General features: G+C 44.1%; 1 long non-coding RNA gene across 3 annotated transcripts; it reads left to right on the plus strand.

Annotated features, from left to right (window-relative positions):
- The first annotated feature begins 22,991 nt into the window (after positions 1–22,991).
- On the plus strand, positions 22,992–38,361 carry LOC125936100 (uncharacterized). 3 transcript variants are annotated; one of them, XR_007461929.1, is made up of 4 exons: positions 22,992–23,704; positions 24,938–25,087; positions 26,059–26,196; positions 26,660–26,915. It is a non-coding gene; the product is annotated as an uncharacterized LOC125936100 (long non-coding RNA). The 3 variants fall into 3 exon arrangements; XR_007461930.1 differs by having other exon boundaries at positions 26,064–26,196; XR_007461931.1 differs by lacking the exons at positions 22,992–23,704; positions 24,938–25,087 and adding an exon at positions 38,098–38,361 and having other exon boundaries at positions 25,965–26,196; positions 26,660–26,722.
- The last annotated feature ends 33,728 nt before the right edge of the window (positions 38,362–72,089 follow it).

Genomic DNA, 72,089 nt, shown 5'->3' on the forward strand with positions numbered 1-72,089 from the left:
TCATTGTCAGGGAGGTATGGCAGCACAAAGCCAGATACAGAATGATAGTTGAGGACCAGAATTCAAGTGAGTAGCTGAGCTGTCTCAGTTTCCCCAGTAAATCTGAGAAACAGACCAGCTCTGAGGAGATGTAGACTAAAGCAGACAGAAACTGACAGTTTAAGCCCTGTTCCTTCGCTCCATTTCCTGTCCCATACCACAGAGACAGCCAGGTCATCAGGCTTTTAACACTGGTGTTTCTCAAACTAGAGCCTTTGGACATTTTCCTCTGGGTTCATAACTTTTTGATGCTGTTTTTTAGTTTTGTGGGTTTGTTTTGATGAAAATCTAAAAACAATATAAGTATCTTGTGAATCAACTGGCCGACCAGCTCAGGCCACAGATTTTCTGTGTCCACATTTAGGTTTGTGCTTATGACAGCACAGGGGCCACAGAGAACTGCTTTAACTGTCTCAGGCTGATGAAAAATGAACCGGATGAACTTCAACACAAATGGTCCGATCAAAAGGAAGAATAAACAACCTCACTACATCCTGCAGAAACAAAGGCAGCATGATATTTAGAACAAAGGACATTTAGAATAGAGGAGTTGTATTGGTGTTGTGGACCTGTTTGCATTTTATAAATCTGTAAAAGTCTATCTGAATATTTTTGCTGTTTATATTTAAATGTATGCATTTGGGGGCGCCTGGGTGGCTCAGTCGGTTAAGCGGCCGACTTCGGCTCAGGTCACGATCTTGCGGTCCGTGAGTTCGAGCCCCACGCCGGGCTCTGTGCTGACAGCTCAGAGCCTGGAGCCTGTTTCAGATTCTGTGTCTCCCTCTCTCTGGCCATCCCCTGTTCATGCTCTGTCTCTCTCTGTCTCAAAAATAAATAAACGTTTAAAAATAAATAAATAAATAAATAAATAAATAAATGTATGCATTTGTTTTGGTTTTAAGGAGATTGTACTTAGGTTAGTATCTGCCCATTTGAAGTTAAGGTAATAATTTGTCAGCTTTTTTTTCCCCTCAAAAGGGGTCCATACATCGCTTAAGCTCGAAGCACCATTACTTTCACTATTACACTGTAAGCACCATTATTTAATCAATTTCTCTAATACAGTGGGGTTTGTTCCACACTGGCCAGTGGGTGTCGCTAACACTTTCAATTGGTCAGACTAACTTCTTTACTTTCTTTACCACCTCCTTGTTCATAATCCTTTCCCCTGAAAAATGCTGAAAGGGCCATCAGCTCTAGTGGGGAAACTGACCATCTGGCCACACTAACTGTTCTAAACAGGAACAGGAAGTTCTGGAAGGTCCTCGAGAACTAGCATTTGGTCAGAGGGACAAAGCAGAAGCCCCACACCAGATCTGGGTAAAAATTCAATTTATCCAAACAGCAGGACGGCCTTAATGCTCATCCCCATGCTTTCTTCATCTACTCCCACCCCCGCGACTGGAGGCAAAAGGAGCTCCAGAGGCTAGAGGAAGGAGGATGGAGAGGGCAGAGCCTGAAGCTGAAAATCCATTTACCAGCTGTGAAGGAGGATGGAGAGGGCAGAGCCTGAAGCTGAAAATCCATTTACCAGCTGTGAAGTGGTGAAGACTGGGAAGGGGAGCCAGACTAGTGAATTCACAGATCGATTGCTGGCACAGAGAAAACAAATTACTTTAGACATAACTGTAGACAATGAAACACTAAGTCTGTTCCAATAAAACATCATATTCCTTCTGATTTGAGTTACACTAAAGAAGAGAAGTGAGGATCCATCAGAAGAAGTTGTTAAAATGTTGAAGTTTTGGCCTTAAGTCCCATCCAGGATGGGATGGCCTGCTTTTAAATATGGCCAGCCTGCTCGTGGACAGTGCTGGGATCTGAGGAGGAGGCACTGTTTTGAAGGGAAGTGACAGTCGAGGTCAACAACACCTGCTCTGGGACACTGACCAGGGTTGCTCCTGCTCATCCTGAATCAAATACTCACAGAGTCCAAGGAAATAATATGAATGAAGGAGATAGACAAGGTCTAAGACATAGACACAATTGGTTTATATATTAAATGTGTCTGAATTTTTTTAATCCCACAAAGAAATATGCTTTGCACCATTTTTCATGAAATACACAACCCCTTTCTGGTCTGTATTTCATTACTGTTACTAGACAGGAACACAGAGACATGCTTCTGTATCATAAAGAGAACAATCCTGCAAAGTGATGCAAAAGATAACGGACACACACTTGAAAATCAGGAGACGATGGGGCGTGGTGGGGACTGTGCTGAACTGGAGAGGACTCGCTCTGCCTGAAGACAACAAGCCCTGCTCAGGCTCACTGGAGCTACTGTATGCTCTGCTAGGCAAATGTCAGATCTGTGCAGCATTAATTCTGGGAGACTGCAAAGGGAACAGAGGATGATTGCTAAAGGGACATCCATCCTTCAGATGTCTGCCAAGCACCAGCCAATTTAACCAGTTTGCTGCTGGGCCTTTTTTCTGTAATAAATGTATCAATTAATATTCTGTAACAGGTAAGAGAGGTAGATTCTGGATACAGAACACCATTATGTATCCAGCCATACATAATGAAGCCATTCCCACATCTTGGCCAACAGCCCATGCTAACACAACTCTGCTGATATGAGTATAACGAATTCTATTAAGTGAAAAACCCAACATAATGGCAGCTATTAATACCTTCTAACATTAATAGGAAGCATTAATCTTGTGCTATAGAATCTGTCCACTTAGCAGGCACTTCATTTCATGGCTCTTCCCTAGTTCCTTCAGGTGTCTCCTCACCACACTGACCACTATGTGATGGATACCCTCCAGTTTGTCATTCTACTAAGGTGGACATGTGACAGCAATGTGACATGTCACATGCATGTGACAGCCCAGAAAAAAGTTGCCCCAACCAGGACACTAGGGCTCTCCTCTTACCTAGAATCTCATCCTTCAGATCTCAGTTTAGGTGCCACTTCCATCAGGAAGCCTCCCCTGCTTGTATCTTCCACCTCAACAATAACAAGAACGGAATTAAGTTCCCTCCATCAAGTTTCCCCAGAACTGTTGGTTTGCCGATATCTGTCATCACTCTCTGTAGGTTCCTTCCAAGCAAGGTCCTGGCATCTCCCAGACCAAACCATAGAAAGCATTCAAACAAATAAACAAATTATTAAGTGGATTTCTACATGAACCAATGGATAGATGCATGGGAGAGTAAATGGATGGATGGATGGATGGATGGATGGACGGATGCTGTCTGCCTTTAATTTAGAGGCTCTGTGTAGGAGAAGGAGTGTTCTTCAATATGATGTTTTAATAAAGAGCTCACCACAAGATGGCGCTCATAATTTTCTTTATGGTTTCTATAGAAAATTTTCAAATTTCAAATTTTAAGCTGTCTTAAGCATCATTATGTATGTTTCACAGTGAATTGGACTTATTTATCATGCTGTCCATGTTTCGTGTTCTATCACATTTCACACAATTACGAACATGTTCCTTCCCATGGGACGTCAAGACACAACCCTATGGCATTTTGTTTTGACGTTGGGGGGGCTGCTTTGTGACTTGTCTTGGTTGCTGCAGAGTGTGAGGAACAATGTCAGTCCCCAGATAGTAGAGGAAACAAAGGTGTTCTTTTTCCCCAGCTCCATCCGCAAAACAAGAGTCAGCAGAAAAATGAAACCTTGGCTTGAAATAGCCATTAGACTTTGGATCCATGAATTTTGCCTTAATAAAACAATAATATGCTGTACAGTGCTTTCTGCTGTACAAAGCAATTTCACATCACAATGACAGTTTTGAGCTCCTACAAAATATGCCAGCCTCTTTAGATTTATTATCCCCTTTTAACCCTCATACCAACCCTGTGAGTTAGGTCTTAATACCTCCCATTTTACAGATAATGAAATGGAGGTTCAGAGAAGACATGTCATTTGCCAAAATCACAGATGGTAAGTGGCAGGGTTATAGTTGGGACCCAGGTTTGTCTTGACATTAATTTGCCTCCCATTACTCCCTATGACATAAGCCATTTCAGTATCAAGGAAAGGGTGTTAGGCAGTAAGAAAAGAAAGGACATACTGCCGGGTGTAAGTCCCTATACTGTGCCTGTTAGGTGCACACACACCTCAAAGCCTCTCCATAAAGAGGGTAATAATTACTATTTTCAAGTACCCACAAGCAGCCCGGTCACAATGCCAATTGCTTTCTCATACATCGTTTCATTTCATCTCTATCTCCTTCTGTGAGGAAGATATTATCCCCATTTTACAGATAAAGAAATAATAGTTCAGAGAGGTTAAATAGCTTATCTTATGTCACAGAGTACCCAAGTGCCAGGGGTGAGATTCAAACTCAGTTGCACTTTAAAGCTCTGGGGCACCATGTGAGGTTGCCAAAGGCCACCTAAGTGGGGATCACTTGGGAATTCTGGGCAGGATTCCCGAAGCTGCCATTTTATCTGCTCTTCTAGAACTGCCCATGTTCTGCAAACATTCTCTGGCCCTTTGCACATTCTATTCCTCTGCCAGCAATGCCCTTCCCTACAGAGTCTGCCAAGAAAGCTCCTCCTCACCTTTCGAGATGCAGCTCAAATGTCATTTCTTCTATAGTCACTCCTCTGACAGCCTCCTCATTAAATATATTCACGTCCTAGTGACACATCCATTGTCCTTCCTCTGAGTCCCATTATGCCCACGTCAACCCCCGCCCCCTACATGCATACACACATTCACCTTGTAGCTCCCTGTAGAATAATACATATCTCACTGCATGATGTCAAGAACCATAATGAGTCCCAGATCTTCCCTACCTGCAAGCTAACAGTTTGACCTGCCACAGTTACACAATCCCAGGGGAAAACACAGATCCTGTCTTCTCTGTCTACCTCCAGCACCTTTAACAGTGACCTGCTCATCAGTGATTTCTGAATAAATGAGAGAACAAGTTCATAGGAAGGTTCAAGGCCCAGATCTTTGATGTAGCTATGGAGGCACAGATTATTGGCGTATCTGTGTGGAAATGAAAAAGGAAGGGGCAGTGACAAGGACAGGAGCAACAGCAGTAGATAAAGTCAGAGGAGACAGGAAGCTTCCTGTCCATGGACCAGTTAGTGGGTCATGTGTCTATTTGGAGACTTTAAAGTCCCCAGCTAGAAAATTCTTGTATATGCTGTTTTACAAACACATGTAGCACTTTCTCTGTGCCAAGAACTGGCTTAAAGAACTTTATGTATATCAACTATTCATTTTCAGAGCCTTTGTGACTGTCACAGAGAATTGAGGTGGACACAGCAGGAATAGTATTCCATGACATCAGAGGTTACGTGAGACAACGTCATGCAGGTTGGCAAGTTTCCCTTGGGCCACTTTGGAAGCCTTTAGCCAGTAAGACGTTCAACTACCCTGAGGCCACCATGTGAAAAGACCAGAGAGAGTGATGCCTGAAGAGCCCCTAGTGTTTCAGATTCAACTGCTTGAGTGTTCCCAGCCCCACCACCACCATCATGAGACTGCCCCAGAAATGGCTTTCTAGCTGAACCCCGTCTACTCCCAGATTCCAGAGCAAAATAAATGATTGTAATTATCTTTTGAAACCACTTTATTGAGGTATAATTGACGTACAATCAGCCGTACGTATTTCACGTATACAACTTAAAGAGGTTGGAGATAAGTCATCTGTGAAACCATCACTACAATCCATGCCATAAACCTATCCGTCACCTCCAAACGTTTCCTCCTGCCATTATTATTATTATTATCATTATTATTGTTATTATGTGTGTGATAGGAATTTTGAACATAAGATCTACCTTCTTATCAGATTTTTAAGCATATAATACTCTGTTACTAACTGTAGGTTCTGTTGCTGCATGGTAGACCTCTAAGACTGATTCATCTTACATTACTGACATTGTGTACTCTTCACCTAATGCTTCACATGTCCTTCCATCCCCAGCCTCTGCAACCACCATTCTACTCTCTGCTTCTGAGTCGGTCTGTTTCAGATTCTTCATATAAGTGGTATCATGCAGTATTTATCCTTCTGTGCCTGACTTAATTCTCTTAGCATAACATCCTCAAGGTTTATCCATGTTGTTACATATGGCAGGATTTCCTTCTTTTTTAAGGCAGAATAACATTCTGTTACATGCCACATTTTTTTTTTCGTTCATCTGTGAATAGACATTTAGGTTGCTTCCTTGTCTTAGCTATTGAGACCAATGCCTCAGTGAACACAGAAGGGCAGATATCTTTTCAAGATCCTGATTTCAAACACTTTGGATATATACCCAGAGGTGCCATGGTTGGGTCATATGGTAGTCTTATTTTCAATTTTTTGAAGAACCTCCATATGTTCTCCATGGTAGCCGCACCAATTCCCACCAACAGTATGCAAGGGTTTTTTTTTCTCCACATCCTTGCCAACACTTACTCTTTTTTTGTGATAGCCATGCTGACTAGTGTAAGGTGATATATTATTATGATTTTCATTTTCATTTTTCCTGATGATTAGCGATGTTGAGCACCTTTTCATGTACCTGCTGGCCATTTGTATGTCTTCTCTGGAGAAATGTCTATTCAGTTCTCCCATTTTTTAATTAGGTTAGTTTTGTGCTACTGAATTGTCGGAGTTCCCTATATATTTTGGATATTAACCTTTTATCAGGTATATAGTTTGCAAATATTTTCCCCCATTCCGTAGGTTAACTTTTCATTTTGTTGATCATTTCCTTTTCTGCACGTAAGCTTTTTAGTTTGATGTAGTCTCACTTGTCTATTTTGGCTTTTGTTGCCTGTGCTTTGGGGGTCATATCCAAAAAATCCTTGCCAAGACCAATATAAAGAAGTTTTCCCCTATGTATTTTTCTAAGGGTTTTATAGTTTCAGTTCTTCTGTTTAAGTCTTTAATCATTTTGAGTTAATTTTTGTGTATGGTGTATGATAAGGTGCCAATTTCATTCTCTTGCAGTTTTCCTAATACCGTTTATTGAAGACTATCCTTTCCCCTTTGTGAATCTTAGCACTTTTATCAAAAATCAGTTGACCATATATACATACATGCGTTTACTTCTCTGCTGTCTATTCTGTTCCATTGATCTATATGTGTGTTTTTATACCATTTTAATAACTGTAGTTTTGTAATGTATTTTTGAAATCAGGAAGTATGAGGTCTTCAACTTTGTTGCTTTGGCAATTCAGGGTCTTTTGTGGTTCCATATGAATTTTAGGGTTGTTTTTTTCTATTTCTGTAAAAAACGTCATTGAGATTTTGATGGGGATTGCACTGAATCTGTAGATCACTTTGGGTACTATGGGCATTGTAACAATATTAATGTTTCCAATCCATGAACCAGGGATATCTTTCCATTTAATTTTCCCTAATTTCTTTCATCAATGTTTTATAGTTTATAGTACACAAGTCTTTCAACTCCTTGGTTAAGTTCATTCAAAGTATTTTATTCTTTTTGATGCTGTTGTAAGTGGGATTGCTTTCTTAATTTCCTTTTCAGATAATTCCTGTCAGTGTATGGAAACACAACTGATTTTTGTGTGTTAATTTTGTATCCTGCAACTTTAATGAATTAATTTTTAGTTCCAAAAGGGGTGTGTGTGTGTGTGTGTGTGTGTGTGTGTGTGTGTGTGTCTGCATATGCACATGTGTATAGCCTTAGAGTTTTCTATATATAAAAGCATATCATCTGCAGAGGTAATTTTACTTATTTCTTTCTGGTTTTGATGCCTTTTATTTCTTTTTCTTGCCTAATCCCTCTGGCTAAGGCTTCTAGTACTGTGTTGAATATAAGTGATGGGAGTAGACATTCTTGCCTTGTTCCAGATCTTAGAAGAAATGCTTTAGTTTTTCACCATTGAGTATGATGTTAGCTATGGGCTTTTTATACACATCCACGGGCTGATGGGATCTGTAAGTGGGCATGTTCTCTCTTTCTCCCATAGGAAAACCTGTGACTCAAGGGGATCTCTCTCAGAGCTGCACTGTGCCAAGTTAGGGAAGTAAAGTGAACCTTTTGTCTTACCTTTTTCAATGTGTCTTTTCTCATTTCTCTGTGCCACTGGAGTGCTGTAACATCTCACCTGGATTCTGGAACTTTCATAAAGATATTTTTATCCATGGATGCTTGTTAAATCAGTGTTTCTAAGGGAGGACAAGGGCTGAGACCACCTATTCCACCTGCTGACATCCTGCTAATGTCATTCCTGATTGTTACTGTCTTTAAGCCATTGTTCTGGAGTGGTTTACCATGCTGCAATAGATGACTGAAACAGATGTGGGTTCCCAATGAGATAGGTGCTATAATTAACCCCAGAGTACATTTCCCTAACCACTGCACAAGCTGCCTCTCCATTTAATCCCATAAAATGAAACTAATTAGATAATTCTGATGATATGCTGGACTTCCAAGTCACAACAGCCTACTAATGATGCCGGCATGTTTCAAAATGTCTGCTAATACTTCATTGTTTTGTTCATTCTGCTTAGCTTGGGCAAGAGGTTACTCTAGGATTGCCACACTTCCAGTGCTTTCAAAGTATACTTACAAACAAGCTAAAGTGAAACCTTGAAAGACTTCTAATGTTCACAGCAAAACAAAGATGAAGACAGATGAGGATCCATTCTTCAGCCACTGTACTTTGATTAGTGGTGAAGAGAGTCTGAACAACAGACTGTCAACCAAAGTGCTATCAATCAATCTGTAGTATTGCAGGTTGGGAATATAGTCATACCACAGAGCCTTATTTAAAACACATTCTTGGAGCACCTGGGTGGCTCAGTTGGTTAAGCATCTGACTTCGGCTCAGGTCATGATCTCGTGGTTCGTGGGTTCAAGCCCTATGTTGGGCTCTGTGCGGACAGCTCAGAGCCTGGAGCCTGCTTTGGATACTGTGTCTCCCTCTCTCTCTGCCCCTCCCCTGCTCTCTCTCTCTCTCTCTCTCTAGCTCTCTCTCTCTCTCGCTCTCTGTCACTCTCTCTGTCTCTCAAAAATAAATAAACATTAAAACACACACACACACACACACACACACACACACACACTTTCTTGGGGAAAGAAGCATGCCTGATAAGTAGAACATCTAGATCAAGGATCAGCAAACTAGGGCCTGTGACTCAAATCCCACTGGCCACCTGTTTTTGTAAATAAAGCTTTGTTAGAACATAGCCAACCTATTCATTTGTATATTGCCTATAGCAGCTTCTAAGCTACAACAGCAGTATTGAGTAGTTGTGAGAGACTGTACAGATCACAAAGCCTAAAATATCTACTATCTTGCCCTTTACAGAAAACGTTTGCCTAACTCTGCTCTCGATAAGTGACATTTAGCTCTTTTTTTATGTTCTAAATGTCTCTCAAATCATTCATACTTTCCTTCATTATTGTTTTTAAATTTTTAATTATGAGATATTTCAAACATACTTAAAATTAGACCAAATAGTAAATAACTCACTCACATACCTACCACTGAGATTAAGCAGATGTTAACATTTTGCCATATTTGTTTCATCTTGACTTAAGAATGAAAAAAATACAAATACAGCTAAAGTACCCCTTCTCTTTCCCTTCCCTCACCCCCATCCCCAGAGGCTACCATCATCTTGAAGCTGGAGTGCTTCCTTCCTATTCATATTTTTGCAGTTACTACAAACTTATACAATTTGCTATAGGCTTGAATAATTTTTACATAAGTACTATCATATTGTATCTTTTGGTGACAGTTTTCCCACTCAGCATTATCTTTCTGAGATTTATAGATACTGATACATGTTTATCTAGTTCATCCACTTTAATTTTATTATGGCATTTCATTTTATGAATAAACCACAGTTTATATAACCTAGTTATGTAACAACCTAATGAGGGACAATTTGGTTGTTTCCACTTTTTCTTTTTTTTTTAATTTTTTTTAATGTTTTATTTATTTTTGAGACAGAGAGAGACAGAGCATGAGCAGGGGAGGGGCAGAGAGAGAGGGCGACACAGAATCTGAAGCAGCCTCCAGGCTCCGAGCTGTCAGCCCAGAGCCCGACGCAGGGCTCAAACCCAAGAACTGCAAAGTCATGACCTGAGCCAAAGTCGGACGCCCAACCGACTGAGCCACCCAGGCGCCCCTCCACTTTTTCTTATTTTTAACAGTGCTGTAATAAACAACTTTATATACATCTTCTTGCCTACAAGCATATGAATTTCTCTAGGGTGTGTTCCTAGGAGTCAAGTAGCTGGTCAAAGGACATAAGTGTGTTTAGTTATCTTCTGTTTACCCTTCCAGATACCACTCTTCACCATTTCCCTTCCTGCTCTGGATCCCAGGGAGCTGAATATGGACTGATCAGCAGGCTCCCTTGCCTCCTGCTTCCCACTGTGTGTGGCCAATGAAGGGAACTAACAGGAAATTGGAGCAGGGAGGAAAGTAGGATCAGGGTATTTATCCCCACCCCCATCCCTCTCTGTGGGATCACAGCAGGCTGGCTGGGTTCCCTCCCTGGCTCCCTGGTGGAGAAGTATCCTATCACTTCTCCCAAATTTGCTGCTTCTTCAAAAAATTTTTTTTAATTAAAAAAATTTTTTAAATATTTATTTATTTTTGAGAGACAGACAGACAGAGTGCAAGTGCGGGAGGGGCAGAGAGAGAGGGAGACACAGGATCCAAAGGAGGCTCCAGGCTCTGAGCTGTCAGCACAGAGCCCAGGGCAGGGCTCAAACTCACAAATGGTGAGATCATGACCTGAGCCAAAGTTGGATGCTTAACCGACTGAGCCACCCAGGCACCCCTTCAAATTTTTTTAAATGTATTTTGTTATTGGGGTGCCTGGGTGGCTCAGTCGATTGAGCGTCCAACTTCACCTCAGGTCATGATCTCGCGGTTTGTAAGTTCGGGCCCGCATTGGGCCCTGTGCTGACAGCTGGGAGCCTGCTTCGGATCCTGTGTCTCCCTCTCTGCCCCTCCCCCACTTGTGCTCTGTCTCTTTCTATCAAAAATAAATAAATGCAAAAAAATTTTTTTTAATGTATTTTGTTATTTATCTTTTTAAGTTTTATTTATTTATTTTGAGAGAGAAAGAGAAAGAGAGCAGGTGAGTGTGAGCAAGGGAGGGGCAGAGAGAGAGAGACAGAGAGTCCCAGGTAGGTTCCATGCTATCAATGCAGAACCCAAAGCAGGGCTTGATCCCACAAACCATGAGATCATAACCTGAGCCAAAATCAAGTGTCAGACACTTAACCAACTGAGCCACCCAGGCACCCTGCTTCTTCAAATTTATCTTAGATCCACTCTCCCATGTGCATTTTGGGGTTCTGATACTCTATACCAGATCATGACAATTTCTCCTGGCTCTGATTTTCTAATAATTTTAATAATAAAATAATGTGTTTGAAATATATTATATATGATAAAGGGTAGGTAAATAAATATATAGAATAATTTTTTGCATTAAGAAAATCATATGACTTATCTTTTAATTTGTTAACAAGGTGTAATACACCAACATATTTTCTAATATCGAACTGTCTTTGAATTTCACGGATGAGCCTAACTTAGTTGTATGATTTTTCTTAATACAACCGGTTTAGCTAGGATTTTTGCATCTATGTTATTAAGAGAGATAACTGTATGATCTATATCTTGTGTTAGCCTTGTCTATTTTTGTGTGTGTGTGAAATAGCTCACAAGCGATAGCTCTCTCTCTTTTTGTATTATCTGACTTAGCTTTAAAAGGATTCTCTAAATTTTGAAGATTTTCTAGAACTCTCCTGTGGGGGTGGGGGGAACCTATGCCCAGTAGCTTTTGAGTTGCATTATTAATTATTCTAGTTTATTTAATAGTTATAGGTCTAGTCAAGTTTCCTGATTCTTGCTGAGCCATTTTTAGTATGATACATTTCCTAAGTAACTATCTATTTCAGCCAAGTTTGCAAACACATGATGTGGACAAGCAGGCCGGCCATGGCAGCAAGACGACCTTGCACCCCTCTTCACAGGGCGCAAACGGGAGCCTTCTCCACAGTCTGACCTATATCTTTACAGAACACCCCGTCAGCCTCCCGAGAACATGGGGAGATAGGTAGTCCTGTGGGGAGCTGTCACAAGCCTGTCTACCATCCACCTCTCTATCTCACAGAATACTCCCTATGTTGTGACAGGCTGCCGTCTGTCTGGGACAACAGAGTTTAGCTAAGTGAATGAAACTCAGACCTTCTGTCTCCAATCCAGCAAGCTTCCCTCAGTCCCATGCTTGCTCCTTGTCATCACAGGAAGGACCAGCGCCCACCTGGACTGGCCCCACACCCAAGTGCTCTTGAATCCCCGCTCCTCCTCCCAGGTGAGGGTCTAGTGAGGCTTTGCCCTGGGCGGTAGGGACTACAGTCATAGTCGCTGCTGTGTCATTCTCTAGGCACAGTGTCTGGCTCCTCTCAGGTGCTCAGAAAGCTGGGATGATTGAAATGGATTAGTTTTTTGATTCGAGAGGCCTCAGACACTGAACAGTGCTGACTCGGGGAATCACAGCCTGCAATGGCTCATACATCAGGACCTCTTTAATGGGGAATTATGGAAATGTGCTGCCTGGAGCTGTCTTAATTAAGAACAACCTGATATTGATTGCAGCCTCTGAGTGGACTCTCCTCCCCTCTTCTTTTCTCCTTGATGCCTAGGGGCAGAATCCGGCTGCCTTCAACAAGGCTTTCCTTCTCCCAACATTGCTGCTGACAGGCCCGGTTTGAAAACAGTTGAGCTAGTTGGGGATGGTGGCCTTTCAGCCAGTGTGAGGCTCCCTAATGGGAAACCTAAATCAGTGAATAAAAAAGATCTTGCCGCCCGGTTCTGCCCTGGCTCTGAGGAAAGGCTGGGGCTGAGGTTGGAAATAGGCAGAAGATAGATAATCAGGTCAGTTGTTCTTCCCAGCACCCACTCTCCCCACCCCCATCCCAAAGCCAGTTTGTCCTGGAGATTATATTTCAACCAGAGAATAGAGATGGACTCCCTCTACCCCCAACCACCTGTCAGCTCCAGTCCCCAGCCAGAGGACAGGCTGGGCCTGAGCCTCCAAGGGAGGAAGGGTGCAGCCATTCTCCCTCTGTGCAGAAGGACATCTTTTTACTATGTTCAAAGACCACAAAAGAGAACCCTGGCTCTGGGAAGGTCCAGCTTCCCAAGTCAAGTTTCCAAACCCAGCCCAGAGCCAGATGTCCCCTGACAGCTTCCTGTCAGCCCACATTCCCTCACTCAGACTGGCCCTGGATTCTCCATCACCATGCTCAGTCCACTCATCACATCTTCATCCAGCAAATGTTCACTAATGTGTGTGAGGTCTTGACACTCTGTAGTTCCATATCCTTCTTTCCCCTCCCCTCTCCAAACACACACACACACACACACACACACACACACACACACACAGTTTTACAGTTTATACAAGAGTTTTCGAAGAAGCTTTTTCACCAGGTTTGACTCATCTTTCATTTGGTAGCTGTAGGTTTCTCTGGTGCCCAGATTCCCCAGGGAATCGTTTAAAAGGTGTAAACAGATATTTAAATCTTTTGGGAGCTCACTATTTAAAAGCTCTGGAGGTGAGCTTCTTGTAATGACGTGGCCACTCCTTAAATCATCTGTGGGCAAAACCTCCTTAAACAGGAGGACTCTTGGGCCTAACTCCTACTTGAGTGAATATAATCATTGGACTTCACCTGACAGGACAAGAGGGGGAATGTCACGTATCCACTGTCCTTGATATCCTCAACTGTCCTCATTGGTTCATAAGGGATATCAGAAACGCTAACCTCAGAAAACAGATCCTTCTCACCTGGGCCTCTGTCTCTGCCTCTCCAACCTAACCCTTTCCAAAGGCTTCCTGTTTCCCAGATCACTAATTCTTTGAGTGTGGTTCCTGGGCCAGCAGCATCAACATCACTCAGAACATACAAGAAATACAAATTTGCGGGCCTTACCCAGGCCTACTGAATCAGAAACCCTAAAGGTAGGGCCCAGCGATCTCTGTTCTATCAAGCCCTGCTGCTAATTCTGATGCACAGAGTTTGAGAACCACTGCCCTAGATAGGGGTACACCCTTAGCAAGATCTGCAAGGACCTCCACGGAGATGCTGCTGGCCCGTAGGAGCCATTGTGTAAATTAGAAGTTGAGCCTCCTCTGGGAGGTTGCAACTACAAGCATGTGCTTGCCACGTAGAGCTTGAGCTGTATTTCAGCTCCTTACCCCCTCGGTAGGGCATGCTTGTAAAGCCAGCAGCCTGCACAGCCATACCTGGTGTCCCTACCCCCAGGGCCAGACCCTCCAGCCTCGACACCCCCATGCTTCAGCCACTCCAAACATTTTACAATTCCTTGAACACATCATGGTACTTCACGCTTCCTTCATGCCTTTGCCAAAGCCCTTCCTTCTACCTAGAATGCCTTTCCCCTGTTCTTCTGCCTGGATAACTCCCACAACCTTTAAGACCCAGCTTGGCTTCTCCTCTTCCAAGAAAATATTTGCTGACTGCGGGAGCGTGAGATTCCTCTCCTCCAGCCTCCCTTGTCGCATTGTGCTCACTTCTCACGTTGTCCTTGCCTCACTGTGCTCTCACCAATCCTTTCATTGTCTCTGTCCCCCTCATGAGCAGGAGGGATGTCTGATCTGTCTCTGTATCACAGCATCAGGACAGTACCTGGCACATTCATACAGTGACAGAATACTAAGTGTCAGTTCTCTGCCAGGCTCTTGGCACTGGAGGTACAGTGAAGGTCATGTCAACAGGCCAATCTCATGGAGCTAATTCATAATTAAGTGAATGCTACAAAAGCAGGGTAGGAGGGAGTGAAGAAGCAAGGTCTTTGCCAAAATGGGGGGAGGCAAATGCTTTTCTGAATGATTTTAGAAGCTGCCTTGAAAACAAGGTGACTTCTTAGAGCTCTGGGAGGATGAATTCCTGTCCTCTGCAGATTCATTTGTGAAGTTGAAAACACCAAGATCAGCCCCAAGAAGAAAAAAAAATCTCCCATGGGGGTATCTGTCCTCCCACCAGCCGGGCCTGGTTCAACCCCAGCCATTGAAGAGCCATCTTGCAGTCTGGAATGTTCAGTGCCTCCTCCAGGGCAGCAGCAGCCAGGAGTAGGAACAGGGATAAGCCCAGATGAGGAGTCTTGATGCCTCTCCTCCTTATAATTAAGGCTCTAATCACTGTGTCAGGACTCAAATCAGATTGGCATGCCCCTCCTCAATTAGCAGCTTATCTAATTATAAGACATGAATTGCAAGCTTCCGCTCACTGCAATAATGCAATAATGGGGTTCCTTGTGGAAGCCATTTGACTTCTGAACTAATTTCTACACCCAGCGAGCAGTGGAGGAGGAAAATAGGAGCTCAGCTTACATGCAGAAAACATGGTTTTTTCCAAAGTAGAAGAATAGGTTTGAAGGTAGAAGGGGAGTGATCTGAAGAGGCCCTTGCCATCATCCAGAGAGAAAATGACCTGGGGCAAGTGGTGGGGATGGGGAGGTCATCCCAGATGGACAAAGAGATATTTAGAATATAGACCTGGAGTGGGGAGAGAGAGCAAGAGAGATCAGGAGGGAGATACAGGGGATCTAGTCTGGATTCTGAAGGTGCTACAAGGATAGCTGGAACAGACTTTCCGATAGGTTTTATTTGCACACCGTGCAGCCTGAGCCCAGGTTCACCTGCACATGCACACACACGTGCACATGCAAGTGCACACGCACACACACCCACATGCACACAAACACGCACAGACACTGAACCCAGCTCCACTTCCCTTATTGAGATGACTGTGCTATAAGAGACCGTCGTTTGGAAAGCTCAGCAGAGCTAAGTCAAAGACCCTTTCTGTAGCCCCAGCTTCTTCCATTTTTCCCTGTAATAACAAAGCATGACACTTTGCTCCCTGGTACCAAAAAGCCTCTCCTGAGGCAAGAAAGCAGATAATGTGGCCATCAGAAAGGAAAGAAAAGCTCAGTCGTGGTACTTATCCAGTGTGCTAAGAAAAGCCAGTTCTCACATCCTTACTAAAATTTGGAGTGGAGTCCTACAGACATGAGCAGAAATTCACAAATACATGTAATATGTACAGAGACACTTCCAACTTGAAACACACACACACACACACACACACACACACACGGCACAACACAGAGGCTTTTTCACAGAATCACATACAAATACAGAGAAAACATAAATTTGCACACACAAACATCACACAACAAACAGGTACTGTCTGAAATTCATCCACTCACTGAGAATAGAGTTTTGAATTAATTATTCAGAAAATTAAAGCAAAAATAATTTCGTGTTAATTAAAGCAAAAATAATTTCTGGATTTTTAAAATAAGTTTATTTTTGGGAGAGAGAGCATGTGTGAGAGAAGGGCAGAGAGAGACGAAGAGAGAGAGAGAGAGAGAGAGAGAGAGTTCCACGCAGTCTCCCGCCGTCAGCACAGAGCTCGAAGTGGGGCTTGAACTCACCCAAAGCAGGGCTCAAACTCACAAACTGTGAGATCATGACCTAGCTAAAGTTGGATGCTTAACCGACTGAGCCACCCAGATGCCCCAATTATCTGGATTTTTTTTTTAATTAAAAAAAAATGAATTGGTTCATTGAATGTGCTGAACACTCTCCAGCTATAGAACATCTTATATTGGAGTGGCACGTTTTACTCAGCATAGGAAATTCACAAATGTTACCTCCTTAACACCCTACAGGGCTTTTCTGTTTGCATGGGTCTTTTTTTTTTTTTGTAATTTCCAAATGCCTTTTGTGCTGGGTGCTGACCATTAGCACGCAGCACTACCCCAGCCCTCCTCAGCTCTCTCTATATCACCAGAACCTGGAAACCAATAGACTACATTTCCCAGATCCCCGTGCCAACAGAGTTCTAGTTTTGATTCCACCAATAGGAGACATGCCCGTGAGATTTGGAATGTAGAAGAGAAACAGAAGCCATTACTGTTCCTCAGACATTTAGCAGGCAGACAAGCTTTGGCAGGTGCAGGCAGGAGGTCTCGCAGTGGCTGCCATACGTCCCCCTGTGAGTTACCCACATCTGTGCTTCAGGCAGCTGAGATCATTGGTGGTGGGAGTTTTTGTAATTCTTATATCTGCCTGATTTTCTGAGACCATTGGCAGTTTTCCCAACCTTTACTGTTCCCACCCTTTCAAATATTTTTTAAGCATCAAGTTCTGTGTATCAGTTCCTTCCTGCATGTAATACCTTAAGTAGTTTTCCAGATGAATACAAATTTGTGTATTACACATGTATACATCATGTTTCCCCTGTCAGGTTAAACACGTCTCCACAAACAATAAATTAAAAGGAACAGTTTTCTATAGTGCCCTCAGACTTGTATATTTGCTTATGCTGTATCCATTTCCTAGGGCTGTCATAATAAAGTGTCACAAACTGGCGGGTTCAAGCAATAGAAATGTGTTGTCTTACAGTTCTTGAGCCCAGAAGTCTGAGATGAAGTCATAGGCGGGGCTGGGTCCTTCTGAGGGCCATGTGGGAGAATCGGTCCCATGCCTTCCTCCCAGTTTCTGGTGATATGCAAGCCATCTTTGGGGTTCTTTGGCCCCTGCTGTGTTAGTCAAATCTCTGCTTTCATCTTCACGTGATGTCTCCTGGCGCATGTGTCTCTGTGTTCAAATTTCCTCTCTTTATTCGGATACTCGACATATTGGATAGGGTGCCTTCATGAGCTCATTTTAACTTGATTACTTCTGTAAAGATCCTATTCCTGAATAAAGTCACATTCTGAGGTACTGGGGGTTGGGGATTTCAGGATCATTTTGAGGAGGACACAATTCAACCCACAGCACTATCCTATTCCAGGTGAGTGTCCAGCAGCAATCAGTGGGATGGATCACTTAGGAATTCAGAGATGATTTAGGCTAGAGATACTGAGTTGGAAGGATCAGCAAAAAGTGGCTGTTGACGTCACTGGAAAGTTCAATCAGAAAGACTGAAAAGAGTAAGAAGAGAAGCGGTCTGAAACAGGATCCCGGGGCACAATGACATGTAAATCAAGAGTAAAGGAATAGTGACTGAGAAGGAACAGAAGAATAAGAAACACAAAGAGAATTCAGTGTCCCAAAGCCAAGATTGGGCGAGATGAGGCATGAGAATGGAGAATTAGAACATGAAGTAGGTTGGACTCTAGGCTTGCACAGAGGTGCGTGCAACGTGGTGTTCCTGGAAACTGTCCACCGGGACCCCATGCACTAACCAGCCTCTCACATGCCACTGTGCCTTCCACTCATGGCCCTGGACCTCTCTGACCCTCCACTCCTGGCTCTAGGTCCCACCAGCCCTCTGCCGGGGGCCTTCCAAGTTGAGGGAGGAGACAGCTTCCTCCCCGGACTAGTTGGGAATCTTTCAGAATTGTTTATGAGGTTAGAAGTAAAAAAAAAAAATTAAATTTGGACCAGCCTTTAAGCCAAAAAAATAAGGACATGTCACTGAAGTAGCTCACAGAATTGCAGCTTCGGGAGCCACGGTGGATTGGGATCCCTAGGAAGTGGATGGACTGTTAGATGGATATTAGCATGGAGGAAGTTTGGTGGGGAAAGCATGGGACTGGAAGGGATGCGGGGAACTTGAGTCCCTGCCATTCTTGACCGAAGCCCTGGACTACCCCGGAGAAATTCTGAAGATGGGATGATCCTTCAGTGCTGGAGCAAGGAGGCTGAGACTTTACCCTTGCATAGTTTTCCGGTTGTCCTGAGTTGAGACAAAGGCCAGGCCTTTGTAACCCACCAGAAAGCAGGGCATGACCTTAGGCAAGGCAACCCTTGTGAGCTGAGGCAATCCCCACAGGAGACAGACCACTCAGAGCCTTCTGCCAGCAGCTTGAGGTAAAACAGTCCTTCGTTCCCGTTATGAACTAGAAGTGTGTGTCCCCCCAAATTCATATGTCAAAGCTCTAACCCCAATGTGACTTTATTTGGAGATAGGGCCTGTGAGGTGGTAATTCAGGCTAAGTGAGGTTATAAGAGTGGGGCCTAATCCAATGGGGCTGGTGCCCTAATATGGAGAGGAGGAGACACCACAGCCCTCTATCTGCCACATGAAGACACAGTGAGAAAGCAGCCATTTGCAGGCTGAGGAGAGAGCTCTCACCAGAACCTGGCCCTGCTGGCTCCTTGATCTTGGGTTTTTCAGCCTCCAGACTGCTGAGAAAATAAATTTCTGTTGTTTAAGCCACCCAGTCTGCGGTATTGGGTTATGGCAGATAGAACTGACTAATACAATTCCTGAAGGAGAATGTGGGCAGCACATGATAGGGTCCAGCCTGGGTGCTGAACCAGGGACCCAGGTACCATCAGCACTGTCTGTCTGTCTTTCTCTCTCTCTCTACCTCTGCTCTTTTTCCCCCAAGTTGCAAGATAGAACATGCCTACCTATAGGTCCTCACTCTTCCAAAGCCATGATCCAAGAAAGAAAAAAGCCATCCCTCAGGCTGCAATTTGGAAAACCCCAGGAAGCCCACACCATATGTAACCTCTCTGACCTATTCTGAGGCCAGTGACATGGGGTACTATGACTAACCTTATCCTTGGCCAAATAGGCCAAATATGTTATCAAAAGACAAAACGGTGATGGGAAGATACCAAGCAGAAAAAGGAACTAGATGTGAACCCTTAAATTTACCAAGAATGTATTCAGTCAAATTTCAGTAACTCACCAACCATGTGATACCAAGCAAGTCACTTTGCCTCTCTGAGTTTTTCTGTCCTCATCTGTCCCAAGGAGATGGCTGTGATTGGAGTGGGAATAAAGAACATAATGTGTGTGATAGGTCTACCGAGCACATTACATCCTGGCTGGCACATGGTAAGTGTCCAGTAAAAGGTAGCTTCCATTATTTTATTGCCTGGACAGTGCTAGAAGAAAATATAATTTTGCATCTCAAACTTCAAAACATGGGGAAAAGCAAAATCCCATTAAGGACGATAATATTTGCCCCAGGTCCAGAAACTCATAAAGTTACATGAAATATGCATTTTTCAGGTAAGGAAGCTAAAACCCCGAGAAGTTAATAACTGGTCCAAGGTCTCACAAAGAGAAGCGATAGGGCTGGATCAGAGACCCTGAACTCTAGTGATATACCCAGATGCACTTTACCCTGCCGTCGTCTCCATGGGCAGCCCTCAGCCAGGCCCCTGACTCATTCCAGCCAGGTATGCAGCCTCCCTTTTCATCCCTCCCTGACACCCAGCCTGTATGGTTGAGCCCAGGGCTGCTCAGCAAGTGTTGCTGCAATGGAATTGAAACCCAATGGGGTATCTGGAAAGCAAGTGGGATATCTGGAAGTAATAAACTTCCAACCGCTAGTTCATTTGGCACCCAGTGGGGGTAAGCTCAGACTCCTCTCATCTCCCTTTCTTAAGAATCAATAAAAAGTTAGTGATGTGTTTAGCAGAGATCAAATAAATGAAGTTGGGTTCCTTTTTAACCTTTTATAGGACTGATATTTTTATTACGTTTCTAAAAATTACTCCAGGTCAATCTGACCCATCATTTGGTAATTGCACTGCAATTTTAAAAACTGAGTCTTGGTGTACTGAGAAGAGGAGCAGCATCTGATTGGCCAGGGGAGGTGCAAGCAGCCAGGAGGAGGTAGCATCTTTGGCTGAGCTTTGACAGACGGATGACCAAGTAGGGGTGATCCAGGCAGAAGGATCCAGCATGACAAAGAGGCGGAAGCAAGGAACACAGATGTGCTTGGGACTGAAAGGACTGGATGAGTTTGGAGACCCTTTTGGTGAGCATCAGAGAGGGCAGGGGTCGGGCTGAGGCTGGTCGCAATGGCCCAGCCCTGCCCACGGGCTAAGGCAGAGATGGTGAGGCTGCAGACAAGGGCATTGCAGAATCAGAATCAATAGCATTTGGGGACAAACTCGTCCTCTCTGATCCTAGAATGGGAATGCTGGAGGAAGACAGGCCTGACTTCAAATCCACTATTGCCATCAACTTGGTGTGAGATTTTACACACGTTTTTTAACCCCTTGGGGAACCACTAGCTTCTCAGCAGCTGGAGACAGTAATGCTCTTCTTAGAGTTTGCAAACGTAATGCCTACAGGTACCAGGAAAGGAAAATAAATGACTTGTCCTGGGTATAAAATAACACGTGCTCACATTAAACTTCCAATGCTAAAAAGTAGTCAAACGCAAAATATATTAAAAAGATAGTGCATGCTAAACAAAGCACACATGGCCAGCATATGACTAGCATGTGAATTCTTGAATACCTCCTAAGATTGTTCTGAGAATTAAGTGAATGATGTGTATGGAGGGCTTCACATTGTAGAAAAGCTAGACAAAAAAAAAAAAAAAAAAAAGAGTCCATGCACTAGGATTTATGTGAAGTTCAAGAATAGGTTAAACTAATCTGCCGGAAGCCAAGCTATCCAACCAGCCTGATGAAAAGGCCCGGGCGGTGGACGGATCGGGACTGCATGGTGGCCCACTGACAGTGAAGCTTCTTGTACTCCTGCTTTTATGTAATGTGGCCTTAGCATTGGTCAGGTCAGCTCCCCTACCAATGAAAGTACCTGGGGATTTGTCGGTTGGGGAATTGCCCACAACAGCCCCCCACCCCCGGGAAAAGAACCATTGGGGAAAGAAATAAGATTCCGCAAGGAAATTATGCGGCCCTACATCCAGCCCTTGCCACCCCCTATAAAGACTCCTCTACCTAAAGGAAGGATAGCTCCATGTATTTCCCACCCAAGGAGGGGGACAAATGGGTTCAAAATCCCCACTCGGCAACAAAGGAATGTATCTATGGATACAAGTTACTCCAAACCCTAGGCCCACTTGGCCCCCAGGAGGCATTCCAGAGCATATCTAGACCTGGTGGGTTAAGGTACAGAATAGTTCATTAGTTCGTAGGTATACGTTGTCTCTCTGGGAGCGCATAAGGCATGGGTTCCCAGGGCCCTCTTGGCTCCCTCCCGGCACCCCAGACCAAAGCGAATACTTTTGTTCCTTGTACCGCAAATGGTTCAAAGGAACAATTAAGAAGTCATGTCCCTGGAAACGTTCCACTTGAAGTGTTGAGAGCTAGATGACCTTGAAAGGGCAGGAGGGAACGTTAGAAGAAAATAACTATGTTGTTCCTTAATGGGTGACTACACAAAGGAACATTTTTAGAATTAGGTAAAGCCAGAAAACATAGATGATGCACGCTATAAGGAATTTGCTAACAAATATAATGCCACGCTTGCCACAATAAAGCGGCCAGTCTAACACTGCTGTTGTCTGGGTCCATTTGTTACTTTCGCCGATGCCGTTCATCCTTCGGGAACCCCTGGACCTGCTGGAGCTGGACTCTGGCACTAATCCATGGTGACAAGAATCAGGAGAGTGTTTACCTGGTGGCAGCAGGGGCATTGACTGTGGAGGATGTAAGGGAGGCTTGTGGTGTGTTGGAAATCTTCCATACCTGGTTCCAGGTTTGCATGCATGTCTGTAAACATGTATAAATATTCACTGAGCTATACACCCAAGCTTTGTAAACTTTACTGCATAAATATTATGCTTCAATCAAAAAGGAAATTTTGAAAGAGGTGCTTCACAGAGAAGTAAGTGCTTCATAAACGGTCATTGTATTTGTTATTACAGTTACTACTTTTACTATTCTCGTTATGAGGAGGAGGAGGAGGATGTAGCCACAAGATCAAAAAAACAACTAAATGAACAACAAGCATTCATAAAAGACCCCCTGTGTACTGGACTATATTATGTTAGATTGTATTTTCCAAAAATGACTATTATCTATCTGTCTATCCATCCTCCATCCCACATGTTCTTGCTACAAAGTGAGTTTCATTCCTCCCACCAAGAGGTGGGATCTATGTCCATCCCACTGAATCTGGTCTGCACTCATGGCTACTCTCCCCAGTGGAGCACAGCGGAAATGATGCCATGTGACTTCAGAGACTAGGTCATAAAAGCAATCAGCTTCCGCCTGGCTCTCTCTTGGAACACATGTCTTGGGAGCCCTTATTGCCACCACGTAAAAGTCTGGCTGCCCTGATGGTGCCATGCTGGAGAAATCATGAGGAGAGACCACACAAAGAAAGATGTCCAAGGAGACTTGGCTGTCCCATCCCCCCCAGCTGTTCAAGTCTTCTTTGCCTAGGACTTACAGGAGTCCAGAAGCCTTTAAGATGCCCAGACACCATCTGACTGCAACTTCACATGAGAACCTGAGCCAGAACCACTCAACCAAGCTGCTACTGAAACTATGAGAGATGACAAGTGACTATTATTGCTTTAGCCAATAAGTTTTGGAGTGTTTGATCTATGTTAGCATCAACCGATAACTAATACAGATTTCGGTACCTGTAAGTGGGGAGGGGTGGGGGAGGTATGGCTGTAACAAAAAACTAAAAACACAGCAGCTTTGAGGCTTTGAGGACAGAAGTTGGAAGCGTATGGAAGAAACTGTGGAATCTGATGTTCTTCAAGGAGGCCACCTACAAGGGCTTAAAGTAAGGAAGGGCTTAAAGTAAGGAAGATCATGTTGCAAGATGGAGGGAAAGGGATCTTTGTTAGATAATGTGTTACTCTGCTCAGGCTGCCAGGACAAAATACCACAGACTGGGTGGTTTACACAATGAAAATTTATTTCTCACAATTCTGAAGGCTGGAAGTCCAAGATCAAGGGGCCAGCCAATTCAGTTCCTGGTGAGAGCTCTCCTCCTGGCTCGCAGATGGCCACCTTCTCACTGTGTCCTCACATGGCAAAGAGACAGAGCCAGCCCTACAAATTAGGGCCCCACTCTTATGACCTCATTACCTTTATCACCTCCTCACAAACGCTGTCTCCAAATGCGGTCACATCGGAGGTTAGGGCTTCGATCTATAAACTTTGAGGGACATAACCATTCAGCCCATAACATATAGCAAGGGAAATTGTAGCAACACTGTCTGCTGTGACAAAATGGAAAATAGGAAGTGTACTGTATGAATTGGATGATGCAGCAAAGAAAATTTCCAGGCAGAATGTCAGACATGCCATCTGACTTCGGGTTGCTTATAATAAAACATGAAAAGAGAGAAGACATGTTAAAGAAAGAACCATTGAGAACAAAGGAGCCAGGACTTGCTGGGTTTGGAAATAAAAATGTCTTACTCCTAAGCTCTCCAGACAGAAATGATACTAAAATTTTAAGTGGCCTCCAGGCAAAGATCAAATCTAGGAAAATATCAGGAAAATGTGGTATAAAGATGAACCTGAAGGAAGCAATATAAAACCCTTTATTAAGAACTTGGAAATATTTAAGGTGGTGATTCAAACTGGAAGAAAAAAAAGGTCCCTCATAGATCCTTACCAATAAACAATAGGGCTTCTGGTAATCTTAAGTGTGGTGTCCCACAGCAGCCTTCCAGAAAACTCACGGTAGAAAGAGGCTAGTCTCATTGATATGTGTGGTTGTGACTTTTATCTAAGGAGTAAGTGCCCGTAAGATTCACAGAAAGCTCACAATGATTGTAAAATGACTACATTGTCTGAAACACTGCCTGTTTAGACTAAAAGGTAGAGAGGCAGTGCAAAATTAAAATAGGTCTTTGGCCCTCCAACCTCCTGTAAGAAAGCAGACTGAGGAAAAGACTTAGCTGCCAACAACTACCATTTCTTATGGAAAAGAGAGCCTGGCTTAGAGGGCTGCTGCCTCTGAGCCCAGAGGGTAGAGCCAGGAGCCATCGAGAACCATCCCCAAGCAGTCGTGCTGAGTTCTAATCCAGAAAAGACCCATGCGCCCAGCAGAATTTCTGACTTGCTAAGGATCCCAGTGTATCTCCCATTTTCCCCTCTCATTTTTTTTTTTATAAGAGGACCTACAATAGTTATCCTATGCCTGTCCTACTGTTGCATATTATGTAGAGGGAAGGTAATGTGTTCCTTTATTTCACAAGCCCACAGATCAAGAGGAACTCTACAGGAAGAGCTGTATTTGAGAAATTCGTCCGGGGAGCCTCATCTGAACCTGGACCTGATTAGATGACAAGGCCTAGGACTTCAAGTTGATGCTGCAGCGTAATGAGACGTGGGGACCTTGGAAAGAGGTGAGTGTATTTTCATGTGGGAAATATAGGAATCATCAGGAGCCAGCAGGTAGACTGAAGTAGCCAACCTCCAATGACCCCACGGGTATTAGTGCCCCCACGTGGTCCCTTCTTACACGGCCTCAGGGTTGGTCCAGAGTGACCAGAAAATCGGGTAGGCCTTAAAGCCTCTCAACTTCTTCCTTGGACTCAGACCTTTTGCTCTGAGGGAAGCCAGCTGCCATGATGTGAGAACACTAATGCTGCCCTGTGGAGGGGCACAGACACCCTGCCAATCGGCAGCACCGGCTTGCCCGCCATGTGAATGGACCGCCTTGGGAGGAGACCTTCCAGGTCCAGTGAGGCCTTCAGATGGATACAGCCCTGGCTGCATCTGACCACGACCTCGTGAGAGGCTGTGAGCCAGAACCATCCAGCCACACTGCTCCAGAATTTCTGCCTCCAAAGAAATCATGAGAGAGAGAGAGAGAAAAAAAATGATTATTGCTGTTTTAAGCTACTACATTTTCAGGCAACTTGTTACATACCAGTAGAAAACAAACACAACTCTATAGGGTATGGAAAAGGGAACCTAATACAATCACTGGCAGTGGAGTAGAAAGGAAGTGGGCAGACACAGGAGAACACACAGACACTCAGGCAGCATGAGATTCCCTTGGCAAGCATAACAAAGGCAGCTTCCCTCTCCTGCTGACGTTCTGGCATTGAGGAGCAGGAGGTGACGTGCCTGGGGATGGTAAGACTTCGGAAGACAATTTCAAGAGGTGAGCTGGCCGTGTTAGATGGGACTAAACCTGCCCAGGTCCTGGCTTTGTTGTGACAAAGGAGGCCTTTCCATTTACCTGTGACATCTATCTGTTACCTGTGACAAAGGCAGGTCAGGGATTGCCAACCCCATATTACAGAGGACAAAAGTGAGTGTCCCACTTGGGAATGGGCTTGTCCAGGCCCTGGGCACTTTTTCCTCCCAGAACAGCTCTCTGTTAAAGCTACCTTTGCCTGCCAGAGGAATCAAAGAATCCAAAGTGTCTCAAAACGGGGCCGGAAACACGCATTAAGGAACAACATGGAGAGACAATGCAGGCCAACTGCTCTGATGGGGACTCTCAGTAAGTAATAACAGACTTTGGCTGCCTTAAAACAATCTTTCACACCTATTAAAATCTGTGCCTCGGGATGTGAAAGCTGAACTAATATCATCGTTCAGATTATGTCCTTCTTCCCCATGTGGCCTCCGGCCTTCCTGGCTCTTTGAGCTTCATCCATATTATGTGAGGTTCGACTGACTGGTCTCTTAGGCTCCATGTGGCTCTGACAATGTAGGATTTGCAAGGGATTTGTGGGACCTTCAATACTGATGTTGGCATAATAATACCAGGCCATTCCCATTTCGAGTCTCCAATCTGTAAAATCAATGCCAAACAGGAAATTGCAGGCAGTAATTTATTCCAAATTTTCCCACCATGGGACTTACTTTATATACATTGCTACATGGACTCTAATAAAATATTGAACAAAAGAGGTTTCTGCCAGCTTCCCCAGCCCCCTGACATATGCTCCCCTTTCTGCCAGATACCTCTGGAGAGGGGACTTCCCCGGGACTACAGCTGTTCAAGAATAACTGCAGAGAGCCAGGTGGGAGGTCGTTTGCAAAAACAACACAGCCTGTAAAATAGAATGGAATGACATAAAAGAAAATAACACCATATGAAATAAAATAATAAAATGGCCAAGCTAAATTAATGTCAGAGGACCCAACACCCACTCTTAGTCTCAGAGTATCCACCTGTCCAGCCCTAGCCAGTTGACGTGGTCCACCCAGGCCCTCGGAGCAATGGGGATCATCCTGGCAAAACAGTAAGATGAAGTGGGGTCTGTGTTGACGCCACAGCCCGTGCTGGCACCTGTTCTGCTGTACTTGGCTTTGGGGCCCAAGTGAGCATGGAGCTGATACTGAATTTCATTACCCTTCCCACCAAAGAATAACAAACCTCCATCTTTCCCTATTACATCAATATCTGCCATAGCACATAGGATTAGAAATACCTAGAAACCCAGAAACCTAGTAATGAAACCTCAGGAATCTGAAGGCTAAACTTTGATGCCTCCCCACAAAGCAGCCATACCTGAGAGCTTTGGGTTGGGGATGCATCTGCTCTGAACAAGGAAATGACCAGCGTGGAGCTGAGCACATCATGAGCCGGCACAGGAAGCAGAAATGGGTTAGCAGAATATGCATAATCATTACAAGGCATGGGACAGGGGAACTGGATGGTGTTTAAATCGTTTGTGCCTAAAGAGGTCAATGTCACCCAGGGGAGTCAAGGTTGACAGCACACAGCCCACCCTGAAGCGGAGCCTCGTATCATATGTATGTGGCTGATGTAAGTACAGCTGTGATTAGGTTAACTGTTGGAGAAACGAAATACAATGGGCTTGCTTCTTAGCTCATCTGTTTGTTGTCTTTACAAATTCCTAAACAAAGGGTGCTTGCTGATACCTTTAAGGTACTGACTAAATTATGATGTGTGCAGTAGCTACCATGATGCTCAGCAGAAACAAACCTAGGAAGCAGATCCCTGTTCCTTCCCCTGACAGAGGAAAGAGGGAGAGCCTCTTTCTGCTCCAGTATGAGCCTCTCCTTATCCTTTAAATCCCCTTTTCACTTAGCAAAGGGTATACCCAAGATGAGATCTCATCTGTCTTGACTCCTAGTCCAGTGCCCTTTCACTGAGCCATGAAGAAGCAGAACTCAGAGACTGGGCCGGGAAACAACACCAACTTTCTATCTGGTGAAAATGGAACAACAATGACCCCATTTCCTGTCTCAGGTCTGCACACATGTGCACACACAAGCCTACCCACTACTAAGCATTGGCACCCCGATGTGGAATGGGGGGTGAAGATGTGAGGACAGAGCCATTGGATTGGCCCAGTTTCCCGGAAATACAGAGGCATGAGTGCAGAGGGCACGAAGCCTGGCTACAGGATAGCAGACACCTGGCCCTCTCCCACCCAAGTAGACTACCCACCAGTTCTCTGGCAGCCCATAATGGTTGTGTGCTATAACCGACCTTACTTCTCACAAACCTGCCTCCTCTCTGACCTCATCCCCTATCACCACCCTCACCCCCAGCCCCACTCCAGCCCTAAAGATATTGCCTCTGTGCAAGGATGATGGCACCAGAGCCTCACTCTTCCTCTATGAACCGTGACTTAGCTCACCTGAAGGCCCAAGGCACCCAGTAGCCTCTTCCATCTCCAGCCCTGAAGACATCAACCCAAATCCCATCCCCTTGGTCAGTGTCTGCACAGGCCCAGCGGCCCCAGGCAGGGTGAAGACAGACAGCAGGACCCTCGTTCTAGACCCAATGCTGCACCCAAGAGACCAGGAGGTTATATTCCCACCAGCGATACATAAGGGCTCCAGCTTCTCCACATCCTCCCCGTACTTGTTATTTATTGTTTTATGGATAATAGCCATCCGAATGGGTGTGAAGTAATGTTGCTTTGAGGTTCCGACTTGCATCTCTCTAGTGGCTAATGGTGTTGAGCATCTTTTCATGTACTTACTGGCCATCTGTATGTCTTCCTTGGAGAATTATCTATTCAGACTGGGTATTCTAGGCATATACCCAAAAGAACTGAAAGCAAGGATTCAGATACTTGTGCACCAATGTTTACAGCAGCATTATTCACAATAACCAAGAAGTGGAAACAGCACAAGTGTCCATCACAGATGAATGGAAAAGCAGAATATGGTATATCCATACAATGGAATATTATTCAGCCCTAAAAAGAAATGAAATTCTGATCCATGCTACAGTATGAATGAACCTGGAAAACATGCTAAGTCAAAGAAGCCAGTCACAAAAGGACAAAGATCCCATAGCTCCACTTATATGAAGTACGTAAATGGGGCAAATCTATAGACACAGGAGGGAGAACAGTGGTTAACAGGGGCTGAGCTGAGGGTAGGGAGATACAGGGAGTTGCTGCTTAATGGGCAGAGTCTCTGTTTGGCATGATGAGACAGTTCTGGAAATAGATAGTGATGATGGTTACCCAATATGGTGAATGTACATCAGACCCTCTGAATGGCACACTGAAAAATCATTAAAATGGCAAGTTTTATGTTATGTATATTTTGCCACAATTTAGAAAAAAGACAACAAAGTTAATCAATGTACTTCACCATTTTAATGGACAATGGGAGCAAACACAGGCTGATTCCCTCCTGATTTCTCCCACCAAAGGCTTTGAGGAGGATAGACACAGGAGGCCAGCCGAGCTCCCGGGACTTAAGCACATGCAGAATTAAATAGGGGGCTCTCCCAGGAATTCTGAGGGCAGGCAAGAGCTCTGGGGGAAATTCTCTAAGTGGCGACCAAGCGGTGACCAGGCCTGCAGGAGAGGCAGAGAAGCTTCCAGGATGGGGCGGGGCTGGTGGAAGCAACCGAGCTCACTACATGTGTAAGACAAGGCCTACACACTTTCTCTAGGTTTCTCAGTGGCAGGCATTTGACCCCAAACTAACCAGAAAATTGCTGCTGCATAGTGTTAAAGCCAGAGGAGCAGATAAGCCACCCTTGCCTGTCAGGGGTGAGGCATCGTAGGAGGAGCTCAAGTTTGGGCATCAGATGGACACTTACCACGAATATGGCCTTAAACAAGTCACTTGACCTTGAAAAGACCCTAGCTATCCACTGTAAAACAGGGACAGTAAAATCTGTACAGTGTGCATTTGTTGTTGTTGTTCCTGTTTTCTATATAGTATGATGTTCTGACATCATAAACTTTTCTGACCAGGGAGACACTGCCCCTCAGGGCAATCTGATTCTTAGAGATAACAAAGAACTCAGCTGGGAGCACAGCTTTGACGTGCAAACTAAGCAATCCCGACAGCCTCAGCTCCTCTATCTTGCCTGCCCTTATACCCCAGGAGGCAATATTCCTCTGCTTTAACCATCCAAGGGCCAGGGGCCAGGCAACTAGGAACCACTCTATAGCTTAGAGCCTGCCCAAAAGATTCAAACTAACCAGTCCTAAACTGTTCTCTCTGCCCTACCTTGTCTCTGCCATGGAAACCCCAATAAAGGCTCTGGCCTAGTGCTTTCTACTCATCCCCATCTTCCCCACCTGACCCAAAGCTGGCACTCGCCCTGTGACCATGTGGCACACAGTGACCCCCTATCAAGGATCTGTGAGTGTAGTGAATTTTGTTTTCTCGTGCCTCTCCTGTGTCCCACTTGTAGCCATACCTGACCAATCATCGCCTAAAAGAACAGAACAACCCACCACACAGGACTGATGCAAGACTGGTAACTGAATACCTATTACATGCCACATAGAGTCCTGTCAACAGCCCTGCAAAGTAAATGCTACTGGCCCTCCTTTATTGGTGAAGTAAGTGAGGCACAGATAACTAAAATAACTTCATTGTTCATGCATCAAATATTTTTTAATGCCTTCCATGATTCCAGACCCTGGGGAAACAGCAGTGAACCCAACATAGTCTGTCCTCAAGCAGCAGCACCCATCCAAGAAGAGAAGACAAGCCAGGTGATTTCAGTATGTTTCCTGAGTATAAGGATGGGGATGTGCTGAGAGCTTTAGGAGAAGCAAGGGGGGGAGGGTTAGTCTGGAACGTCAGGCAGAATGTCCCAGAGGCAATAATAAGAAAGGCTAAGAGGACAGTGAGGAGAAGAAAGGAGCCTGGCAGGTCACTGGGCTGGGATTCAGGTAAAGATCGAATGAGGCCCAAATATGCCATGTGCTTGGCCCCCAGTAGACACTGGAAGGGGTCATCTCTGCCCTCCACCAAATCAGAGAAAGAACAAAGAACACTGGCTGGGGATTCAAAGACATGCATCTCATCCCAGCTCTCCTGCTCATTTGCTGACTGGCCTTGAGTGAGCCACACCCTCACCCTGGATCTCAGTCTTCCACCTGTGAAGAAGCAGGTTGAAATGTTTGGCCTCTGAAGTTGGGTCCACCTCATTCATTCAGCCAACATTTATCAAGTGCCTTTTTTGTGTCAGTCACTTTTCTGGAAGGTCAGAATATGTCACTGAGAAAAAGAGATAACCCCTGCCCTAATGGAGCTAACGTTGTAGTGGAGGGAAGCCGGGCAATGAGCACAAATACATGATAAGCAAATAAGTTATATGTATTTTTAGAAAGTGCTAGGTGCTTTGAAAGAAAAGAAAAAGTAGACTGGGGTTAGTTTTCATTTTAAATAAGGAGATTAGAACAGGTTGCAGTGAGGAGGTATTTTTGATGGTAAAGACTTTAGGGAGGTAAGATTTCAAGCCATCGAGAGATCTGGGTGAGGAACAATTGGGACAAAGGAAATACAGCAAAGGCTCTAAACAGAGGGTGCCCACCGTGTTAAAGAAACAGCGAGAAGGCCAGCATGCTTGCATCAGAGTGAGGAAGGGAATAACAACAGAAATTAGGCCAAAGAGGTGAAGGAGGTAGCTAGGCAGGTCAGGAAGGCCTGGTAGGCTGCTATAAATTCTCTATAAACTTGCTCTGAGGCCCCCACGCTCCCAGGCAGCCCTTTTTAATTTACTTGGGCCCCTGGCAGGAACTTCAGGACAGCAATTCCAGCCCAGCCTGTTCTGTCAGAGGCGGGCTGTGGCACTATCTCAGGAATGGCTCCATGTGTCTTGGCATTGAACTTGGCAGTCTGGAGTCAGGCTTGCAGTGTGGCCCTCCCACAGAGAGGCCATGTGCCCAGGGCCTCTCCTACCCCATCCCACCCCTCAGCAGGGCTCCCGCTCTTCCTCTGGCTCAGCCTATCTCCTCCTTGCTGGGCACAAAGGAGAAAAGAGGAAGGCACTGACTGTGTTCTGGGTTGATGCTTTTCCCAGCCAATGCCATTACTGCTAATTGAACTTTATTGTTCACTCCATCACTTTGAAACCCATTTCAGCCCCCAATTGCTCTCTGTGCCTCTGAAAAGTAAAAAATCGCTTGGGCTTGAACTGAGCAATAATTATCTCAGCATTGTGAGGCCAGCTAGGCCCCTCACCCTAGCCCATTACCTCTCTCCTCTTTCCAACTTGGAACAAAAAATATGAACCAATGTAAAAAAAGTCATTTATTCTCTACTTTACAAGCTGTGCCTCAAATAGTTTGTCGAGGCCTTTTTAAAACCACTCTCCTCACTCACATTCTGCTCAGAAGTTTGCTTTATCTTTTCCTTGACCATTGATTTTTGCATCTTGTTGGATTGTTCTGTGCTCCTCAGGAATTAATAACAAATTAGCCCAAGTCTAATGAGCTGCAGCTCAGACAGCTGGGCTTACCTGGACAGCCAGTCTGCACTCTGCTTCTCTTCCATTTCATGCCAGGAGAAGGGGGGTGCCCCAAAGATGGAGGCCAGGCTGGAACACAGCCTGGGGGTCCTGGTCTTACTTTGCATTGCCCAGGAAGAATAGGCAGCTGCTCTGCTTGATCTTGGAGTTCTGATGATTGAATGTAGACCACTGAGATAAGGGGCCAGAGATCTATGGAGAATGGTGGATGGATGTCGTTTTGAATCCAAACTTAACTAGTTATTGGTTATGTGGCCTCTGGCAAGTGTCCTGGTGATTGGGGGGGGGGGGGCTACAAAGTGTCCCAAGGGTGTCCTGAGGGGGCATCCAGCTGCAGGTTGTGCTGGGTCTCAGCAATGGGAAGGACTAAGGATGGTGATGGAGGAAGCTAAGGAAGTACAAGTCTGGAGCTGGGGCCATAGTCTGACTAGAGCACAGACCCCTGAACGGGAAAATGGGAATCTGGAGCTCAGTGTTCAGTCTGGGGTCACCGAGTATTCAGGTTCAGTTCAGGCTGGTATCAGTGACCAAGAAGTTCTACATGGGCCCTTGGGTTCTGAGAAAGACTCTAACTGGGACCCTGTACTGCATGCAAACAAGAAACATCACAGTGGCTAAGAGCAGAGACTGGGAGCCACACTTCCTGGGCCCAAATCCTGACTTGGCCATTTACTAGCTGTGTAAGCTCAGACAAGTCTCTTAACTTTTGTGCCTCAGTTTCCTCATCTGTAAAATGGGGCTAATCATTGTACCTCATGGAGTGATTGTTAAGATTAATGAACTAATATATGTAAAGGCCTTAGAGAAGTGCCTGACACCTGGTAGGTGCTATAGAGGGTTAACAAAAAAATAAAATAAGGAGAAGGAGAGGAGAAGAAGAAAGGAGGTAAGGAAGGGAGGGAGGGAGGGAGGAGGAGGGAGGGAAGGAAAGAAGGAAGGAAGGAGGGAAGGGAGGTAGGAAGGAAGGAGGGAAGAAGAAAAAAAAGAAAGGGCTGGATGAAGGGAAGGAAGGAAGGAAGGGAGGGAGGAGGGAAGGAAGGAGGGAAGGGAGAGAGGGAAAAAGGAAGGAAGAATAAAAGAAGAAAGGCAGAGGCTGCCAGGACAGAGAATGAAGAAAGATCTTCCCTGGAAAAAATAAAAGATGAGGATGATTTGGCCCTTTGGGGAGGTTTGCAATTTTATCTCCATGATGTTTCTCAGGCCAGAAAGAGCCCCAAGTCTGAGAGCTCTCTTTGTAGCTAACACTTACACGTAGCCTATACCGTATGCCAAGCACTGTTCTAGCTGCTATGCATGCATTAATTCATAAATCCTCATGATAACTCTACTTTACACATGAGGAAAAAAAGTTAAAGACTCAGAAAAGTTAAATGACACAATACTCTTTCTCCCCATGGGCTTATCTTCCATTTGTGGAGAACCTAGAAGCCCCAGGACAAGGCCGGTTTCAGCCTATCTTCCAAAACTTCTGTCAGAGAATTAGGTTTGAGGAAACAGCAGAGATTTGACTTTCTGGAGGCCAAAACAGACATTTTGGAGGCTTCTAACCCTATCTGAACCTCATGGCTCAGGTAATAGGCCAGTGGCCCGAGAACAAATTTCCAAGATTATTCTCACTTTGAATGCTATAAGCATTTTCAAGCTAAGAAAGACTGAACTTTCCATTAATGTTCATGTTTTACAATATCCTTTGGTGAAATTAAAAAACAGTACAGGTTGGAGCCAGATAACAAATTGCAAGCCTCCAAGCCCATCTCAACATGACACTTGCGTGGAATTAACAGTGATAATATTATGACAGGAGACTGATCTCTCTGCACACATCGCCAGAGCCAAACACCCAGAGGCTGGCGGTGCAGAAACACAGCTCCACTCAGCCATGCTCCACGTCCCCTACGCCAGGCGTTTCCATAGTCTTAACTGGATAACAACCACAGCCCCTCCTGGGAAATCACTGCTTCGGAAATGTTTTACACCGATGACAAGAGAAACAGCTGTAATTTGTCATTATAGAAATATCCAATTATCAGGCCACTGAGTGATGACTGCAGCCTCCTGTCCTCACTGCCATCAGTCTGGGCTCTGAGCTACACACCTGTCACAGCCGGGACCTGCTGGGCGACAGCCATGGAAGAGCCCAGCTTCCCTTCCCAGCACCTCGGGAAGGGCCGGCAGCCCCTGCCTCTGGCAGAAGCAGGTGCCTCCAAGGCCTCCTCCTGATCCAAGTGCAGGAAGAGCAGAGTATAAGCAACAACACCTGGCTGAACGGCCTCCTCCTCCAAGCAGGCTGCAGGAGTCACTCCTCGGCTTTCCCACCAGAGGATGGATTGGACTGTGAGAAGTTAAGGGGCTGAGACTTTGAAGCCAGGCAAGCCTGGGTTCAGTTCATGTCCCCAGGATATCCTAGCCATGTGCCCTATGAGGCACACTGGGGACAGAACCTTCCGTGGGTGGAAGGCACTAGGGAAAAAGCAAAGGAATGGAAAACAGCTGAATCCGGTACAGCGATAATGAGCCAGCATTTATAGGTACTAATTACGTACTTTAACCGTTTTTATCCTCACAACCATCCTACACAGTGGGCTATTATTATGTCTATTTTACAGTTGGGGAAACTGAGGCAAAGGATGGTTAAGGGATTTCACCAAGGACACCTGGCCCTGAGGGGCAGACATGGGTCTGCACCCAGCAGTCTAGTTCAGGGGTTGTGTTCCTAATGTTTTACACTCCTCATACCAAATATTACTCTTGTCTATGTCCCAGGTACTATGTTAAGTTTTTAATACACATTATGTCATTTAATCCTCACAATACATAATCCCCAGCGTACAGATGAGTAAAGTGAGGCACAGAAAAGCTACATCACTTACCCAAGTTCACACGGCTGTTAAGTGGCAGAGCCAGAGCTCAAATCCAGGTCTTTTAGATACCCAGCCACTATCTACCTATTCATACTGCACTGTGGGTCCCTGATTACTTTCTATGCAGATTTGCATTTAATTAATTTGCCCAACAACTTCAGAGAATGATACTATTATTTACTCCAATGTATACAAGAGGAAGGTGAAGATCATAGAATCTATGTAGATTACAGTCGGTAGTTGAGGATCCAGGATTCAAATCCAGATGCCATCTGGCCCCCTCTCTGCTACACTAACCTCCTACCCTAACCCAATGCCTGCTCATATACAGAACATGTGAATTTGAATTCAGTTGAGCTGAAGTGTGAATGAGCTGCTCAGCACCTGAGTCAAATGCCACCTCCTTCAAGGTGGCCTCCCTCAATCCCCTGACAGAAGTTGTCTCTTCCTCTGTTTAATCTCTGACCTGGCTTTTGTACCCAGAAGGGCTCTTGATCACTTCTATGGACAGTCATGCTGTGATGGAGCGAAATCTCCTATGCAGAGAAGTTAAATGTGGTCTGGCCCGGCCCCGACCTCATTGCGGTGACACTGGAGAACAAAGTCAGTGAAAAGAGGGAAGGTGGCCATGAGAGGGCCTGGTCCACGGGGCCAGAGGCCTTGTGAGAAACAAGAACCACAAAGACAGGAAACAGAGAAGAGAAGAGACCACAACACAGAACTTGGGGAAACAGTGAGCAACCGGAGGAAAAGTCACTCACCTGGCAAGGCCAAGGAGACTGGATCCTAAAACTGACATGGAGAGAGCTGAGAATTAACACAAAAATAAAAGGCACAAAATTTAGCAGCAATGATACCAATGGGGTTGAGGGTAAAGGAGGGTAAAAGTTAGATTTGTTGCAAATTATTTAAGAAGCGATTTGAACCTAAGTTCCCTTCCCCCAACTCTATGCCCCCAGGTGACTGCCCTCCCTGTCCAGAGAGGACTAGAGGTTTATTCTTTAGAGAGGACAACACAGATGGTGTCTGGACTGAGGGACAACAGAACCAGTTGAAGGCCAGTGTACCATGTTGAATGAAGTGACCACAACAGACAGAATGTTCAGGTTCTCGTCTTGCTTCCTGAACTGGGCTCCCAGAACATCAGCATCCAGGCCTTTTTTCCAGGCAGGAGAGTGAAAGAGTCAATAAGAAGAATCTAGCTGGTTCAAGAGGAAGGATTTTTAAAAGTTACGTTGGAGTTTTCCCCAACAAGTGGCACCACTAGATTACCCTACAGATGAGTTCCCAGTTGACAAGCACCAATGACAGCTTTTTAGAACCCCACTCCTCGGTGCAAAGATATGCAGGGATCACCAAGCTCGTCTGAGAAGTTTCCAGCATGACGGACAGAGACCAAAAGTACAAGGGGCAGGGGAGCAACCTGAAGGAAACAGAATGTAGTTGAAGTAGGTAATTAAAGTTCTGCCCCTCTCTAAAGGGTGGAGAAGAATCTACAAAGCACGGTTTGGCCATATGAGATATGCCCTCCCTGAGCACGTCCTGTTCACCATAAGTCACCAGAAATTTGGGGACAGCTCTCCTGTCCAGCCACAGAGAGCCTGTATCACCTCCTCTACTTGGGAAACAATTCTGACTTCTTGGCAATGTCATCTTCCATGTGAAAAGTGTCAGCTACATGCCAAGTCACCACTGACTCTGCCTTAGGATCAGGGTGCATGAGGGCACAACCAATGGCTCGCCATGCTAAGAATAAAGGGTCAGCAAGCACATGTCTCAGTAGGGCCGTCTACTCTACCATAGAGGAAGACAGGAAAGAAGAAAGGGAAAGAGGTAGGTTTAAAATGGAGACAATGAGGAATTCTCCCTCTGCCAACTGTTTAATATCATACTTGGCTTTCCATCACTCTTTGTTATAGATTTTCTGAATCACAGCCCACAGAGGAGGCACCCAGTCAGCCCTGAGATTGTTTGTTGCACTTGCCCATTGTAAAAACTACATTTCATAACCAAAAGATGAGCTAATATTCTACTTCAATATCAGTAGTAAAAAGCAAATAACTTTGGGCACGAGAACCAAGATATATGAAGGGAAGTTTAATGCTCCCATAGAGAAGCAAATATTTGTACTTATTAATATCCTGAAACCCATGTTGCCATGAATAGTTCCTTCTCCTTTTATCCCACGCTTTTGTCTAACACAGTGATATATTGCCACCCTTTCAAAATCCTGACACAGATGACATTGAAGCAAATTATGTACCTCAGCCAGATTTCTCAGTTGAAATGGAGATAGCTGATGTGTACATTTTTCCATCTAATTAACATTCCACAGTTTGAATAGCTGTTATCATGCCCTGGGTCCCATATGAATGGGTGAATAGATAGAAAGATCCATAAACAGCTTGGCTTGCATAGAATGAGATTTTTTCTCCAGACAGAGAGAAAATGGAATGAATCATTGTCATCTGGATGGTAGCAGCCATCAGAGACTAACACAAGCACACCCTCCCCTGTGTTCAGAACACAAGTGTGTTGCTTAGCACCAGCAGCCATCCCTGAAGGATCTTTGTCCACTCCCAGGCTCTATATTTGGCCATGTAACTTTTTTCACCCAGGTCTTTGTTTATGCTGCGTGGTGGTTTCCAAAAATTTGTCCCCAATTTTTTTATACTCTTTCACTCAACAGGTGTAGATGAATTCTCCTTTCCCTGTACTTAGTGATTCAATTCCAAGAGAATATAGCAGAAGTGATGGTGTATAACTTCTGAGACTAGGTCAAAAAATGCATCTCTCTCTCTCTCTCTCTCTCTGTCTGTCTCTCCAGTCACTCACTCTGGAGAAAACCAGTTGCCATTGCAAGAGGTTCCCAAGCTCCCAAGTTCCCAAGCAAGAGCCATATAGACCCATGGAGAATAATTGAAGCCTCCTGCCAAGAGCTATGGGGATGAACCATCTTGGAAGGGGATCCCCAGCCCCAGACAAGCCTTCAGATGAAACCACAGCCTAGCCACCATCATGACTGCAACCTCATTAGAGACCCTAAGCCAGAACTGCCCAGCTAAGCAGCTCCTGTATTCCTGACTCTCAGAAACTGTATGATATAATGTCTGTTGGGTTTTTTTTTAATTTTTTAAATGTTTATTCATTTTTGAGAGAGAGAGAGACAGAGAGAGAGAGTTGGGAGGAGTGGAGAGAGAGGGAGGCACACAATCCAAGGCAGGCTCCAGGTTCTGAGCTGTCAGCATAGAGCCCAATGCGGGGCTTGAACCCACAAACCGTGAGATCATGACCTGAGCCGAAGTCAGATGCTTAACCAACTGAGCCACCCAGTGCTCCTAATGTTTGTTGTTTTAAGCTGCTAAATTTGGGGTGATCCATACAACAACAGATAACTAGTACACACTATGACTTCTGTTGACTCTTACCACCATATTTACGGGAAAAACAAAAAACAAAAAACAAAAAACCTCTTCTCCCTAATTTTCAAAGGCCAAAATTACTACAGCTGCCACAGCAAAACTCCAAAGTCACTGCAAAGGGAGGGGATCAGAAGCTTACTCAGGCCTTCCACAAGCCAGCCAGCTCTCTGGGAACTATACAACTTGCTGGAAAAGGACATAGAGAAATTGAAGGAAAATGTCAAGAGCGTACCGCAGGCCACTCATTACTCACTCCCTCTTTCCTCCACGCTGCCTCCAAGCGATGTCACCTTCTCACAGACCTCACTGCATTCTGCAGCCTCTTTCATCAGCTGTGTGCATGCTCTTGGCCCTGCCTAACTCCTTGTACACCAGTCTTCCCCCCAGAAGCCTGCAGCTGGCATACTAGTGCTCACTGATGCAGACCCTGGCCCATACCAGGTCCTGAGCCAACTCGGGCCACAGCAGGCAGTGTCAAGGTCCCTCGGTGCTTTCAAAGCAAGCTGAACATAGAAACCCCCATGGGTGGAGTAACTACAAATTAGCAGAGCAGTTGAGGTCTTCAGTTTGGAGGTAGATAGAAACAGGTTTGATTCCAGAATCCACTGTTGACCAGCTAATTGGCTTTGGATAAGATAAGTAACTAAAACTTGAGTTCCTCCTCTGTCAAATGGGAGCATACTATTGTCTACCTTAAATGGGATTAGATTGAATCTATGTAACCTCTTGATACAGGGCCTGGTGCCTTACTCAATAAATGATGCTGTTCAGACCAGGAGTAGAAGGGTTGATATCACAAGCTTGGAATCCCTTTCTCACCCTGTGCAATTAGTTCATTCCATCGCATTGTAAATTCAAGCGATGCCTCATACCTCGCGTGGGTGGTTTGGGATTTTGTTTTTTCCCTGCTATTTTGCCCATTCTTCCCTGATTTCCATCAGCTCTGGCCCTGGCTTCTGGCTCCTGTCCTGACTTCCAACCCACTGTTAGCCCCAGTCATGCTCTGCCCTTGCTGGTATCTGCCCATGTCCACCTTCACACACCTTTGTCTCACCCTGACCAGCTCCAGCTGGTCTACGGGACACGAAAAGGATCTCAGCACCCCTACCATGACATGTCTCTATGCATCTTCAAAACGTTTCTTATACATTTCGTCTTTAGGAGGAAAGGGAACTAGTCGCCTCCTTTAATGGAGGGAACTGTCTATTCTGGGGGAAACTAGCTAAGGTAATTTATGTGCCCTGCTTAATTACTTCACAACCAGACTCCCAGCTAAGTTGCCCTAGCAACACCTAGCAACTGGCTACTGTCACCAGCTGCTTCTGTAAGAGATTTCTTCTAGTTGTTATAAAGTCTTTTTCTGGTAGCCTTGATACAGAAAAGAACAAGTTAAACAGGACTCTGAACGCTGTGTAAAACCAGTTTTATGCACCCCTCTGCTTGGCTTTGCCTCTATTTTCCTGGGTAGGCATTTCTCCAGCACTCCCATTTAGAAACTGCTGGAGGCAGCAGTGGGCAGTGTTTCAGAGCAGGTCTTTAGAGTCAGATAGATGTACTAGCTGTGTAACATTGGGAATAGTATGTAACCTTGCTGTGCCTCAGATTCTTCATCTGCAAAATGGGAGTGATAATACTCCCCCAAGAAAATGCACACTACCTGGCATATAATACATATTCAGTGCTGGCTGCTGTGATTATAAATAATCCCAGACGAGAAAACAAAAGCCAACGTTCCAAATGACACTGCAGCCGAGCTGCGTGACTGGAATGCACGGTCTGCCTCTGGGGTTATACAAACTCTGCACCTCGCCTTCCTCCCTGGTCCCCTGGCTGCCCACCACCCTGTGTCCTATCCCCACTCCCACCACATATAAGCTCCATGGGGGCAAGAGTTTTTATCCCTTTTGTTCACTACTGTATCCCAGCACCTAGAACCGTGCTTGACATATAACAGGTGTTCAATAAACATTTGTTTGATGAATGAATGTTTGCAGAGAGTTGTCTTGCACGTACAGTTTCCCTTAGGAACTCTACATGCTGAGATATGAGAATTCCTGCATCCCTAGCTTTATCCATCTTAATAACACACAAACCCCTCACAGCTGCTGAGCCTGATCTTTGTAGGAAGCCAAGTCTAAGTAAAACCCCAAATGTAATGTCTAAGCCCATCCTAAGTGGTCATTTCATTGCCAGGACTATGTGGATAGATCTCCCAAACGTATTTCTTTACAATTAAAGTTGTAACCATAACAGGAAAACTAAAGTGAAATCCAAATCCTCAAGACCTGGTGTAAGCAGGAAGACAGGGGCAGAAGGAGGTGTTCTCAGTGTGCTATCCTTAGGTGTTTTTCTCCCTCCAACCCAGTAGATCTGCCTAAGCAGGGGATCTAGAGGGAGAGGGAGAAGGAATGTCCAAACCATAAGGACAGAGCTTGTCCAGGGTGTGGAAAGGATGCAGAACCAGGGCCAGAGCCAGAGCTTGCCAGCACCTGGAGTCAAGAAACCAGGATTATGGGGCGCCTGGGTGGCTCAGTCGGTTAAGTGTCCAACTTCAGCTCAGGTCACGATCTCGTGGTCCGTGAGTTCGAGCCCCGCGTCGGGCTCTGGGCTGATGGCTCAGAGCCTGGAGCCTGCTTCCGATTCTGTGTCTCCCTCTCTCTCTGCCCCTCCCCCGTTCATGCTGTGTCTCTCTCTGTCTCAAAAATAAATAAACGTTAAAAAATTAAAAAAAAAAAGAAAGAAAAGAAAAGAAACCAGGATTATAAGGGAGGCCAGAGAATCAAAGCTGTGTATTTGGAGCAAGCAGAGGAAAGAACCACAAGTACAGGTAACAGTGGAGTTGTTTCCAAAGTGATCTGGAAAGTGTGAGAAGCTATTCCCACAGATTACAAGGCTGTTCCTAAATAGGCATCTTTGGAGGCCCAGATTCTGACTCCCAAACCTGGGTCTTCTGTCATAAATAAGAGCTTTATGAAGATAGAGGGAGCAGCTTATGTCTCATACCAGGGCCAACTTCTTGTGATCTAGTCCATGCCCTTCCAAATATTCATTTTGGAAGCAAATTTGAGAGGATCCCAGAGCAGTCTATTAATTAGCAGGGCTCCCTGACCTCTGCTAAGGATCATGACACAGAGGGGAAATGAGCTCTGTCCTGCCCAGTGCCTGGTCCCCTTGGATATGATCTGGGAAACAGCCTGTCCCCGCTGAGGGCAGAATGAAGACCCTGCTACTGGTGTCCCAGGGCAGGGGCACATGCATCCCAGCTGAATGTCCAAGAACAGGAGGCAAACACACCCTGGCGTCCCGTGCCCCTCTCTCCAGCCTCCGACCTCAGAACCCAGGTTTTGACTCACTCCTAGACTCACTGCCTGTGTGACCATGCAGTGAGAACTCTTATTTATTAGATCGTGAAACAGATTCAGAAAGGGGACCTGACCTCCATGGCACACACCAAATCCATGGGCAAGCTGGGATGGGTGCCAGGGCTCCTGACTCCTGGCCTCAGGTTCCCTTTCCATTGCTCCCAGACTCCACACTAAGTCTCCCAGGACCTGAAAATGAATGCGCTGCTCTGAGTGCCCCAGCGTATAGCTGGGGCATGAGTGTCCTCTCAAGTCCAGCCCCTCCAGGGGCAACCAGCACAGTGGGGGGAAATGTGAAATCAAATGTCAAAAGACCTGAGTTAGTAACCAGCATCCCCTGTCACTAGCTGTGTGATGTGGGCAACTCACTTAACCTCTCTGACCTGTGGTGGGAATAAGCGTCAAGTGGGAGCAACACTAACTATACTTAATGAAGTTGTTTGGAGGACTTAATGGAAAAGGTGTAAAAATGTTCTGCATATTCGAAAGTAATGATGTGATTATGATTTTCTTCCCTGCGCTTTTCAGTATTTTCCGATTTTTCTACAATATTGATTTTAAAAGAAAGAACAAATTGTACATAACTTTCAAAAAGAAAATTTTTTGAAAGAAACAGTACCTGTAAATTGGCAAAACTTTCATTTCTTACTCTGATGTCGAAGGGTTCAGTGAGATGAGCCTTCTCATGCTCTGCTAGTGGGAGAATAAATTGGAATTAACTTTCTGGAAAATTATTTGGCAACAGGCATCAAGAGGCTTTTAAAAAGTTTATATCTCTTGGGGTGCCTGGCTGGCTCAGTTGGTAGAGCATGTGATGCTGGATGTCAGGGTTATGGGTTTGAGCCCCGCATGGGTGTAGAGATTACCTAAAAATGAAATCTTTAAAAAAAAAAAAGTTTTTATTTCTTGACCCAATAATGCCACTTCTCAGAATCAATGTGAAGAAAATTACCAACTAGGCAGTTAAGAATAATCCTGAAGGCAATTTGTAGCAGAATTTTTCTCCTAAATATACCTAAAAACTGGAAACACCTAAATGTCACCAAATTAGAAATTGTTACATAACTGTGTACTCCTTACAACGAAATATTGTGAAGCCCCTAAACATCAACTTTCCAAACAATATTTAATGAGCTGAGCAAATAGTCATAATATAATATAAAGTAAAACGAATAGAATATTAAACTTCATATATAATAAAAACCATCCTTTAAAATACAGAGAGATACACAGAGAAAGAGAGGGGAAAAAACCACAAAAACATTAACAGTTGCCTCTGGATGATGGGATTATGGGTTCCATTTTCTTCTTTATGTTTTTTTTATTTTGCATTTTAAAATTAATCATAATGAGCTTGTGTTCTTTTACAACCTGAAAATGCTATTACAAATAAATAGGCAAATAAATAAAGTTGTATGTTTTTGCAGTCCATTTTGTCTCTGTGGTGGTAGTTATTTACATTTATCTGTATCAAACCTTCTCTTGTTAGCGGTTAGAAGTTTTTATTAACTTTTTATATCTTTTTTTTCTTTTTTTCAATATCTGAAGTTTATTGTCAAATTGGTTTCCATACAACACCCAGTGCTCATCCCAAAAGGTGCCCTCCTCAATACCCATCACCCACCCTCCCCTCCCTCCCACCCCCCATCAACCCTCAGTTTGTTCTCAGTTTTTAAGAGTCTCTTATGCTTTGGCTCTCTCCCAATCTAACCTCTTTTTTTTTTTTCCCTTCCCCTCCCCCATGGGTTTCTGTTAAGTTTCTCAGGATCCACATAAGAGTGAAACCATATGGTTTCTGTCTTTATCTGTACGGCTTATTTCACTTAGCATAACACTCTCCAGTTCCATCCATGTTGCTACAAAGGGCCATATTTCATTCTTTCTCATTGCCACGTAGTACTCCATTGTGTATATGAAGCACAATTTCTTTATCCATTCATCTGTTGATGGACATTAGGTTCTTTCCATAATTTGGCTATTATTGAGAGTGCTGCTATAAACATTGGGGTACAAGTGCCCCTATGCATCAGTACTCCTGTATCCCTTGGGTAAATTCCTAGCAGTGCTATTGCTGGGTCATAGAGTAGGTCTATTTGTAATTTTTTGAGGAACCTCCACACTGTTTTCCAGAGTGGCTGCACCAATTTGCATTCCCACCAACAGTGCAAGAGGGTTCCCGTTTCTCCACATCCTCGCCAGCATCTATAGTCTCCTGATTTGTTCATTTTGGCCACTCTGACTGGCGTGAGGTGATATCTGAGTGTGGTTTTGATTCGTATTTCCCTGATGAGGAGCGACGTTGAGCATCTTTTCATGTGCCTGTTGGCCATCCGGATGTCTTCTTTAGAGAAGTGTCTATTCATGTTTTCTGCCCATTTCTTCACTGGGTTATTTGTTTTTCGGGTGTGGAGTTTGGTGAGCTCTTTGTAGATTTTGGATACTAACCCTTTGTCCAATATATCATTTGCAAATATCTTTCCCATTCCGTTGGTTGCCTTTTAGTTTTGTTGGTTGTTTCCTTTGCTGTGCAGAAGATTTTTATCTTCATAAGGTCCCAGTAGTTCATTTTTGCTTTTAATTCCCTTGCCTTTGGGGATGTGTCAAGTAAGAAATTGCTACGGCTGAGGTGAGAGAGGTCTTTTCCTGCTTTCTCCTCTAGGGTTTTGATGGTTTCCTGTCTCACATTCAGGTCCTTTATCCATTTTGAGTTTCTTTTTGTGAATGGTGTGAGAAAGTGGTCTAGTTTCAACCTTCTGCATGTTGCTGTCCAGTTCTCCCAGCACCATTTGTTAAAGAGACTGTCTTTTTTCCATTGGATGTTCTTTCCTGCTTTGTCAAAGATGAGTTGGCCATACGTTTGTGGGTCTAGTTCTGGGGTTTCTATTCTATTCCATTGGTCTATATGTCTGTTTTTGTGCCAATACCATGCTGTCTTGATGATTACAGCTTTGTAGTAGAGGCTAAAGTCTGGGATTGTGATGCCTCCTGCTTTGGTCTTCTTCTTCAAAATTACTTTGGCTATTCGGGGCCTTTTGTGGTTCCAATGAATTTTAGGATTGCTTGTTCTAGTTTCGAGAAGAATGCTGGTGCAATTTTGATTGGGATTGCATTGAATGTGTAGATAGCTTTGGGTAGTACTAACATTTTAACAATATTTATTCTTCCAATCCATGAGCATGGAATGTTTTTCCATTTCTTTATATCTTCTTCAATTTCCTTCATAAGTTTTCTATAGTTTTCAGCATACAGATCTTTTACATCTTTGGTTACATTTATTCCTAGGTATTTTATATTTCTTGGTGCAATTATGAATGGGATCAGTTTCTTATTTGCCTTTCTGTTGCTTCATTATTAGTGTATAAGAATGCAACTGATTTCTGCACATTGATTTTGTATCCTGCCTCTTTGCTAAATTCATGTATCAGTTCTAGCAGACTTCTGGTGGAGTCTATCGGATTTTCCATGTATAATATCATGTCATCTGCAAAAAGTGAAAGCTTGACTTTATCTTTGCTAATTTTGATGCCTTTGATTTCCTGTTGTTGTCTGATTGCTGATGCTAGAACTTCCAACACTATGTTAAACAACAGCAGTGAGAGTGGACATCCCTGTCGTGTTCCTGATCTCAGGGAAAAAGCTCTCAGTTTTTCCCCATTGAGGATGATGTTAGCTGTGGGCTTTTCATAAATGGCTTTTATGATCTTTAGGTATGTTCCTTCTATCCCGACTTTCTCGAGGGTTTTTATTAAGAAAGGTTGCTGAATTTTATCAAAGGCCTTTTCTGCATCAATTGACAGGATCATATGGTTCTTATCTTTTCTTTTATTAATGCGATGTATCACGTTGATTGATTTGCGAATATTGAACCAGCCCTGCATCCCAGGAATGAATCCCACTTGATCATGGTGAATAATTCTTTTTATATGCTGTTGAATTCGGTTTGCTAGTATCTTATTGAGAATTTTTGCATCCATATTCATCAGGGATATTGGCCTGTAGTTCTCTTTTTTTACTGGGTCTCTGTCTGGTTTAGGAATCAAAGTAATACTGGCTTCATAGAATGAGTCTGGAAGTTTTCCTTCCCTTTCTATTTTTTTGAATAGCTTGAGAAGGATAGGTATTATCTCTGCTTTAAACGTCTGGTAGAACTCCCCTGGGAAGCCATCTGGTCCTGGACTCCTATTTGTTGGGAGATTTTTGATGACTGATTCAATTTCTTCGCTGGTTATGGGTCTGTTCAAGCTTTCTATTTCCTCCTGATTGAGTTTTGGAAGCTTGTGGGTGTTTAGGAATTTGTCCATTTCTTCCAGGTTGTCCAGTTTGTTGGCATATAATTTTTCATAGTATTCCCTGATAATTGCTTTTATCTCTGAGGGATTGGTTGTAATAATTCCATTTTCATTCATGATTTTATCTATTTGGGTCATCTCCCTTTTCTTTTTGAGAAGCCTAGCTAGAGGTTTATCAATTTTGTTTATTTTTTCAAAAAACCAACTCTTGGTTTCATTGATCTGCTCTACAGTTTTTTTAGATTCTATATTGTTTATTTCTGCTCTGATCTTTATTATTTCTCTTCTTCTGCTGGATTTAGGCTGCCTTTGCTGTTCTGTTTCTATTTCTTTTAGGTGTGCTGTTAGATTTTGTATTTGGGATTTTTCTTGTTTCTTGAGATAGGCCTGGATTGCAATGTATTTTCCTCTCAGGACTGCCTTCGCTGCATCCCAAAGCGTTTGGATTGTTGCATTTTCATTTTCATTTGTTTCCATATATTTTTTAATTTCTTCTCTAATTGCCTGGTTGACCCATTCATTCTTTAGTAGGGTGTTCTTTAACCTCCATGCTTTTGGAGGTTTTCCAGACTTTTTCCTGTGGTTGATTTCAAGCTTCATTGCATTGTGGTCTGAAAGTATGCATGGTATGATTTCAATTCTTGTATACTTATGAAGGGCTGTTTTGTGACCCAGTGTGTGATCTATCTTGGAGAATGTTCCATGTGCACTCGAGAAGAAAGTATATTCTGTTGCTTTGGGATGCAGAGTTCTAAATGTATCTGTCAAGTCCATCTGATCCAATGTATCATTCAGGGCCCTTGTTTCTTTATTGACCGTGTGTCTAGATGATCTATCCATTTCTGTACGTGGGGTGTTAAAGTCCCCTGCAATGACCACATTCTTATCAATAAGGTTGCTTATGTTTATGAGTAATTGTTTTATATATCTGGGGGCTCGGGTATTTGGCGCATAGACATTTATAATAGTTAGCTCTTCCTGGTGGATAGACCCTGTGATTATTATATAATGCCCTTCTTCATCTCTTGTTACAGCCTTTAATTTAAAGTCTAGTTTGTCTGATATAAGTATGGCTACTCCAGCTTTCTTTTGGCTTCCAGGAGCATGATAAATAGTTCTCTGGAGCCTTCTTTGGATTCTGTGTCTCCCTCTTCTCTCTGCCCCTCCCCTGCTCTCTCTCTCTCTCTCTCTCTCTCTCTGAAAAATAAATAAACATTAAAAAACTTTTTTAATTACACAGGGTGAAAGCAAAATGCAAGGGGAAATGTCTAAATCACAGACAAGTTGGGTTAGTTCACTCTGCAGAAACACTCAGCAGCAAGTGCTCTCTTGGCTTCAGTTTGGCAACCGCATAAAAGCTAAACAGTTTTCCCTACAGAAGGAAAAGAATCTGTGACCCTGCAGGATGGAGACTGGAACAACACACAGTCATAGAAGCCTGCAAGGGTTCAGCAGAAGCATCCAAGAATGGCATCCAAAGGCCACAGGGTCCTTTTGGGGCAGCCACATCAAATCCATCAGTCAGCAATGAGCCCATTCAGGAAGGAACTGCTCAGGGCTGGGAATGGAGAGCATAGGACCAAACTCTAAGGAAGGAGCACTGAGAGGACTAGGCAGAAAATCAGGACACAGACATGTGGGGTCAGGGCTCCCAGCCCAGCCTGGAAGTCCACACCCAGCAAAGAATTTAATGGGATGAATGTTGATTGAATGAGGGTTGTGGGGGAAGAATTCAATGCAAGTCCTGTGTCAGGGGGAAGACAACCTTTGACTTGGTGGCTCTGGAGACTCAGAACTCCCCCAACCATGTGAAATACCAGGTCCCTGAGTAGTGATTCCAAACCCACCCACTGGGCCTCTGGGCCAAGTAGGCTGGGTCCAGGCAGGGCTGGAGGGCAGAGACAGGCACTGCACCCATTCGACCTGTTCTTCTGGGACCCAGAGACAGGGCATTCCTGCTCCACCACCTCCAACCAATCTTCATCACACCCCATCTGTTGCTAAAAAGCAGTGTAGACAGAGAATAAGAGCTGGAATCAGACGACAGGACTTGAATCCCGACCCTGCCATTCATCGGCTTTGAAATGCTGGGCAAATTATGGAACCAAACTAAGTCATTACATCTTCATCTGTGAAAGGGAAAATAATAGTACCTGCTTCCCAGGATTGTTGTGAGGAATCCGCGAGATAATACACGTAAGTAGTGTAAGCGGTTACCATAGTGCCCGACACACAATATGCACTAAATATGTATATATTCCCTCTCTCTTATGTAAAAATGTGTAGGGCTTGTGGGTAAGGTGAGGATTGTCTGCAGGACAGAATCCAGAGACAGGCTAAAAATCCCTTGATTTGATAGTTAAAATTCTATGCAGCCAATAGCACTTGGAGCCCCCGAGACAGTTTCGTGTCTAGAAATAAGAAAACCAGAAAACAGGAGGCCTCTTTTCCCAGGTCAAAAGAAGTTTTGCTCGTCCTGGTAACAGTAGTTCCAGGGAAAGTTGCCCTCTCCATAGCTCACCTGCTAATTAACGACTAATTAACAACTGATCTCACTGCTGCCCCAAGAGACTGACTAGGGTCCCTCCTCCACCCTGAGAGATGGGAGGGGAGCATGCCTCAGGGAGGCTGTTTGTATCCCCTTACCACCCATCCCTCCTGCTGAAAACAGAAGATGCCAAAGGATGTGCATTCCCCTTGTGGACCCCCCACAGCTCCAAAAACATGCTGCTCGAAGACATGGCCTGGCATTATGGGGAGCCCAACAGTGTAAATGAGTATTATGGTAGACTCCCCGAAGATGTCCATGTCCTAATCCCCAGAACCTATAAATACATTACCTTACAGGATAAAGGGAACTTTGCAGATGTAATTAAGGATCCAGGTGAGGAGAGTAGCCTGGGTTATGCAGGTGGGCCCAATATAATCACAAGAGTCTTTATAAAAGACTCATGAGGGTCAGAGTCAGGTAGTTGAGGTGTGACGATGGAAGCAGAAATCAGGGTGATGTCCCAGGAGCCAAGGAATGCACTCAGTCTCTAAAAGCTGAAAAAGGCAAAGAGTGAATTCTTCCGTAGAACTTAGAAGGAATGCAGCCTTTGATTTTTTTTTTAATATTCATTTATTTATTTTGAGAGAAAGAGAGCATGAGCAGGGGAGGGGCAGGGAGAGATGGAGAGACAAAGTTCCAAACAGACTTCATGCTTTCAGTGTAGAGACCGACGATGATGATGGACTACGTGGGGCTCGGTCTCACCATGAGATCATGACCTGAGCCATAATCAAGAATTGAATGCTTAACCGACTGAGCCACCCAGGTGCCCCTCACAGCCTTTGATTTTAGCACCCTAAGACTCGTTGTGGAGCTCTGACCTCCAAAACGGTAAGATAATAAGCTTGCGTTGTTTTAAGCAATGGAGTTTGTAGTGTTTTGTTAAGGAATAATTGGAAACTGCTGAAAGACCCAGAGAGGTAAAACCCAAAGTCACACAGCTGATACTGGAGGGGCTGTGACCAGAGCTCATTCTCCTCCCAACAGCCCTGCCCAAAGAAAGAAGGGACAGCTCCTCTTTGTGTGTGCACCCCTCCAGGGCTGTGGGCTGGTTATACTGCTGCCAGTCCTTGCTATCGAACTACCTCCTTTCCCTCCACAGCCCCCTTCCTAGGGATGGCAGGGTGGCAGACTGGGATGAGTAGAGGGACCAACAGGAATCAAAGAGCATTTTCCTTTGGGATCCTCTGCCCTCCCGCCACCTGTATCTTTATAGCAGATCACTGTCCACAGCAACAAGGTCTGATATCCTAAAACAGTAAAATGCTCACAAACAATATCTAAAGTGTGAGTTCTACCATCTTTAAACCTGTCTACAAGGGCTTAAAGGGCTGAATCTTGTTGTTGTTTTTAAGAGAAACATAACTCATGCAAGGATAGCATTCTAGTACTGTGGACTTTGAGTACCTACTGCTTGCCTATATTTATATTTGGATGTCCTACCATATTTCAGGAAGACTTAGTACACATATACTGCAAATGCCTTTCTGAGCAGGGCTGTGTATGTGGAGGGAAGAGCCCACTGCCCAGGAGACAGGAACTCAGAAGTCCAGTTCTTGGCTCTGCGAACTTGAGTGTGATCTGAGTTCACACTCTTCCCTCCATGCTGCTGCAGTGGGAGACAGCACAAAGGACAGGCTGAGTCAGAGATGTTGGCTGTAAACAACAGAAGGGACTCTGGTTACCTTAAGTAAGAAGGAAGTTTGCTGTAAGGGTACGGAAGGATCAGAATCAAGGGAGGCTGGAATACCTGGCTTGGTCTGGACCCAGTAGAACCCAAAGTAACCCAGTCACTGGAGATCCAGGCAACCCACCGATAGCTATGGCCCAATCAGTTGGAAGCTGCTATTGCCCCGAAAAACCTCCCACCAGTCCAACTTAGCCTTGAAACATGTGCTCCAGACTCTCTGAAAAACTCTGCTCCATTGACCAAGCTCAGGTCACAGCCCATCCCTGCCTATACCTGGGCACCCAGTGGAAAGATTTGGAGTCTTCGGCTTTTGTCTTTAAAAATGGAGGGTACAAGGGCACCTGGGTGGCTCAGTCCGTTAAGCATCCGACTCTTGATTTTGGTCACGTCACGATCTCGTGGTTTGTGAGATCAAGCCCCGTATTGGGCTCTCTGCTGACAGTGTGGAGCCTGCTTGGGATTCTCTCTCTCTCTCTCTCTCTGCCTCTCTCTCTGCCTCTCCTCTCTGCCCCTCCCCCACTTGTGTGCTCTGTTTCTCTCTCAAAATCAATAAATAAACCTATAAATAAATAAAATGGAGGGTACAATGGCAGACCATGTGAGGAAAGTAATTCCTTTATAGTGGTGGTTCTCAAACTGTGGTCTCAGACCAGCAGCATCAGTATCTGAGAACTTTTTAGAAATGCACCTTCTTAGGCCCCCCCAGACCTACTGAATCAGAAATGGGGTGGGGCCCAGCAATCTGTTGCAACAAGCACTGCCGGTGATAGTGATCCACACCAGTTTGAGAACCACTGCCCTCCAGGAATGCCAAATGCATGTGCAGCGTTGGTGGTATAGTGGTAAGCATAGTTGCTTTCCAAATGCTACTAAAAAGGTTGGATTTTGGCCATCAAATCAAAACTTAACAACTGCCCAGTATGTAGGTTAAATGTCAGAGCTTGAAGCCAGACTGGCAAGAAAACTAAATAAAATGTTGGGAGAAAGGGCACCTATATTTTCCTTAGTGATGTGTGATACACTATGCTTGCTGTGAGCTCTCCTACAAACACTCTGTCCTTTCCTGTTTCTCAGCCCCCACTTCAGCCTCCTTCTGCTCCCCCTCAAATTGTTCAACCCTCAGGAAGTGGCCCTCCTACTCTGTAAATCTAAAACCTTCCGTTGCCTTCCTTCAGACAATCCCAGAGTCTTCAGAGTGAAACTTTGTTATCAGAACTGTCCATGGAGAGCCTTGCAAGCAAACAAATCATTAGCCTCCAGCCTGAGAAATAGTCCTCGGTCCCCTCTGGCCATAGTGCCCTTCGGGCCTCAGCAGTTAGAAGTTGATTCAATGGCTTAGGGTCCTCTCCACTCTAACTAGCCCTTGCCACTCAGCCAGGCAAAGACTGCTGGAAGTAGAGTCTGGAAGTCTTAGACTGAGCTGGGAGGACACCATGTGGCCATTCCCAGTATGACACATCAAACCAGGGTTCGTTCTTTATGTGGTGGTATTTTGTTAAAGACTACGAAGCAATAATGATAAAGATATTTTTGAGACTTAAAGTTCACCCACAATTATGCCAACAGGATTATTTTTATTCCTACTGTTAAATATTTTCTTACCAGGGGTACCTGGGTGGCTCAGTTGGGTAAGCATCCGACTTTGACTCAGGTCAAGATCTCACAGCTAATGAGTTCAAGCCCCACATTGGGTTCTGTGCTTTGGATTTGGAACCTGCTTTGGATTCTGTGTCTCCCTCTCTCTGCCCCTCCCGCACTCACACTCTGTCTCTCTCTCTCTCTCTAAAAAATAAACATTTTAAAAAAATTTTTGATAAATATTTTCTGACCAATGCAGTGAGCCTTCCTTTCTTTGCTATGGAAATTGGATCATCAACATTTTCTATGCTCATTCAAGGTTCCTGCAATCATTCTTTTCAATGATTATCAATAACAGACCCTCTAATGTTCATGCAATGAAATGGAATGAAAAGGCAATGAATTTGGGAGAGCCATGTGGTTAAGAGCTCCATTTCTGGAGTGACCCAGGCAGGGGTTCAAAATCCAGCTCTGCTACTTACTGGCTGTGTGATCTTGGGTATGTTTCTTACCCCTTCTGTATCAAGAAGAAGAATATTACCTACTGTATAGGGTTGTTATGAGAACAGTGTGTGAGAAGACAGTTAACCCAGAGCCTGGCCACAACCCTAGCATGAACACCTTACTATCAGTTTAAATGCATCCCCATTGGAACCATCACCACTGATGCCAGCTGAAGACCTTTCTCAGATGGGACCCCTGAATCTGTAAACCTATGAGTTGACTCATAGCTGGGGAAAAAAAAAAAAAACAGAAAATCGGCAGCCTAGACTTTAGCAACTAGGACCTTTGGAACAGACAAACAGGATTCCAGGTCACGTGCCCCTTGTCCCACTCCTTAGTGTCACTACCAAGCTATATGTCCCTGATCCAGGTTCCTCATCTATAAAGAAGGGAAGAGAATAACTATTATTACCTTCATCTAAAATACAGAAAAGTGGAAAGAAGCATAGGATTCTCTCCAGGACACATTACCCTACAAGGTACTTAAGATTCGTTCCAGGGCAACTTGACATATCTGCCTGAGATCTGCTGTGTACTCTGCCCAGAAATTTATTTCTACAGGAATTATCTTGCTACTAATTAAGGCACCCCAAAACGAAAGAAAACAGAGGGAAGAAAAACCCAGAGACCCCTAGAACAGCATGTAAGAGGATTCTCGCTCCCTGGCATCTTCCAGAGAGCTAGACAGCCACTTGGTGAACAGGTCTTCATGACATGACCCACAGGTGTCAGACCAGGGGATAAAAGATCCATCAGGCCCTGCCTCCGTCCTCAAGATTTCATCTTTTTGTAGAGGACAGGCATAAGAGAGACATAGTCATGTATACCAACAACTCTGATCATTTCATGAGTACTGGAATACAGAGATGTTCAAAGTGCAACAGGAATGGAGACGTGGGCCATTAATTCCCCCCTGAACAGTCAGGGGAGGCTTCACAGAGGAGATATCCTTTGAAAGAGGGTCAGATTACAGGTGGAGAGGCTAAAGCAGGGCTGGATCCACCAGAAAGCTGTTTAGTCAACTGAACACCATAAGGCCTGAACCAGGACAGGGCCCTGGTCTAGAGTGAAGGGAAGGGGTGCAGCAGAAATGTCTGGGAGTGCAAGTTAAAATTCAGATTCCAAGGCCCTGCCCAGCGACCCAGATCTAGTAGGTCTGAGGGGCCCAAGAACCTGAAGTTTGCAAGTCCCTCCCTCTGGGTGATGTTACTACAGGGAATCCACGTACCTACTGTGCTCATTAATCCTACAGGCATCCTAGCCATCCCTCCTATGGTCTCTGCCTGAACGGTTCTTCCCATTCCGCTCTCACTTGGCAAATGCCTTCTCCTTCAAGACCCAGCAGCTCAAGCACTGATAGACCCTTTTAGAGTATATCATTTTGTGCCAGGCACCTAATTATTACTTTCTATGGATCATTTCATTTAATCCTCAAAACAATCCTATAGGGTAGGTCTCCTAATAAGCCCCATTTTACAGATGAGGAAACTGAGGCACAGCACAGTTCAGTAACTTAGTCACCCCGCTGGGATATGCGTTTTGTCTCATAATATGAGGCTGAAGTTCTGTTTCTGTGGCCCCAGAGCCTGGGGTCATGCCCAGCACACTGTAGTCGTTTAGTAAATACCTGTCAACAAACACTACCTCCTTCCATATGTGCCCCTCAGCCAGTGATCAGGCAACAATTCTGCCTTCTCCTTCTGTTCTCCTTCCTATCCTCCCCACTGCCTTCTCTTCTTGTTTTGTTTTTGTTTTTTTTTTGGGGGGGGGGGGTGGGGGAGGGCAGGGGGGAGCACAACAGAGACTGGGACACCCTCTCCTCCAGTCCTGGCACCTCCAGGAAGCATTCAGCAGCCTCTGAGCACAGCTCCGCCTTGTTGACTAAGTGACTGAGGAAGGTGCTTTCCCTGTTGAACCCTTCTATTTGGTAATATCAGAGCAGGAGCTCTCTCTCAGCTGCCAGACTGGCTCCTCAAAGTCTCCTCCCCCTGGGGGCTTCTGGCCAAGCCTCTCCCAGGCAGCTGCTCCTGCTCTCTTAGGGCCTCTCTTCTGCTCCCCTCCCGGTATTCTTTCTATCTTCGCTTCCTTTTCTCCTTCCCACTTCTCTCTAGGTTTTTCTTTCTCTTTCCTTCTCTCCCTCCTTTCTCTGCCTGCCCCCACCCCAACTCCTTCCTTCTGTCTTTCCTCCGCACCTTCCTCCCTTTTCTCTTGTTCTCTCTCTCTCTCTCTCCCCTCCCCCTCTCTGCTGACCTCTGTGTGTGTCTGTCTTTGTCTCTCTCCACTTCTCTGGCTCTTTCTGTTGATCTGTGTGGTTTGGGGGTGTCTCTGTCTCTTTCTGCCGATCTGTGTGTGTCTCTCTCACTGTCTCTTTCTCTCTGCTCCTCTCTCCTCCCCTTACTTCCCTTCCTCTTCCATCTCCCCTCCTCCTTCTCCCCTTCCCTTCAGCAACCTCCCCCCCAAATTCGGCACTATGTCCTTCCTGGCCTCTCCCACACTCCCTAGAGGTCGGTTGGCCACCCTGGCTCCTGCCTCTCTGCGTCAGAGCCTCCAGGTCCACGGGGACTCTGGGCCCTTCCCTCCAGCATTCTGGACCTGTGTCCCCCTGGCCCCTTTCTCCTGGGAGTCCTCATTACTGCCTTCACACCTCAAACTCTGCACCACCCCGCTCCCCAGGGCTGCCTCCTCTGCCCTGCTGGGGACCTTCTCCCCACAACTCTGCCTCCCCAGCTCCCTCCAGTTGGCAAAAAAAAAAAAAAAAAAAAAAAGGTATTATTACTGCGCCAGGCCAGGGGCTCCCACCCACCCCTTCTGCTGTCCTCAGACAAACTGCACAAGTCCTGGAGGGGAGCCGAAGGGGCCAGGTGGCATCTGGAAGGCACCCAAGTGAGAGGCAGAGGGGCCTCCTGTTCCCACCCCGCCAGCTGCAGAACAGTTCCTAAACACCCTCATCTTTTCCCTGCGGCCTCACCCAGTCCTCGGGGGTCTAACTGGCTTGCAGAGGTGGGGGGATTTCCTGCTGCCCCTGGCCAGGCCCCTCTCTGATGGTTGGAGGCTGGAGGGGTGCACCCAGCTCCTGACTCAGACCTGGAGTCCCCCCCACCCCCACCCGGGAGCACTGCAGACGCTCACTGAAAGGCTCAGAAGTTCATTGAATTCATGACTGTTCCTGCCCTGGCCTCCTCCCTGCCTGCAGCCAGCTGCCTTGGAATCTTTGCTCCAGAGGCAGAAGCTGTCAGGGGGATTCCAAACTGGCTTAGGGTGATGGTGGGGCCCAGGGCTGGGCTAGGGAGTGATCCAGCTGTGGGGGAAGAGGAGAGCCCTTAGAGCAGGTACCCCAAAACCTTCAAGCAGTTCACCTGGTTCCTTTCTTCAATAAAAACTTAACTGAGAGCCTGAGATCTGCCACCTCCTGGGTATCAGAGATAAGAAAACATTGCCTCTGCCCTTTAGGGCTGGTGGGAGAGAAAAACAAGTAAGCAGCAAATAAATTGCAATCATTGAAACGGATAATTATGGAAGGAGCCATTTATTGAGCATATATTAAATGTTGTAAACTGGTCTAAGCATCTTATTTTATTTCAATCCTCATCTGTTCAAAAGCTATTATTATCTTCATTTTATGGAGGAGGAATCAGGATCAGTTAACTACACAGCTAAGGAGTAGTGGAGCTAGGAGAAGTAAACTGCCAAATTGACTCCAAATTACTGCCTCCTACTGAAAAAGTTAACACGGGTAAACAGTCACCTTTGGGTAAACTCATTGTGGGTGGGGCACAAGTGGGCAAAACAGAACGGAAGGCTTCAAAGAGAAGATGAAGTCTGCTTGGTGTTTGAAGGATGATTAGGATCCCCCCTGATAACCAGAAACAAAGGCAGTCCAAGCCAAGGAATGGTATATGCAATCTCCTTTGACTTGTGTAAATTTTTTCTTTGATGAAATTTTTAAAATCTGAAATAATTTCTGGTCACTCACTACAAATTGTAAATAACTTACTTAATATTTAATTCAGAAATTCCCTTAGGATCCCAACATGATTGAGATCCTTAAAAAAATGCCAATTAGTATTTAACAGTAATATTAAAGTCAACTTAAAATTTTTTTAACGTTTGTTTATTTTTGAGAGAGAGAGACAGACAGACAGACAGACAGTGAGAGTAGGGGAGGGGCAGAGAGAGAAGAAGACACAGAATCTGAAGCAGGCTCCAGGCTCTGAGCTGTCAGCACAGAGCCCAACGAGGGGCTTGAACTCATGAACTGAGATCGTGGCCTGAGTCAAAGTCAAATGCTTAACCAACTGAGCCACCCAGGCATCTATTTTTATTTTTTTAATTTTTTTAATGTTCATTTATTTTTGAGAGAGACAGTAAAGTCAACTTTAAAGAGGAAAAAACAAAACATCCATCCTAACGTGGCTTTTTAGTTGCTTTTGTTTCCTGCCAATTCTTATCAGTAAATGCATGAACACTTTGCAGTATGGACGCTCTATTAGTTTGCTCCATTCGTGTGGCCAACCCAGTGTTAGAGTCCTTGAGGAGATTTATAAATGTTCTCTAAGTGGCAGTTTTAGCATTGGTAAAACTTCTCTAGTCACTTTTTTAATGTAAGAGTATCTAATATCTCTATGGAAGTCATTCATTTCTTGCTTTACAAAGAAGACCCGTGCAGCATATGTGTATCTGCTTCGGGGAACTGTCCTCACAGTGGATGCTGAGTCCTTAGCTGGTGACCAAGGCCCAGTCCTCCTTCCCAAATGAATCTTTCTGTGTGTGTGTGTGTGTGTGTGTGTGTGTGAAAGTTTATTTATTTATTGGGGGGGGGGGAGGCAGGGAGAGAGGGAGAAAGAATACCCCAAGCAGGCTCTGCACCATCAGCACAGAGCCCAATGTGGGGTTAGAACCCACAAACTGTGAGATCATGACCCAAGTGGAAACCAAAAGTTGGATGCTCAACTGACTGAGGCCCCCAAGTGCCCCCCAAATGAATCTTTTGCTCCCCAAACTTCTAGTGTCAAGCAGCCACGCCAACCCAACATTCTTAAAACGTGCCAAGTACACGGTCATCTCCAGGTCTTTGCTCTTCCCCTTCCCCTTGCTTCCAGCATCTCTCTTCTTCTTTCTGCTTTCCTCAGATTCTGTAGGATCCAAATGAAGTCCCATGTTGTCAATAAAGCTTTTTCTGAATCCTCGGAGATTTTTCCTGCCTCTGAACTCCTCCAGTTCCAACAATCAATACCACTCCTTGCTTTATACTGCTGTATCACATACAGACATGCTCCATCTCCTAGATTTGAGGATCTCAAAGTCAAGAACTACATCCTATTTCTCCTCCTCAGCCTTCTGCTCACAGCTGACACTTAGCCAGTGTGTGTGGATTATAATGACACTAGTCACATGTGATACAAAACACTAGCATTTCTGGCCATAAGAGAAGAGCATGGACTCAGAAGTCAGACTGAGCCAGATTTGAATCCTAGTGCTTCCATTGACAAATGATGTGACCTTGGAAAAATCCTCTGAATCTCTCTGAGCCTTAGTTTCCTCATCTGTAAAATGGGAGCAATAAAAGAGTTATTGGGAGAGTCTAATAAGGTAAGGCTTAACGCAACATAAAAAGTGCTTACTGCATGGGAATGCAAGCTGGTGCAGCCACTCTGGAAAACAGTATGGAGGTTCCTCAAAAGCTAAAAATAGAACTACCCTACAACCCGGTAATTGCACTACTAGGCATTTATCCATGGGATACAGGTGTGCTATTTCGAAGGGACGCATGCACCCCCATGTTTATAGCAGCACTATCAACAATAGCTAAAGTATGGAAAGAGCCTAAATGTCCGTGGATTTCCAATGGATAAAGAAGATGTGGTATATTTATATACAATGAAGTATAACTCAGCAATCAAAAAGAATGAAATCTTGCCATTTGCAACTACATGGATGGAACTAGAGGGTATTATGCTAAGTGAAATTAGTCAGAGAAAGACAAAAACCATGACTTCACTTATATGAGGACTTTAAGAGACAAAACAGGTGAACATAAGGGAAGGGAATATATATATTCCCAAAAATAATATAAAAACAGGGAGGGGGACAAAACAGAAGAAACTCTTAAATATGGAGGGCAAACTGAGGGTTACGGGAGGGGTCGTGGGAGGGGGGATGGGCTAAATGGGTAAAGGGGCACTAAGGAATCTACTCCTGAAATCATTGTTGCACTATATGCTAACTAATTTGGATGTAAATTTTAAAAAATAAAAAATAAAACAAGTTAAATAAAAAAAAGTGCTTACTGCATAATAAGAACTGAATACATAGTTGATGCTATTATCTTTTCGGTATTACTAACAAGGAAAAATAACAGGAGATTTCAGTTTGCCATAGATCTAAAAGAGCATTAGTTTAATAAAAGTGATAATCTACCAACATAATAAAGTTACCCATGAAAGAATTTCACATTCAAAACGAGTGACCGCTGAATGGCTCTGGGGACTTTGCGGCTGAGTGGAATTCCATAGCTCTGGGACGTCACTACCCAGGGCCTGATGTCTGTGACCCCTGCTCAGAGTTACCGAGGACATACTAATTTTTTTTATTCTGTTTAGTTTTGAGAGAAGGAGAGAGCCAGGGAGGGGCAGAGAAAGGGAGATACAGAATCCGAAGCAGGCTCTAGGCTCTGAGCTGTCCACACAGAGCCCGATGCAGGGCTCGAACCCACGAACCGTGAGACCATGACCCAAGCCGAAGTCAGACTCTTTCCCAACTGAGCCACACAGGCGCCCCAAGGATATACTAATTGGAACAGTCATGACATTGTTTCCAGATTTCTGAATGACCTGCCAGGCTAGCTCATTCTCCTAGAATGTTGGAAGGCAGAGCAATTCTGTGGCTGGCCCACCTGCCCTCCTTCTATGCACAAGGAAGCAGCAGCCCTCAGGGAGTCACCTGGCAGATGAGCGGCAGAGCCAGAATTCTGAACCCCAATATCCCAACCTCCAGCTGAGAGTCCAGGGTTCTCCACATCATGCTGATGCCTTGGAGAAAGAGCCACTCTGGGATCACCAGGGGCACGGGGATTTGATCTCAAAGTGTGTTGACTCCCATGAGCTCCCCTGAGTGGCTGTGATAGACTACAGGTAAGAGTGTGACTTGTTCAGAAGCTTTTAAATGTAAAACAATTCTGTTGCTCAAAGTTTTGACCTCCTCCAGTGAGTGCTACCTAAATTCCCATTTTCTGATAGTGAGATTAATTCATGCACAAAGATGCTAAACAGCAATTGTAACATACATCTTCTCAAGTGCTCGTGCTGTTGGAATCCAGCCTCTGTGCTGTAACCCCACTGCCTTAAAAGGCAGCTCTGGGGAATATCTGAGTCCCCAAACTTCCTGGGGTTATATGTGGAGACACTTCTGTGTGTGGAAGCAAAGAGCAGGAGAGAGCCTGTATAGAAGGACGAGCTGCCAGCACACTGTGGGTCCAGATACGTGACCTCTCATTACTGCGGATTCTCCTAGGAGGAAAGCAAAGAAGAAAAATAAATGTTTGTTGAGTGAATGACTGATTACCAAAGATGGAATTCAGTAATTACCCACAGCCCCATCAGTCATTTCTGAGCAAGTAAAATTTCACAGGTGGAGTCTTCACCCACCTGGCTTCTAGGGCAGCGCTTGGCTCCTGTGTCAATGTTCTGGGGCTTTCTCAGATGACAGACTGTAGGAGTTCCTGGCATGTAGAACTTGTAATAAAATTTGCCCAGTGGTGCATCTTGCCTGAATCAAATTTAACGGTCACAAAGTTTCCATAAAGGCACTTGGCAGGGAGGGTCTAACCCTGCTGAGCAGAAACATGCCTTGATTGATGAAGAAGCCCCGTCAAATTTGAGACCCAGACTAGACCCAGCTGAAGCTCCCTTCTGTCTCTCATCGTCTATGAAATCAGCCATCACTCATTCTGAGAATCAAGCAGATCTGCCTCCGGCTCTCTGTCACTTTACCACAAGCTCAGCCCTGACCTCATCCCCACACATGTGACCTCACAGCCTCTCTCTCATGATTCATGGCCCCCATACGTGACAGAATAATCCTGAGTGCTATCCCCAGCTGACACAGCAGGGTTCAGAATCCACAATGCCACCTCCTTTAGAAACAGTGATCTGTACTGTTCCTCCCAAGCTAACTCTCTGAGTCTATTACTTTACATCTATAGATGCATAGAATCCCAGCTGGGTCCATTTGTTGAACACTTACTATGTGCCAAGGGTTTAGCTAAACATTTTACAGGCATTATCTTATTTTCCTGATAGCCAAATGAGGGAGATTTTATTATACCTCTTTTATATGTGTGGAAACGGAAGCTCCAAGATCATATAACTGGTCTGAGGTCATGCAACTAACAGGTGGCAGAGCTAGGATGAGTGCCCTGATGTGTCTGGCTCCAAATCCCAAGCTTGAACCCTCTGTGCTCTACAGTGGCCTCTGTCACATCGTCTTTCATTGCTCAAGTACAGCATTGTGCACCCATGCATGAAGACTAGGCAGGCAGAACTGGAGGCAGCTGGAACTGGTCCTAGCCTAGCCTCATCCATCCATCTGTTCATCTATCCAGCAGATGTTGGTAACCACTATGTGTGTCGGGGGGGGGGGGGGGGGGCAGGTGCTGCAGCAAAAATAAATAGCACAGAGGTCTTGCCCTTAGATGAGGACTTCAAAGACAAACAAGGACTTCTTTTGGGCATTGCTCAGCCTGTGGCCCATGTGTGTTCACTTTTATCTCCAGAGGTCATCTTTACCAGGAGCTATAGGGTTGGGTCAAGTTGGCTCTTGAGATCTTGATCACGTGAAGTACAGAGCACAGGGCCAAGTGTCACTGTTGTTGATCCCATGCTAGATCTTTATCTCAGGGGAACTCAAATAGTGGAGTCATCCAAAACCTCTCCTTTCCACCTGTCTGGAATTGCTTTTTGGCTACACCCTTGAATGACTCACTAGTAGCAATATTTCTGGAGCCCTTACAACTCAAGTGAAAGTATTTGGTGTTTCCTCAGTTACTGGCTTTACCTGACACAGAAGGACTGGAAAGCCCTGGAGAAGTTCTGCTCAATGCACCCTAACAGACCCTAACACTCACATACTGTTTTTTTTTTTTCTTCAAGTTTATTTATTTATTTTGAGAGGGGGTAGGGACAGAGAGAGAGGGAGAGAGAGAATCCAAGCAGGCTCCATGCTGTCAGCACAGAGCCTGATGCAGGCTTGATCTCACAAACTGCGAGATAATGACCTGAGCCAAGACCAAGAATTGGTTAACCTAGTTAGCCACCCAAGTGCCCCAACATTCCCGTACTGTTGATATTTCCTTCCTTCTCATGGCAAACCAATAAGATTAGACAATTGTGATTCATTCTTACGCTTAAGTCACATCAAGTCTGTGTGCACCCTTCCAGAAGACTGTACTTCTTACAACAAATGGAACATGAAATGGGTTTAAGTTTTCTGTAATAATTTCTCTGTGTCCAGAAATTATATTCACTTGTACTTTAGTTACTCTTGCTAAGGATAGAGAAAGCTTGCACATTGGGACTGCCTTCCTCAAACAGAGGAACACTCCAGTTTCTTCCCCAGGGGAGGTAACCCAAGAAGCTTGATGGAACTCTCAGGATTTGGCCAAGAGCTGCAGACAAATGACTTCTGTCTTCACCCACTCAGACCAAGTGGGCCATTCCAACTACAGGGTGCAAAACCATTGTGTTCTTGTGCAAAGTAGCAATATACTACTGATATTTCCTTCACTCATCTAGCAGCTATGAAAAGAAAATTGCATGTGGTAATACCATCTTTTTGGCGAACAAATCTAAAAGTTATCCTAAGGAATTAACTGAAGCTATATACAGAGATGTCCATCACTATATTTATACAAAAGGGGGAAAAAAAGTAGGGAATGTGTATAAGTAAATCATGGTACATCCATTGGAGGAATACCAAGCAGTCATTAAAAACCATGTAAAATGATATGTAGGGGCACCTGTCTGGCTCAAAAGATCATTAGATTCTTGATCTTGGGGTTGTGAGTTCAAGCCCCATGTGGGGTGTAGAGATTACTTAAATAAATTAAAACTTAAGAAAACATGTATAATTATATCTATGGTAAAATGTTTATTATATATTGTTAAATGTAAAAGGTTTCATAGTATGCATGGCATTATCCCAATTTTGCACATGAGGGAGGTTTGTGGCATATATACGAGGGGAAAAAAGATGACAAGATTATTTCTGGGTTTTTCTTTATTCTCCAATTTTTCTGCCAGAATATGTATTTTTTTCTTGTCATTTTAAGTGAAAAAAAAAAGTTCCTATTTTAAAAAAAGATAAATAGTAAGAACTTGGGAAGACAGAGTCTTTATAATTGAATACTAATAGAGCTTTAAGCTTGCTAATGGTTAAGAAATGGAAAGTTTTCATGTTTCATGGTAATTATTAGATAAATGTTTATCTTCTAAAGAACACTTTTCTTTATACTTGCAGGGACCTTGTCAGTTGAGCCTCTATAGCACGAAGAAAATATTTTTATACTGTAAACCATTCTAAGGGGTAAAAAGAGGGAGGATGATTTGGAAGTACTGTTTGTACTGAGTTCCAGTTGTTTTCACTGCACAGGGTACATTTAACTTCTGGCAACTACACCCTGATTTTCCTCTCTGGAACCATCCCCACCCTCACTCTCATGAGGTCCATGTACAAAGGGCATGGTGACATATCTCTAATTCCAGAGATGGGCATTAACTCAGGCTCCATCAGTTACAGCATCACAGTCCCCAGACCATAGTGATTGCTAAGGGACAGACTTTAACCTAATCACACCCTATGAAATGCAATTAGATTTTTGTGGGGCTGCTAAGAGAGAAAAACACATGATCTTTTCCACTGTATTTAAATCTGGGAGGACAAAAAGCCGACACTGCCAGAGCCTTCTTTTCACCACTTAGAGCCTGAAGATGAAGCCAATATAGGAAAAATGAGTAACAAGAAATATAGTAAAATTTAGAACTGACATTGAACTCCTGGATCAAACTATACCTGAAGTTCTGTCTATCTTTATACTTTTTAGTTGTGTAAATCAGTAAATCCGCCCCCCCCCCTTCTTTTCACTTAAGCCAGTTTGGGTTTAGTTTTCTATTAATTGCATCCAAAAGAGTCCTAAATGATATGCCCTCGAGTTCTAAATCTCACAGGGATGCAGGATGGTCAAACACACCTTGGAGAAATTACAAATCTCCTACAGAGGCTGAAAAACACCCCATGAGAGTAATTAAGGGAAGCCATGATAAAGAAAGTCTTATTACCCTTATACATAAATCTCAGACCAGAAATCTTCTCTTTTTTTTACTTTAATCATCCTCTTTGACTGGATAATTACACTACCAAATAATAACTCCTCCCTCAGAGTGTCATTATGAAAAATAAATGAGGATAAAAATATATTAAAATGCTTAGCACCATGTCTGACAGCCAGAGGGGTCCCAACAAATTTTAGTTTCCTTCCAATATTATTGTCAAGAAACAAAATGCATGCAGACAAGATGCCTATAAATTATCAAGACCTCCTCAGCTGTCCAAAATAATGTTCTTTGGGCCTCCTTTGAATTGAAAGATAGATATATTTGCAAGAAAACCTTCCCAGAGCAATGATACTGCTGTATTTACAAACGATGGACCAAAGTGTATGCCTTATGAGAAGCACCTCATGGTGGGTACTTTTGGGGGACGGTTGTGGCAATAGGAGAACTGACTCTGGACAGTCTGTCACATGGAAAGCAGGAAGGGCCTACTAAGGACTACGCACAGTGATGTGTTTGATATGCTGACTGAGAACACAAGGAGCATGAAAATAGGAGTTTTTTCCGTCCAAGTCTTCCAGTCATTAGGGAAGCTCACAGTCCTGTTCTCATGCCAGGTTTATGGTAAGGCTGCCCTCCCATATCCCCTTGAAAGCAGGGTGTGTTCTTCTGATTTGCTTTGGAAAATGAAATATGAACAGAAGTGGCTTGTATCTGTTGAGATGGAAGCTTAAGAACCACGGTTTGCTAGGTCCCCTTCTACCTGATGAGATGATTCTAAAAGCAAGTTTTGAGATTGTACCTCTGTCAGCCTGAGTCACCTTGTGTCTATAATGAACAAAACTCCCCTGCTGACCTGCAGTGGATATGGATCATGAGTTAGAAATAGATTTTTAGGGGGGGACCTGGGTGGCTCAGTCAGTTAAGCATCTGACTTCGGCTCAGGTCATGATCTCGCAGTTTGTGGGTTTGAGCCCTGTGTCGGGCTCTCTGCTGTCAGTGTAGAGCCTGCTTTAGATTCTCTGTCTCCCTCTCTCTCTCTGCCCCTCCTCTGCTCACACGCTCTCTCTCTCTCTCTTTCTCAAAAATAAACATTTTTTTTTAAAAGGGACGTTCGTTGATGTACTATTTACTCCAGGGGTAAAAAATTGGAAATGATATAAATGCCCTACAATAGGAAGCTAGTTATATAAAACATGGTAAATGCATATATGGACTGCTGTGCAGCCATGAAGAACAATGAAGTCAATCCACATTTTTTAATACAAATGTATCCATGATGCATTATTTGTAAAAAGCAGGGTAAAATAGCATATAGTGTATTTCTGTTTTCATAAATATATATATTTGCAATACTGAACAAGCTGCTAAGTGTGACTAATGACTATCATTCTATAATAGGCTACAGTTGATTTTCACTTTCTTTTTTTCCGAGTGCCTGATTCTTTTCTTTTCTTTTTTTTTTTCACAATAAACATACGCTATTACTTTTGTAATCAGAAAAGGTAATGAAGCCGTTTATTCTAAAACTGGAGGGAGATAAGTGAGAAGTAAGAGGTAGAGGCAGAAAGAGTCTGAGAGACAGAGGGACCAAGAGACTCATCAGGCATCCACAGCGGAGGGTGTAAATCATGGCCGAGGAGCCTGGGAAACACCCCAAGTTCTGCCGAGGAGAGTTATGTCTAAAATGATTGTAACCAAGCAATGCCAAAAGCTGATCAACTGTATTAGGCCCCGAGAAAAGACATTTTGTAAAGGTTGTTCAGCATGGAGTGCAGAAAAATAAAAGTCAGGCAGCCAAAATGTGTCACTGTGTCTGGAACTGCTCTATCCAATAGGACAGGCTATCCAATAGCCACATGTAGCTATTGAGTATCTGGAGTGAAGTTAATCCAAACTGAGATGCACTGTAGGTATAATATAAACACTGGACTTCAAAGACTCAGTATGAAAAAAAGAATGTAAACTCTCTCAATAATTTTAACATAGGTTTTGTGTTGAAATAATATTTCAGACATATTGGGTTAAACAAAACAGATTATTGGATTAGCTTCACCTGTTGCTTTTTATTTTTTTAACGTGGCTACTAGAAAACTTAAAAGTCTGTATGTGGCTCACATTTCATTTTCATTGGACTGTGCTAGTCTAATTTATTGTCCAGAGGAAACATTGTCAGCTCTTGTTTATTTCACCCAGACCAATTCATCTAAAATTCATATTTATCAAATGTACAATGTTGGACATCTGACAGAGTGGTTTTCAAAACTTTTTTAAAAGCTGGACTTTTTTTTTTTCTATTTGCCCAATTTGGAGCACCTTCAGTGTATTTAAGCAAATTTATGTAAGGCTACTTCTGTCTCAATTTTAAGCTAAAATACTAATGAGAAGGTGAGACTATTTGGAGAAAGTTAGCTATATTCAGAAAAAGGGAAACTTATTCCCTGTGATTAGGGAAACAACATAGCATTTCACAGCTTTCTGTCACCTCTTTTATTTTTTTCAGTGAAGAGGGAAAAAAAGGCAGGTGGTTCAGTGCAGAGAATTCAGAAGTGCAAATCAGGCCCTTCCTCTGGGTAAAATTTAAACAGGTAGTCAGAGCCTATCCATAGATTTAATACCAACATAAATTCCAGATGGATTAAAGAGATACTCTTTAAACTATAAGAAAAACTAGAAGGATATTAAATGTACTATGTAGTTAACCATTGAGACGAGAGGATTTTTTAAAAAGCAAAGAAGGAAAAAAGGAATGTATAGATTAGACCATGTACAAATTTAAAACCTCTGGACATAAAGTATAGAAATAAGAGACAAGAGAAAATATTTAGAACAAATATCACAAACATTAAATAAATGTTTTAAATGTATAGATATTAGACAAATGGGTTAAAAATACTTTGAACCCCAAAAGTAAAAAGGCTGAATCAATAATTCATCCATCAACAAAGAATTATAACCAGTAACTAAGCCCATGAAAAATTATTCACTCTCTCTTGTAAACAAATGAATGAAAATTAAAACAAAAGTAAGTTATCTATTCCACCTATCTGACTGGCAAAGATATTATCATGGTTGTTGTTTTGTTTGGTGTAGTGAGAATGTAGTGAAATGGCTACTCACATTGATCTGATGGTTCTGAAAATTTGTGTAAACCCTTTGAAAAATATTTTTTGTAAGAAGACTGATAAAGTAATTCCACATCTGGGAATCTATTCCAAGGAAGAACAAAAATACTTGTCATAGAGTTGTTTGTAATATTTAAATAAATTTTTTTAAAAAGCTTAGTTTCCAAAAAACAAGGAAAGACTTAAGTAAAATGAGATATTTGCTCAATAAAATATTATATAGTCAATAAAAATATTTGCTCAGACTATGCACTAACATGGAAAATAGGCTATGATACAATGTTTAGTGAAAAACAGAATTTCAAATTATATACACAGTAGGGCTAGAACTGTAAAAACTGTTCATTTTAATTTTTTTTATTTTTATTTTTAATTTTTAAACGTTTTATTTATTTTTGAGACAGAGAGAGACAGAGCACGAGCAGGGGAGGGGCAGAGAGAGAGGGAGACACAGAATCCGAAGCAGGCTCCAGGCTCCGAGCCGTTAGCACAGACCCCGACGCGGGGCTCGAACTCACGAACCGTGAGATCATGACCTGAGCTGAAGTCGGCCACTTAACCGACTGAGCCACCCAGGCGCCCCGAAACTGTTCATTTTTAAAAAGATAGAAGGATCTGTTCATTGTGTTTACCTTCCAGCAGGCAAACCATGAGTTGTATTTTTCTCTGTTCTGTTTTCCTGTATTTATTAATGCCTTATGAATGGGTATTATTAGGCTGAATAGTGTGAGTATTGTAGACTCTCCAAAGATGTCCATGTCCTAATCCCTAGAACCTGCGAATATGTATCTTGCATGATAAAAGGGACTTTGCAGATGTTATTAAAGATCTCAAGACATGGGGAGTATGCTGGATGATCTGGCCCAATGTACCCACAAGGGTCCCTCTAAGCGGAAGGCAGGAGGGTCAGAGGAAGGAGGCAATGTGATGACAGAAGCAGTAGCGGGCACAGAGAGAGATTTGAAGAGTCTGCATTCAAAGATGGAGGAAGCGGCCATGAGTCAGAGACAGCAGGCAGCCTCTAGATCCTGGAAAAGGCAAGGAAACTGATTTTCCCCTAGAGTCTCCAGAAGAAACACAGAGGGGCTAACACCTTGATTTTAGGACTTCTGATCTCCAGAACTGTAAGATAATAAATTTGTGTTGTCTTGAGTTGCAGCAGTTAGTTACAGCAGCAACGGGAAATGAACACAAATATATACTTCTTTTTAATGCTTATTTATTTTTGAGAAAGAGAGACAGACAGAGCGTGAGTAGGGGAGAGGCAGAGAGAGACTGAAACAGAATGGGAAGCAGGCTCTAGGCTCTGAGCTGTCAGCACAGAGCCCGATGCAGGGCTCAAACCCATGACCTGAGCCGAAGTCAGATGTTTAACGAACTGAGCCACCCAGGTGCCCCATACCATTTTTACAGTGGAAACAAACTTCTTTGGCTACAAGAAGCTTTAAAAATAATGTGTGGGTTAATATTTGTAGTGCAGTATGAGTTCATCATTTAGATGTCACAAAATCTAAAAGCAATCAAGCTTAATATGTTTCTGATGAATGTGTCTCCTCTCTTCATTCTCCCTGTCAACACAGAAATGCCTCACTACAGAGCAATAAACAGTGGATTTGGGGTAATTTGCTCAATAACGAAACCTAGTATACAAATATCTGAGAGGCAGACAACCAGCAGCAGGAAAGAGGAGCTTTAAAAAAAAGGATAAAGCCGATGAATCATAAAGAAAACACCCCCTGAGTTGAGCAACTCCAGACTTATGCAAATTCAAGATTGCACAAAATTTTCCAAAAGGCGCATACTACAGTTTTAAAGAAATACCAAGTATAAGATAGCCACGGGGCAATGGAAATATAGTGCAACTATTACTATATCATCCTTGCTTTCAGCCCATTCAGTCCAGTCTCTCATCCCATTCTGGGCTCCTGGTCTGATTTCAGCCCTGCTCCTGCTGCTTTGGTCTTAGTGTTTTAATCACCTGGACCCTTCTGGCTCCTGGCCGTCAGCTCTCCCTCCGACAGACATCCCTTCTCTCTGTCACTCTAGATTTACTCTACCCATTTTCTCCATTGGGCACTATTTCTGGTCTTAACTAGCTCACGTCTGAAGACCCAGCCTCCGGTCTTGGGCTCTAGGAGATGAAGGTGTGAGGAGGTAGACAACCTTAGACCAGTGGGCAAAATATCTTTGAAATGAAGGTAGAAGAGAAAGAAGGAAGGAGAGGAGGAGGGAGGGTGGGGAGCGTGGGAGGGACAGAGAAGAAAGAGAAAAGAGAGGGGACAGAATTGTACAACATAAAACAGTCGCTGGTCACCTTAGGGAAAAAATATTCAGAAAGCTGCGAAAACCATTCCATCGTACATGAGATGGTTTGACAAATATTAATTTTAGGTAAATAGCCCCTTAGCTGACTCGGCTTATGGGTGAACTGGTTTTAGTGAGTTGGCCTATTTTCCAAGCATACCTGAGCCCATGCTCATGTGTATACCACATGGAAGGTGTAGCATATCCTGAAAGTGGAGAAAAGTGCCTCTGGCCATCGTAGTGTGGAGACAGTCTGCTCAGATCCCCTAATTATCTGGTTCTGTCTGCACTCATCAGGCAGCCTTCTCATTATAATTTGGCTTCCCATGTAGATTTTCCTACTGGGAGAGAACAGGCTGACCTGTAAGCGGGAGTATTCCGGTCCCACTGGCAGTTACTCTGCATAGAAATTTAATCAATCAGCATTATCTTGGGACTTTGATTTGCATGTCCATTCTCCAGAGTCTAAAAAATCTTACTGCACTTAAAGTTATGTTAGTGTCTTAGTTAAGGCCTTTTGGGTTGCAATTCAGTGAAACCCACTCTACCTAGCATTAACACAATGTGGGGATTTGTTATAAGCTGGTAGCAATGTGTCCCAGAACTCAAGGACAGAAAGGGCAGTTAGGACTAGGACCAGAGAGCAATCAGGACAGATGCTTCTGCCCTCGCCCTGGGCATACATCTCACACTCCCACGATTGTTCCCCTTCCTTCTCACACTCTGTGGTGGCACGGACGCTCATTTCTATTTCTCTCTTCACACCTGCCTCATTTTCCTCTCTCTGCATATAGATCAGCTATCTCTGCTTCTCAGCCATGCAGCTGAAGTAGGCTACTTCTCACCTGCTTCAGTGCCAGCAGCCAAGAGAGACACACATCTGTGAACCCCAATTCTAAATTCCCACAAGGAGAATATGGTTTGCCCAGTTTGGGTCAGGTATCCACCCTGATCAAATTCACTCTCGTTGTGGATTGGGAGACTGCTGGGAGCGGGAAGCCAGGATCATGCCCAACTCCATGAAATTGAGAACCATTTTCTGAAGGAGAAGGAAGATTAGGGAGGGGGCAAGCATCCCCCAAATTGCCACCGGTCTGCATACTCTGAGAGAGTCAGAAGTGTTTCAGGATTCGGAGTTTTTTATATTCTAGAATATGCTTCTGTACGTCACATACCACATCCCCTGCAGAGTCAAAAGCAGCTTCCTATAATCAAGTACATCAATATTTTTATAATGAAAACATGAATATTCATACAAAATAAGAAATAAGGATTGGGGCGCCTGGGTGGCTCAGTCGATCGAGTGTCCGACTCTTGGTTTCGGCTCAGGTTGTGATCTCATAGCGAGGGATCGAGGCCTGAGCCGGGAACTGTGCTGACAGCGAGGAGCCTGTTTGGGATTCTCTCTCACTCCCTCTCTACTCCTCCCCTGCCACCACGTGCACTCTCTCTCTCTCTCTCGATAAATAAAAATATATTTCTTAAAAAAAAGAAATAAGGATTATAAATAGCCTCTCATGAGTTCAAACCAGGTTTTGCCTCAAAAGGAACTATAAAAATGCTTTTGGTTTTCAGAGCTTCTGGATTTCAAAATTGCAGATGATAGATTTAGATTGCACTACTTTGGGCTTAACAAGCTGAGAAGCAGACTGTGAGGTATCCAGGCACTTCCTCCAAGAGGTTCCCTAAGTCACTACTCCTCCAACCTGGGACCTTTTGGAAATGCTCTTTCTTAGGCCCCATCTCAGATATACAGAATCAGCATTTGCATTTTAAAGAGATGCGCAGGGTCTTAATCTGTTCAGGCTGCTATCACAAAATATTATAGACTAGGCAACTTAAAAACAACAGAAATTTATTTCTCACCATTCCGGAGGCTTGGGAATCCAGGATGAAGGCACCAGCAGATCAGGTGTTTGGTAAGGGCCCGCTTCCTGGCTCCTAGTCTTTTCAGTGTCCTCACTGCCAAAAAAGAGTTAATGGAGTTCTGCGAGGTCTTTTGGATAAGGTCATCACTCTCATTCATGAGGACTCCATCCTCATGGCCTATGCACCTCCCACAGGCCCCACTTCCTAATACCATCATGTTGGAGGTTAGAATTTCAACATATGGATTGGGGGGGGGGTGCTCAACATTCAGTCTATATATAGCACCCAGGTACTTTGTGTGCATAGTGAAGTTTGAGAAGCTTTGCTCTACTTGGCAGTCAGCCTCCCCAAATCCCCAGTCTGCATTTGTGCACGTGAACTGCAACACACATTTGTGTAATCATCCCTTCTTATGTGTGTGTGTGTTTTTCTGACAAGAGCTCCATAGACAAATGTGGATTCATTTTCACAGTTAACAAACCATAACTTTTATAATAACAAAGAGCTCCAAGTCTGTGCCATACCACTCACCACTCTGCTCGACAGGTGCACAGTCTCTCTTGCATCACTTAATGAACACTTCTTCCTGAACTCGTATTTAAGCTTGTGCACCTGGGTAGAGGCTTCTTTTTATGAAACTATATCAGAGAATATTTGTATAATCCTTCATGAAAGTGGATCCAATATGCTAGAAAGCAGCTAGAGCTATAATTAAGAAATTATTCAATAAAGAATACAAGCAAGTGAAACACAGAGCAGTAGCCACAGTATTAGTTCTTTTTCCCTCTTGCATAAAGAATA

The sequence above is a fragment of the Panthera uncia genome, chromosome D1, assembly GCF_023721935.1.
Source record: "Panthera uncia isolate 11264 chromosome D1, Puncia_PCG_1.0, whole genome shotgun sequence".
Taxonomy (NCBI): domain Eukaryota; kingdom Metazoa; phylum Chordata; class Mammalia; order Carnivora; family Felidae; genus Panthera; species Panthera uncia.